The following is a 71854-nucleotide window of genomic DNA, read 5'->3' as shown; positions in this document are numbered from 1 at the left end:
CACTTTAGGTTCACGATATCCTTTATTGATGGCGTTTCACCTCTTTTTATCATTCTCAGGTCATTATATCTTCTGTATGTGAGTCAGTCCAGGTTCTTGTGACGTCACCATTCGTCTTCCATTAAGACCTTTTTGGTTTCTTCAGGGACTGTACTCAGACGATCTTCACTTCGTTTTATTTGTTGATATGGCCTTCTCAATGGATACCTTACTGTCCATGGTTTCCTTGGTATCGGTACTTCAATAGGTGCTGTTCTTCTGATAGGTACTGGGCAGAGCCCCGCTGCGGCTCTCTGCTGGTTTATTTGCTCATCATACGTCACATATTTTGGCATGAAAGTTCCTGGTACTTCAAAATGGACGGTTGGAGTGCGGGCTGTACTTGGCACCTCCTCTACACTCCCCCATCTGGGCGATTCATTGCCATTTTCACCTCTTTCTTCAGTTCTTCCAGTTTCTCTTTTGCTTCATTGTTTGAGTTCATTCTTTCTTCATCTTCTGGGTCTATACATGATGGTCTGAAGAAATGTCTCTTAGGGGTCCATATTTTTATTACTCCATTCAAGCTTCCTGCTGTTCTTACGTGTTCGTCTTTGTTCCACATCACTGTTTGTTCCTTCTGGTGCATGAATGCTGGCCTCTGCAAAGTCTCGTATTTCCTCGTCAGTCTGGTCTTTGGGCTTTCATCCTGGTTCGACATCAATCATGATCGTCATCCCTATGGCTTTTTTTGCAGTTTTCTGGCCCTGAGGGATTATTATCTTGATAACACAGAATCCTAGCAGTATCATCACTAACAGGGCTCCTAGAAATTTGAATGCATCTGCCATCCATTGCGGAACCCATGAGAATAGAGATCCAAATCAACTGTCGTCGTCAACTTCGTCAGTTTCATCAGTCATTTGATTCTGTAGTTTCGTCAGCATACCTATGGCTTCTGTTAGAGTTCCATTTTCCTCATCGTGAGAAGGTATAAATGTGCACCATGATTCTACGATTTTTTCACAAACACCTCCATCCATAGCTGTGATCATGTCAAGGACATATCTGTTCTGGAGAGTCATCAATAGAACTGCCCTTAACTCTTCCTTTATGGCGTTGAATCCTTTTATGGTTGTGTTGATGGTCTGCAGTAACTCCCATCTGGTTATCTGCAACCATTTAGTATTTGCTCCAACTTGAAATCTTGGCATGAAGATTGTCGTGTAACTGATGAGGTGAGGCTGAACAGCCTGTGTTCATATGGGATTGCATGAAAAGCTTCTTCTGATTTGGCAGAAAAGTAATTCTCTCTCTTCATTTGAGTCAGCAGTTCTACAGATCTCTTCTTTCTCAGGTGAGCATCTGCTTTCTGGAAAACTGTCAATATTCAGGTCACTCTTCGGGATCACCAAAGCAGGAACGTGGACATTCAATATTGTGCATATACCTCCCTAGTTTTTGGCAGTCTGATGTATGCCTTGGATCTGCAAGCCCAGTAATGGTCCATATTTACTGCAGTTCCATGCGTCATTCCTGGAGCATCAAAAATGTGTCCACAGTTCTGATTCTCTCCCATCTTTCTTGTGCCATTATTCCTGAAGCATAGTTTTGGGCTTTCCAGTGGCACTATCTGCAAGGGTCCTCCTCTGTCTTTGACACATGTCAATAGTTTTGCAAGGCTTGGCCATAATGGCTTGCATAACCTTTGTGAATTTTCAATTGGTTCTTTGCAGGCTCCAAGGACCATCCATACCCTGCAAATTACTCCTTTCTCCCATCCATCTGGTGAAAGAACTGTTCCCCATATTTGCATTTGGCCTCTATTTTTCTATACACAAATTTGTTCTGCAGACTTCCCTGGACTCTCCAGTCTCTTGTTCACTTCCCATCTGATTTCAGCTCCTTTTGCTCCAGGTTTCTCATACCTGATCACATGATTCTTAGAATGAGCCCTGTTGCTGGTCTTTGTTTCTTGAACATAGTCATCTTCATCTGGATCTGTTGCTTCAGTTGCCCATTTCAATGAGGCGTCATTACCCATGAACTGGCCTCTTCTCTTGCACATTGCTATGTGTGAAAGAAAGTGTGCTGTCTGGACGTCAATTTCTACAGCTAAGAAGATCTTGGACTTCCTCATGCTATATGGTAGGAGTGCACACACAAAGTTTTCCCCCTCTGAACTTAGTCTTCCAACTTCTTTCATGTGCTGGTACCAAATGTTGTTTCCCAAATGTGCTGTGCAGTCCAAGTAATCGTTTAGTTCACTGTCATCTCTGTGTATGCTTCTCTTGATTCTTAAGGTTTTCATGTAGTTTGCTATAACTACATCCCTGAATGCATCTGTATGGCTCTTTCCTGCTGGAGGATTCTCAGGTATCCTGGTCCATGATGCAGGTATCTTCATCTGTGCCATTTGAGTAGAAACAAGTCTGGCAATTCTTTCCATTTCTTCTTGCCTCTTACTGGCTCTGGCTAATGACGGCCATATTGATTCTTCTATCGGCTGTGCTTGTGAGATTTTCTTTGAGCTTGTCTTTGTCTCTATCAGTGTAGTATCAGGGGTGTTCATTAATGTCATATCTGTTGGTGTCTTCTCCAACTTATCTTGCATTCTTATTCTTCTGGTTAGAAATGCCCATATCATCCACTCTGACATTGGTCCGGTGTATGGCTATATTGTAAAACTTGCACTTGTCCCCTTCACTGGAACATATGTGTTTGTCGATATTGTCTCTGTCGGTTTATTCTCCAATTCCTCTTGTCTCTTTGGGAGTTCAGTTTTTCCCTCTTGTCTTTTTGCTTCACTTGTAGTGGAACTTCTCATAGTAGGTTGTCTCTTTTTCTCCCATGCTTCGGATTGTGGTTCTGCAGTTATTGACACTAGGCCTGGCGTGTGTGCATTCAATGTTTGCATGCGTGTGATTGTCAGTAACCAGTTTACATTTACACTCTGCCGGCCCTGTCTCCGGCTTTTCACTTTGCTTGTTATCATAAGTGTGTGTGTGTCATTGCTAATCATATCCATCTCAAGTTCACTCACTCCACCATCAGATTTCCTAGGGATTGGAAGGATTATGTAAGGTCTGGGTGCCTTTGTGGCCTTCATGTGTGCACCATTAGGGGGATTCGCTGGGATGGGAACACTTTGTACACCAATAAAAAATGCAGTTCTGATCGTCAGTGACAGCAAAATAATGATGAATATGATACATAAATACATTATACACCTGTAGGTCCATAGGCAGCATTTACTTCCAGGAAAGTACGGATGTCTCTCCACCCGGGGGAGGACGAGATTGCTGCTCGGGATCCCCATCTCGAACATCTGTTGAGAGATGCTAACTTTTAATATACTTTCTAACCACTATTATTTCTGGATTCTGCTGGTTCTGCTTGTGAGTTGCAGGTACGAAAACAATTCTCTCTTTGCCTGATCAATGGTTTGTCTCTTGTCTCTGGATACAGTTTCGTTTTTTTTGTTGTAAAATGTCAAAATTAGGTAATAATTCAGTAAGCTTCTAAACTGTGCATGTTCAAAATATATTAGTTCCCAATCTATGCCTCTGATCTGCTTCGTTCCCGAAGACATGCTGTGTCCTTGTCAGAAAAGTCAAAATGAACTCTCTGGTGTTACTCTCTCGATCTGTCCCTCGGCGGTAAGTTTAAAATCTTCTCAGTTCTGGTTAGAAAGTTCGATTTGCATTGCAATACCATGCAAGAGCATGCCCATCTGTGTGGAATTTTCTGGGTCTCTGATGAATGTGAGGATGTCAACATCGACAGGTCTCCACACAAGCTTTGGAAAGCCCTCTATCAGGTGAAATTATCACATTACTCGACAATCTGCTGTCTTCTGGTGACAGGGACATTTGTCCTGCCTTTGCATAAGTTTTGGGACTGTTGGTTCTTACTTACTGTGAACAGTTTCTGCAATGTTGATGTGCGTGAAGAGCTACTTGCATAACAGTTCCCTTTAGGATTATACTTAGACGTTTTGTATTTGCTGGATCTCAAAGAAATGTCAATACGTCTGTAGTTCTTCCGACAAGACCTGGACAGTCTTCAATTAGGCAAAAGAACAGTATATTAACAAGTCTATTCGCTTCTTCCTTCACTTGGGACATTGGGTTTCTCCTCGCTGTATTCCGGAAGTAGGTGGTACTGTATGGCAATTACAGTAAGCAGCCTCCTTATAGTCTTTTCGCTTTCATGATCTTGAAGAAAGTCATTGATACTGGTGAGCCTCCCCACCAGTGACGGGTATGATCTTAGTACTTGCTCTAAATATCTCAAAATGTCATTAGTGATGTCACTATTGTGGAACACCATGAGTGAGTCCGAACAAAGTCTCTGTGTGGAAGGAATCTGGATACTGTATTTTCTTCCAATTTATGTGTCCTCGATCAAAATTTGGCATACTTTTTCTAATCAAGGCTTCAGTGTGCCTCAGTCCAAAGTTCAATGTTAACAGACTATGTTGTGGCTTCCAGGGGCCCTTTTCTTCTTCACCCTGCAACTAGGATGCACAGAGTGTGCTTTTATTTAATGTCCTTATCCTCTTTTTCTGCTCAGAGGAATGTCCAAAATGAAGCCACAAATTTTGAACAAAAGTTCTTTGTCCTTGCTTTGATGCTGCTCATGCGTCCTTCTTCCTCGTTATGGATCTCGGCTGCACATGCTGTGGTTCTTCTCCGTTGTCTGTAGTCTCTTCTCGCTGGGGTGCAGGCAGGGGGCCTTATCTGACGTATGGCTTAATGTCACACAAAAGATCCAAGCTCTTCTTCCTTGTAACTTTAATGCAGAGGGAGTGCAGTCTTCGAGTGTAAAGGGACCGTTAAACCTTGGCTCGTACCACTTTTTCCTCGTGTGGTTCTTTACCAGGATGGTATCTCCAGGGAAGGAAGATGGTACACTTAATCCTTGAGCTGTGTCGGCAGTAGTATCTCCTTCTGCGTTCCGTGCTGCCCTGCACCCTTTTCGTCATCGCTGCAGCTCGCCTGAAATTACAGTAAGGCAAGATGTCATGCAATTCAAGTAATCTTGAATTTCAGACACTACGATTTCTCCTGTCAACTGGTCATCACATCTAGCTCTGTGTTGGGGTGTCAGGGGAGTGCGCTTTCTTCTTCCTGTGGCTATTTCGTGCGGCGTAAAATGGTGGTCCGAACCAGGCTGGTTTCTGAGTGCATACAGTGTCAAAGGAAGGCAGTGTAACCATCCCTTTCTTATAGTAAGCTTAAACTTGGCTATCCTCTCCTTTAATAAGCCGTTGAGCTTCTCACAAATCCGTTACCTTGCGGATGATACGCCGATGAGAACTTGTGCTTTATACCAAGCAACAAGCTGATCTGTTCGAAAACTTCATTTACAAAGTGAGTCCCATTATCTGATCTCATGACTTCGCATACCCCCCACCTGGTAAATACCTCTCTCAATAGAAATGTGGCCGTACAGGTAGAGTCTGGGTGTGCACATGGACCTGGTTCTATCCATCTAAAGAATGGAACACCACAACAATTAGATACCTGTACCCATTACATACTTCAATCATATCAACGTCATCAACATGCAAGTGCTGAAAAAGTCAATTGGGCCGTTAGTGTGTGCCCAGCTGTGAACTGTTGGCAAATAATACAGTTCAGCAGAAAAAATGCAACGTGCTCTGCTAAATTCAGTATGAACCAGTCTTCAGCGAGTGTTGCAGCTAGATTCTCCTTTGTCATGTGTGCTGGATAGCGTAACTGCTCCAGTGCTATTTTTAACAGGGCTATAGGCATTACTGGTTTACCAGTGCTGTCTTGTCACCACAAGCTTTCGGAGGGGTTTAAAGAACACCCTATCGGCTTCCATAAGTTCTTCTCCTCCTGTGGTGCCTCCCTTTGGATTCCATTAACTGTGTTTGTCCCACATTATTGTAGCTTTCAGGTTCACTCTGTGCGACAATCATTTTCTCATTTACGTTAGCGACTTCCACATCCATGATCGTTTCGCTCTTGGATACCATACGCTTAGCTTCTGTGTCTGCTGCTTGATTTCCATGTGAGATAAAATCTGTCCCCTTCGTGTGGACAGCACATTTCACGACCGGTATGCCCAAAGGAAGCTATAGTGCCTTAATCAGCCTATCCAATAGGCTGCGTCCTGTACTGGCGTGCCATCTGCTCAGAGGTAGCCCCTCCTTTTCCAGCACGCTAAGCCTGCATGCACTGTAGACGTTGCATAGGCGGAGTCACTGTACACCGTCACTTCCTGGTTTGCGTGATTCTCAATCGCGAGTATCAACGCAAATAATTCTGCAGCCTGTGCTGAATAGTGAGATGGTATTCGTGCACTAAGAAGCACTCGAAATTCTCCATTTGCTGTGTGCTTCATCACAGCAACGCCTGTATATCTTTGCCCATCATTTTGATCAATTCTTGAAGAACCATCAATTAAGACAATTTCTCATTCTGCCAATGCATTTTCATTTACTCTGGGAATTTCATCATAGAATTCTTCGTAATTTGCACAGTCATGGATTGGCTCTCCTTCAGTGACTGGCTCTGCTATTAACTTAGCTAGGTTCACTATCTTGATTCGGGCTATCTTAATCGATGGGTTGATCACTTAATAAGCATAAGCTCTCTGAGATGTCAGTGTGCCTTTCGGTTTCTCTAGAATGACAAATAGCGAGTGCTCGACGTACAATGTGATTGAGCATCCCACTACAATGGTAGTAGCCTTTTTGATGGCGAACTCTGCGGCAGCTTAACTTTGTTCGCACGGGAAATGGCCCCTCATCACTGGGTCCAAATTTCCACTATAATATGCCAGGGGCTTGTACCCCAGTGTGGTTCTCTGTGTGCGTACTGCCGTCATGACGCTGCCATTCATGTGTGCGAACAGGTAGAATTCCTCTGTATAATTGGGAATCCCTAAAACGGGTGCGTAACAAATGGCTCTTTTGGATCAGCAAATCCTTCCTCCATGGTGTCAGACCATTCAATCTTTTCTTTCGTCACTTGTGCCTTCTTTAGGGCCTGAAGCAAAGGCTTGGTGTATGAGCTGTAGTCGAAGACCCACGCCCTGACATAATTGCAAAGGCCTAGGAAGCTTTGCATCTGCTTTACCGTGTGTGGCTTGGCTGTATTCAGTATGGCTTCAACTCTTTCTGGGGTTACTCTTTTCCCCTTATGTGAGATCAAGTGACCTATGTATAGCACTTCTTGTTGACAATATTGCAACTTCTCCTTATCCACCTTATATCCTTTCACAGCCAATATAGTCAATAGCTGAACAGAATCGTGTCTGCACTTCTCCTCTGTCGTGCTGCAAATTGAGATGTCATCCACATATTGTAAGACAACACTTTCTAATGCAATCTTGCTTAGGTACATCTGCAGGACTCTGGTAAAGATAGAAGGAGATTCTCAGTACACCTGGGGTAACCCCGTGCTTTTCAGACGCATTTGTCTGAATGTAAATGATGTCAGATCTTGTGAGTCTTTGTGCAATGGGATTGAGAAAAATGCATTTTTCAAGTCAATCACCATGAAATATTTCGCCTCAACAGGTATATTACTTAGGATTGTAGAGGTTAGGGACTAAAGGGAACTCGGCCTCCACATTATCATTTATCGGCCTCAAATCTTGTACTAGCCTCCAAGACCCCCCTTTACCTTTTTCATGGGGTACACTGACGTGTTACATGGTGACTCTGACATCACTAAGATGCCCTGATCCATCATGGCAGAAATTGTCTTAAAAATTCCTTCATCGGCCTCCCTGAACATGGGGTATTGCCGTGCTTTTGTTAGAATTGCTCCTGGCTTCAGTTTAATTTTCACCTCTCCGACTCCTTTCAATAATCCTACGTCATAGGGGCCTGTGGTCCACACTGAGACAGGCACCTGGGCCATGTCGTCCTCGAAATTTTCAGGACGGTTCTGTGCTAACATCATTCTCTGAGGCACTTTGCTTTTGATAATTTTCACCCAAAAGGTGAGGCTCACCTCAACTGCTGTTTCTCCCCCGTCTGCTTGCTCATCAAACAGATCGTCATCAGTGATGTCAGTAAATCTGTACCCTTCTTCAATGGCGATTACTGTGCACCATTGTCGGCTTTCATCATCACAACCATCGATCAGAGCCATTTTCCCTCGTATCGCGGCTGTGTGTATCATTAAGGGAAATACTTGTCCCTTTTCCTCGTGCATGGGTCTTCTTGGCCTGAACAGAAATTCATCTGGGGTTCTCATGGTTTTTCCGCAAGGCCTGGCAGCCCTGCCATTAACACAAGTATTCCATATGCAAATACTTCTGGCTCTAATGGAATAGCCCTCATAGCTGCATGCCCTGCATATGGTCTAATTATTTTGCATACGTTCAAATAGTGCATTCCTGGAGTTGAACATACTATGCCCTCCTCCGTGAACGAGATTGTCATGTTTAATTGCATCATTAAATCTCGACCCAAGATGTTTACCGGTGTTTGTCGCAAATATAACAGCGGTACATTCATATAACATTCTCCAATAGAGGCTGGAAGTGCGTTTGTAAAAGGAACACAAATTGTAGCTCCTGTGAAACTCTGAGTATTTATAGCATCGCCGGACAAAGAAAATTTGCCTTCACGTATACACAAACGTGTTGCACCCATGTCAACTAGGAAGGAATTTTCTTTATCCCCTGTAACGACATCCACCCTTGGTTCCTGGTGAGGGTCTGGGGTCACTGATAAGCTAGAACACATCAGAGTTCCCAGTGAGCTGTCCTAGTCCGTGGGCCTCATCATGAGTTTGGCGGTAACCCTTAAATCCGGCGGTAGCGCTGTTACCGCCGGATATAAGGGTCCGCCAAATCAGGGCTTTGGCGGATTTCTCCCAAGCTCTGAACTGGAGGAAAATCCGCTGAAAATTCACGGTCATACCGCCGCTGCCAGTATGAGCGCAAAATTTCCCCATTGAGCCCAATGGGGAATGGGCTCAATGGGGAATGGGGATTTCCAAATCCGCCAAACCCGTGTTCCGGCGCTAATAGCGCTGGTGGGTTTGGCAATAGGGCAGATAGCACCAGCGCTATTAGCGTCGGCATTACCGCTCAACTCGTGATGAGGCCCCATATATAATTTTGTCCCACCCTTTGTGAATGGACTTCCCCCATCACCAGTGTTATTCCTCATTCCAGGGTTCATGGCCTGTCCTGTACTTACTGTCTGTGACAGTTGCATCAGTGACTGTTGAGAACTGTCCCTGCGTAAAATTCACCGAATTCTGAGGTTGCAACCCTTGCTGTGCTCCTGGCATTTGTTGTTGTACTGTGTGATTCTGTGCAACTCCATTTCATCCATGCTATAAAAACACAGGTAGACTTACCATGCCTGCTCCTGTTCCTTGGCCGTTTTGCATCATGCCTTGATGTCTGCATGTGCGTGCTAAATGCCCTGTCATCCCACACAACCAACATACTGGCGGGGGTCTAATTATTTGCCCATTCTTAATTGCCATTTTGCATGTTTTGAAAGGCTCCTTGATTATTTGGGCAACCTCCCTGATTACTCTGCCATCCTCTTCCTCTAAATCCTCTTCCCCTGAGGAAAAACCCTGTATTGCCCTGATTATTCTGCTGTGGACTATTGACTTGTTGCGTGCATGATCCATCTGCGCTAGTTATCATTGCCCCTTCGAGGGCTTATTTTGATAATTTTTTCTGTACTTATTTTGCCTCTTCACCCTTCTGTGACGCTGCTTTTTTGTGATTCTTTTCTTGCAGTAGCCTGCAATAGTGCGCGATGGTCAACTGTATTTCAGACCACGGTTTGGCCTCGATTCCTACCAATTTCTTGAGCTGTTTCTGTATCGGATCTGGCAGCCCTTGGCATAATATATGGTAGAACACGGGTATAGATTTCCCCCAAGATCCACTAGTCTCGAGTACCCACGCGTCTTGGAAATTCTGGATGTAATGCAAAACGTCTTCCGACTCCTTCATTTTATTTGTCATTATAGCTCCCATGTCAGAATTATCTGGATATAGCACTCATAATGCTTTCCATACCGCGGCTCTGCAATTGTTAAATGGAACTCCGTCATGCGCGGTATTAACTGTGGTCACACAAGGGTAACCTGCCCGTATCCACACATCGTCTGCTCTATCACCAAGTATGGCAATTAAGAGACCTTTAATATTCCCTATAGCTAACGTGTTCCCTCCTGTCATTTTCTTTAGCTCGTGTATCCATTTTCAGGCTCCCGATGTCAACATTGGAAGCTTATTTTTCAGGCTTTCCCGATCCATGTGTGGCCATAGAATATACTGTGGTCTTGCTCCACCTTTCTCGAGCAACGGAAATTGGGACTCATAGCCCTCTCTGTCTTCTCTCATTGTTCTCCTGTCTACTGCAGGAGTAATATTCCTGCATTGCCGCCTACCAGGCAATGACCTTAGTCGGCTCATATAGGGTGGTGGAGACACCCCCTCTGACCGTGAGATACTTCTTTGTGTCGGTCTGACTGTGTGGCTGATTCTGATGCCCTCGGTGCAGACCCCCTAGAGTCTGACCATTTTATCCCTTTCCCTCCTGAGACTCGTTTTTCACGTCTTCTCTCTTTCTCCTTTTCTTCATGCTCCCCTCTTTCAGCATCAGACATTGTCTGCGCCCTACTCGTGCAACTTCTTGCATCATCTTTGTTCCTACTTATTTCCAATCGATCTAGGGACAGTTCTCTATTTCCACTACTTCGGGAGACCCCCTCAGTGTCATAAAGATGAGTGCTCTCCAGGTGCTCGTCTTCCCCCTCCCCTTGGGGTACTTGTTCTAGCCCCATTTCATCATATATTCTATTGATCATCTCTCTGATGCTTCTGGTGTCAGTCATCCTCGATATTCGCCCTAAACGTGCTTGGTACTGAATCGTACTCAGGAAAGAATTCTTCTATATCTTCCCAATCTACTACTGGCTCAGGTTTTTTAACCTCCCTCTCTAGATATTCAAGATCGCTTGTTCTCTGTCTTCACTTGCGTTATACATCGTTATCAAATTCTCTGCGCTTCCTCGCTTCTTCTATAACCCTGTCTTCTTCCTTTTTCTTTGCGTCTCTACGTTTGTTTGCCCTTCGGATTTCATCATCCCTTCATCTCTTTATTCTTTTCTCTCGTATCCTTTGTTCTTCTGTTAAACGGGAAATCATATTGTGCTTCCTTCAAATATATATTGGCCTAAGCCTAGTCGCTCTGCGAAGAAAACAGTGTTGCAAAGTTCGGATTTTAGATCGACTTTGCCGCCATTTTAGGATCATCCGCCATTTTGATTTCTGTTCATATGTGAGTCTGTGTTCTAAAATGGTGGACTGTGTTTCCAACTTGTAACCGAGCGTTCCCAACCTTTGTCCCTAGTTAATAGTTAGACTGTCCGAGGGCTGAATGGTTAGACTGGGTAATGAGACCTTGTCCCGTACATGACTTGTGGTCTTAGGATTGTCTGCACCAATTGTCTGCACCAACAAGCCTCATCCACAAATATACATCAAGGACAATGTAATGCAAATGTCGAGCGTGGTCACTGGCTGAACTGCATTGTGAAGGGATATGTGTTAAGGCTTACTTCTAATCCGGGAATACACTTTGCCATTCTAACTTGTTTGAAATGTAAACCGAAGTAATCCTTGTGCATATTGTTGTATGAGCTATAAGTGAACTCGGCACGAACTCTAGACCACAGATTATTAACCTGCAGAGGGGCAGGACATTATTACTAAATTGTATAAATATGCAAGTGTCCAGATGTCCAGAACCTCTCACTCCTCACACTTAAGGGCTGGTACTCACTGTGATGTACTGAGGGCAGATAAATATCTGAATTTCTGTTTCTTTGTAACTGTGCAGTAGAATAAAGATCTGTGAATCTTTATAGCCCGTGTTTGGTGTATTTCCTTTTGTGGTACTCAGCCTCGATATTTCCTTTTCCTTTTACACTTCCTCTATCCTTCGCTGTTCCTGTCTGCCTTGATCATTTGCTGCTCTCTGTTACGATCGTGTTGCCTTTTTTTCCTGATTTTTTCGTCTCTCAATCCTTTTTCCTTTTCCTTCTCCTGTCTCTGTACATCGTCTAACTTCTCCTTTTGTTTTGTGTCATCAATGCCTTTGACATCGAGTTTCAATAGGATCTGCCCTCCCATCCATTTGTTCTGTATGAATATTATCTCACCAGTTCTAACCTTGCTTCCTTTCCATCTTTTGCCTTCTCTCTCATTATCGAGAGATGTACTTGCTTGTGTCTGGTCTTTTCTCTCATTCTCGTGTCTCTCCTTGTCCCTCAGGACTTTGGAGGTGATATCTCTATCTCTATCTTTGTCTGGATTTTCGACACTACTTTGCGTAGGTGACTCATATGCTGGGTTGCTATACGCTGTGGCTGCTTTAAGTTCTCTTAACGGTTACAACCCTTCATCCTTACTGTTTTCAATTTTCTTTTCAGATGGGGTGGGTGGCGCTGAGGGCGTCTCACCCCCCCTCTGTGCATACGTTAAGTATCCAGTCTAATGGCGGCTCCTCTTTATCCTGTTGGTATATTTTCCACAACTCTAGACTAGCTAGGCATTTGTCTAACTTTTTGCCCGTGTATGTGGCGTGCAAGTATGTCATCATGTCTTGTAGAACTGCTTTAGATAATGATCCACCCTGGGGCCAAGGCATAAACATTTTGTTTGCGGTTCCTTTAGCCCATTCTGCACTGTACTTTTTCAGCTTAGGTGCATGTTTTGGCAACTGTTTGCACAGGGGTACTAATGGAGTCATGTCTTCCATGCTTAAACCTGTTCACCTTCTCTTTACGCAACACTTGTTATGTCTTTCGTTATTTAGACAATTCCAACAAAATCCACAAAATGTTATATCTTCTATTTTACTCAATAAACTTCAGGTTGCATTTTTCAACATTCCAATTATCCAATCGTGCAGTTTTTATGCTAGTTCCTCGAAGGAATATTTTCGTCGTATGACGTCACAACAAATAACACATAAGACAGACGTTAACAGACTAGACGAACTCCAGCTGGTTACATAGACCTCTGCCTCTAATATTTTACCCCAACATGGAGTTTGAACTCATCCCTTTCACGGCATCATTAACCGCCATAGTGACCTATTTGTTCCTCTTCATTCAGGACTCTGGATGCAAGTTTCTTCTAGCCGCTATATTAAGGCGTAGGAATAAGGTGAATCCTCTCCCTTCTCGGGTGTCCTCCCCGGTATCCTCCTTTACTACTTTAGTCACCCCCTGAGTCTCAATTTCCTTCCCCTCATATATATATACATCTTATTCCACTTCTGACTATATTTTGTTTTCCCGCCTCCCTCCGTTACCTTTTCCCTTACTTGTTCTAAGGTATGTACTTTTGCCAAAGCATTTAATCTTTTTCACTCACCGTTCGCATGTTTCTCCTCTGGATGCTCGGGATCACCGCCTTCGTCACTGCCTCTCCTGCCATTCACCCGCTTAGCTGCCCTAGGAGTGGGAAGGGGTTATGTGGGGAACACAGGTCCATTCAGACCTCTGTTTGCAGATTCTGTTTTTTACTCTACAGGGAGCTTCACGGTCTACTCAGCCGGATGGCAAATGACTCGTGATATTGCAGAGGACCTAGAGTTACTTTATGTCGATGGCCAATGGGTGTCTTATCTATTCGATAATCGATAACCATGTGATCTCTGCTACCAAGTGTGCTCTGAGACCCCCAACCGGCCCATAGAGTCAGGGTTTGCTCAGAAGCACTTTAACACAAGATAGCAGCACCCGTTAGATGAATGGGCTTGCAGATTAATACTCCAACACCAGTCTTATGAATATCAGCGGATGTGCGATCTTCCTTCTCTGTTCACAAATCCAATGAAATTCATAAAAAACACATCATTTATATCAAAAACACGTCATCACTGACGTTTAACGCTTGAAAGTTGGCATGCAATTCTATTGGTTTTGTAAAAGGTAACTTTACCATAGGTTCTATATCTGTATATGGTAATGGAGTAAGGGGATTGGGTAAACACTGTCAGGTGGGGCATCTAAGCCCTACCTTCAAACTGGCTACTGTGGACATCACTAAAAGTATGACGTCCCATTGGTTCTATTAACTATAGGAACCTAGATTACTTGGTCCATTGTGATTGGGTTGGCACCAACCCCACTCGTACTTTTTCACTTCGCTTAGCAGCACACAGAATGGTCGGCCAGCTGCAGTTTACCCCTTAGTTCCCCTGGCCTTCCTCCAATTATTGTTACAAACAATCATCACTTTAGTGGCCATGTGTCAATTATTTCACTGTGGTTGGCCTCGAGACTACATCTCCTGCCTGGAAAAGTTCTGATATATTCTCCTGGCCTGTTGCCATGCGAAGGTGTGGAGGTCTTACTTCTGCTCGCTTGGCTGGTCATGTGTTTCAGACACTGTGAATTTGCCTCCTCTTCAACAATTTGTGTATTTGATTTTCGTTTCACCCATTACCTGCCTTCGGCTTCTTATCTTGACCTTTCAGAGCAGTATATTCTGTTATTTACTTCAATTAATTGTAGCTACTGCTACCTTGGTTCTCCCGGCACGATTTGCCTCTGCTGAGTTTTGTTTCTGCCGCTCTGTTCTTGATTCCGCTAAATATGAAACTCTTCTTGTGTGGCCTTAAGTGAACTTGGTTAATTCTGCTTCTTGTGCAAAGTGGAAGTATACTTCTATAACATACTTCTTTGAGGTAGATATGTATAGGTGGCGCTTGCCGCACTATCTTTCTACTAAGAATGGCAAGACACACGATTTTCTTAGCTTTCTTGCGGTTCCAAGCATATGTACATGTGTAAACTGGTTGAATATCTTCACCATGCATGCTCATGGCTTAAGCTTCTTATCTTTGACATCGTCCTTTCACTTTAGGTTCACGATATCCTTTAATCATGGTGTTTCGTCTCTTTTTAGCATTCTCAGGTCATTATATCTTCTATATGTGAGTCAGTCCAGGTTCTTGTGACATCACCATTCGTCTTCCATTAAGACCTTTTTGGTTTCTTCAGGGACTGTACTCAGACGATCTTCATTTTGTTTTATTTGTTGATATGGCCTTCTCAATGGATACCTTACTGTCCATGGTTTTCTTGGTATCGGTACTTCAATTGGTGCTGTTATTCTGATAGGTACTGGGCAGAGCCCCATTGCGGCTCTCCGCTGGTTTATTTGCTCATCATACGTCACATATTTTGGTGTGAATGTTCCTGGTACTTAAAAATGGATGGATGGAGTGCAGGCTGTACTTGGGACCTGCTCTACAATTGCAAGGCCAGGTTCAAAGACAATCTGCATGGCAGAAGGCATGGGTGATGAGAGATGTTGAGCTATCTGGGTGGGGAGGTAGAGTCAAGTTTACCTCCTGGCACGAGCGTGCCAACCAAATGTAGAGAGCCATATAACGAAGGGCCTTATAGTTTGAGAGCCAATGAGGTACCGTGTTTCTAATAACTTTTGAAGATGACTTGAACTAGGGGTGGGCATGAGTTGTCCCAATCACAACCCGACCCCTTATAGAAAGTACATTTAGATGTTCGCCTTGAGCCAACCATAATCCCCCATAAATGTTTCATATTTGCCACGTAGTATGACATCATGCATGATGGGTTGTTACTATAAAAGTGTTATTTTTTATAAAATGCTTTGAGAGAACACTGTGCGACATCCATTGATCTCCATTGTAATTCCCTGTTTTAGATCATTGATAATAAAACAGTAAAATGACGTTCCCATCTTCCTGAGATGCTTTGATAATTTGGTGTACAGAGTTATTCTGTTTCCCATCCACCTGCATGGCACGCTACCTAACAAGCGCCCTAAGCTCAAAAGCAAGTGCGCACATCAGCCCTCGCCCCTCTCCTCGGATTTCAAAGAGCACATACGTTGAATATGTTGCCTCGCATCCATGGGGTTTAGGGGCTGTGTGCATTTGATTTTTGTTAGGCAAAGAGGCGAGGGAAGCCTTTCCTGAAACTAGCAGCTTTCAAGTTTTGCTGCGTGTGTGCAAATACATTTTTCTGCACAAACACAGCAAAACTTGAACACCTCCAGTTTCAGGAGAGACTTCCCTCCCCTCTCTGCTTAACAAAAAGCAAGTGTGCCCATCAGCAGCCCCCTCCCGATGGATGCAAGCTAACATATAACATCCGAGGGAGGGGGCTGAAGTGAGCACTTGCTGTTTGTTAAGCAGAGAGGTGAGGGAAGCATTGAAAGCCTAAAGTTTCTGGTAAGGCTCCCCTCCCCTCTTTGCATATCAAAAAGAAAGTGTGGAAGCCCCGTTGGGGAGCTGGGAGGGCAGGGGATTATTTCTTTCTTTATAGGTATTTATAATGCACCTATACAGCAAAAGGTGTTTCCTGGTGGGTCGGAGCCCGATTAGCTCAATGGCGTTGCACCACTGCTGCCAGCACTTGTGTTGCCTCTCTCTGGCAGGCAGAGGACTGATCCACTCTGTTCCAAATCTACAGGGCCTGATGGGGGAGGGGTGGTGGATGGGCAGGGGTGGGGTCTCCCGGGCCTAGAACCTTCCGTTCCCCTCCAGGAATGTCCATAGGAGCTCATGGCCCGGAATGGAGTCAAGGAGCCTGACTCTCAAAGGTTTATACTGGAGCACATTAGAGATTCTCGTAAGCATTTCTGATTTGCACCTTCCACACCTCATAATTGAGCCGCAAAGGCTAAAAGTGAGCAAATCTGGAGCTGCCCGCAGCATCTCTGAGATGATAACGTGCACATACGATTCTCATAGATTTGCCCAATAGGACCCCCAATAGGTGGCACAGGAGCTGTCAGATTTGCCCCAATTTAAGGATTTGAGAGTCAGATATAAGGCAGTAGCTGCAGCGCAGTGATGATTTGCTCCGGTGCAAATCTTAGAGAATTGGGCCACGCGTATCTTAAACCTTCTCGGTCCGCTTTCATTCCCATCAAGGAGGAAATAACACAGCAAGCACAGGATTGCCTGTGTTTCACTTAGGCAACATGTGTGTACGTTTCAAGTGTGTTTCACACTCCTGTGCACTGCCTGCCGGTGTCAAAACCCTGGGAGTGCCAAAGTGTGCAGCAGACAGAAAGACACTGGGCCAGATTCACAACGATTAAGGCAAATGAAAGGGGCGCCGATAATGCGCTCCTTTCATTTGCACTCATTTCTGAAAGGCCTAGGTTCCTTATTCTCAAAGGTGACCTGAGCATTTCAGGAGTGACAGGACAATAGCGCAGTCTTGCTGTCCAAACCCCTTGTATACATTATGTTTGTTTGTTTGTTTGTTTGTTTATTAATTTGTAATGCACACCGGACCCATAGGTAACTGGGCGCAACAAAGTTTGTAAGGATACTTCAAGCTTAGTTACAAAGGAATACATACGAGAATTACATTAAATATTGACATAGGGCCTCATTACGACCCAGGCGGTAAGTTACCGCCTGGGTCGTACCTTTACCACCATGGCGTAAACTACGTTTACGCCATGGTGGTTGGCGGACTTACCGCCCCATTCCGAGGTTGGCGGGGCGGTAAGTCCCCAATCCCCATTTAGCCTTCCCCATTCCCATTTTTGCCCCATAGGGCATAATGGGAGTGGGGAAGGCGTTAATTACGCCACCGTAAATTACGGTGGCGTAATTAACATCAAGGTCCCTTAGCGCCATGGATTTTAACACCTGGTGTTAAAACCTCCATGGCGCTAAGGGACCTCGGAATCAGGCGGTAAGGGTCGGCGCTGTTTACGCCGCCGTAAACCCCTTACCGCCTGAGTCGTAATGAGGCCCATAGACATTTGGCACATCTAGTAAAGGATCTATACATAAAATGCAAACAAGGGCTAGATGCAAGCACGTGGGAGGGTAACTGGTTGTTAGCCAGAATGGATTTGGCGGCTATCTGGTAAGGGGTGCCTCAGCTAGTCGTGGATGTTGTTAGGGTGTAGCCATTTGAGAATATTTCACTTAAAGCTATATTAGGATTGCTCTATCCTAAGGTCCAGTGGGATTGCGTTCCAGTACTGGGCTGCCTTGACCGGGAAGCTACATCCACCTGTTTTTTTTAGCCTAAATCTAGGTATCTGTAGGCAGTGGGAGTAGGAAGCTCTGGAGGGGCGAGTCGATGTTTTTTTGACTATTCTCTCTGCAAGGTAGGGGGGAGCTGCATTGTTAAGGCACTTAAAAGTCATTGAGGCTGTTTTAAGTGAAATCCTGTCTCTGAGTTTTTAACCAGTGGTGTTCTCTTCTCTTGTTAGAAACGTGTTCTCTAGTAGGTAAGTTTAGGGCTGTTCTAAGGGCGTTATTTTGCAGTATCTGAATTTTGTCAATAATGTATTTATTGGCTCCCAGGTACAAGGCGTTGCAGTAGTCTAATCTAGAGAGTATTAGGGCGTTGGCAAGGATCATACAGCTGGCTTGTGATAGGAAACCTCGGCATGCACTAATAAGTTTGCACGTATAACCAATAGAAGATCCTAGAGAGTTTGCCTGTTTCTTCAGGGTCAAGGTAGAGTGAAGGTAAAAGCCAAGCATTTTCACCTCTTTGGCTACTGTGATTGTGTTGCCATGAATGTTAAACGTCGAGTAGTTGGGGTGAGTTTGTTTAGGTTGGCCGCGGATCCGAGGAGCAGGATCTCTGTTTTGTCGTCATTTAGGCAGCGGCCGTGGGTTGCCATCCATGCCTGAATGAGGATGTATATTTCATTTACCAAGGCCGTATCTGAAACAAAGTTGCCCAAAAGGGGAATGAGGATCTGGGTGTCATCTGCATAATTAGTGTAGGTGACACCCGGTCTGTCCAATTTGTCGAATAGGGGCTTGGTAAAAATGTTATACATGGTTGGCGAGACGCAAGAACCTTGGGGAACACCGCATGTTGTTTTGATGGGGTCTGCTGAAGCCGATGTGGAAAGTAATGCACATTGTTCTATTGTCCAAGAATGACTGGACCCAAGCTATAGCTTCGCTTGAGAAGTGGGCAGACATTGCCAGGTGTTCGCACAGGACTGTGTGGTCCACCAAGTCAAAGGCCGCTATAGTGATGGGAGCATGCTTCCGGCACTAATGTATGACAGGATCCCAGCAACCATGTGTTTGCTGCACGCGTTTTTCACATAGAGGCCATTAAACGACCCGTCTCAGTGAAAATAAAACATGTCTATCCCTGTTTGGGGGATAGGAACGCAAGATGTGCTCATTCAGATGACATTTCTGAACTGCTCAGCTTCTTTTTTTGGCACAAGTTGATACACTTGGGCCTCGGAGCAACACTGATAATGTATCAAAAAGCACAGATGTCATGCTGTGTGCCTCCATTATGGTGCACAAGGCAATTGCCTTTTTGGAGAGGTAAGTGGGCGATGCTCCTTGAGTGAGTTTGTGTGGGTGACTTGCAGCAGATACATATTGAGTTACCTGTGGAAAGGGGTGCAAAGGAAAGACCATGAAAGGGTGGATTGCAGATGATAATGGGAAATAAAGCAGAATATTCACTAAAACTCTAGACAACAAACGTGTACAGTGTAACAAATCTACTTCCGGGCACCAGTGATCCAGGGATGAATACAGGTTCTAAACCATCAATCAGCCCCACACCTGTAGTACACCAGAAGGGATCCAAACAGATTGGAAACACAAGCAAATTATAAACCTCTTTGTCCAATTTTGGTAACGTGGACGGAACGTCAGGCTTATCTCTGAAAGGTTGTGTATAGTTGGTTATTTGCAACACAGTAAAAATACAATTATTACCAAATGATAAAAGGGATTGTCCAGTCAAGGTTGTATCAAAAATATCTCTGTTATTTGTATCGCAACAGACAGTACTAGCACACTACAAAATATAACCCACCCGATAAAGTAATGCAGAGGACAGACAGTTTCAAACAAGGAAAAGGGATGCTCCCTGGATACTGACAGGAGGGTAGTCGGTATGGTTAATAACCACAACAGTTTAATGTTTCTTGGCTTCAGCACAAAGAGAGAAATGGATCTTAAAATGTCTCTAGGGACCTTACTGAACAGAACCACAATATACCTTGTGCCATAGGTGTACCTCATGCTTTGCAGGTTCCAGTCGGCTTCAGGGCGCTTTACAGGGTTCTGTGCCAGAGTTCAAAAGAGGAGTCATCTGTAGGTATCAGGCGGCAAGATGGTTCGGCGAGCGTAGATAGATGAACGGCTACAGGCTGGCCTACACAGAGGCTCGGAGTCAGGAATTGTCTCAGTGCTGGTCGGCAGTGCTCAAGAACTGATCGAGATGTCTCGGATGTCTTTAATCGACTGCGGCTGGACAATGGGCAGCGTTACAATCGGTTGCAGCTCGAGGAACTCGACTTGCTCAAAAACTTTCTTTAAGGCGGATGCATGTATATGCTCGTTAAGGCACTTCTTCCGGCTTCTTCAATGGACTTGTGCCGTCCTTTAAGGCGACAGCCCAAAGCTGAGGAGTGTGTTGCAGGCAGCTGCCTTGTCCTTGGTTGTAGGTTCAGAGACCTTCTGGCGCTTCCTAACTGGCCAGGTGTCAGTTCTGGAGCGACCAGAGGGTCCTCTGGATTCAGTATCTCCCTTTGTTCCCTGGGAGATGTTTAGGGGAGGTATTTTGCTTCTCTTTTGGAGGTCCTGGCCTTCCTTCACTGGCGGAAGATGTAAGGCAGACTGCACCTTCAGCCACGGTCCAAATGAGTTCTTCTTGTTACTCCTTGCAAAGACTTTAGGTATCTGACAAAAGAGGGACTCAGTGATTGGTGTAGGCTAAGCCTACCTTAGTGAACCAATCCTGTTGTCCCTACCAACAATCTCCTGCATGCATGAGGTCATAACTAGAGTGATTTGCAACAGGAAAGGTAAAGGGGTGAAAATGTGTGATAATAAGTCACACCCATCACCCTGTCTGTTGTGGATCAAAGGGTCTCTCTGGTTAATGAATCTCTCTGTGACTCCTGATTAAAGTGGCAGGTCTCCCTTGAAGCTGCGGCAAGACCAGACTCTCTGGCTCCTGCAAACCACATTCTTGTACCTTATGAATGGGGTCCCACTACCGGATTGGCCCACGGTAAACAGGCAGCACCAGACATGACAGCCCACTCTCTGTGATACTGTGGGTGGGAGCTGCATCAGGTTGACACAGTTGCATATGAAAGGTTGTTGAGGTTTCCTGTCTCCTTTGTAAACCTCTGCAACCATGCCCCATGTGGGCCTGTATGAAGTACAATCTGTTAATATGTTCATCGCTGCCACCAGCTGCAGGGCCGAACAAAAGAGCATGGCATGTCGATGGAGCCTGTGTTAGTTAATCAGGCTGGCCATGGTAGGGGGAAGGTTGGGGTCTTCCTCCTATCTGGATATGCCATAGTGTATTCCTGGCTGTCATATCCCAACTAAATATGACAGGGTGGACTGTGCCTGTAGGCTGTGTTCACGCAGACTGCACAGGTCTATGCGTGTATCGTAGTGTGAGCATAGAAAGATTTGTGCAGATTACCTCCACATATTTTCCTGAGGTTGTTCCACCATCATTCAATTTAATACAAAATGTCAAAAAAGCCCAGGCGAGTGCAAACCCACCTTTGCGGATGGTTGAATTCCTCACACACAGCGAAGAGGAGGGGTAGGGGGCAAACAGAAAAGAGGGAGAGGTGGGGCTAAACAGAGAAGAGGGAGCGCTCGGGGCAAAGAGACAAGAGGGAGTGTTGGGGTGCAGACCTAGATGAGGTGGTAGTGGGTGCATAAGAGAGTGGGGTGGAGACAAAGAAGAGGAAGTGGTGGGGGGCAAATAGAGAGGAGGGAGAGGTGGGGTGCAAACCGGGAAGAGGGAGTATTGGGGTGCAAACCGAGAAGAGGCAGTGGTGGGGTGCAAACCGGGAAGAGGAAGTGGTGGGGTGCAAACCGAGAAGAGGCAGTGGTGGGGTGCAAACCGGGAAGAGGAAGTGGTGCAGTGAAAACTGGAAAGAGGCAGTGGTGGGGTGAAAACCGGGAAGAGGCAGTGGTGGGGTGCAAACTGGGAAGAGGGAGTGGTGTGGTGCAAACCGGGAAGAGGCAGTGGTGGGGTTCAAACCGGGAAGAGGGAGTGGTGGGGTGCAAACCGGGAAGAGGCAGTGATGGGGTTCAAACTGGGAAGAGGGAGTGGTGGGGTGCAAACCAGGTAGAGGGAGTGGTGGTCTGCAAACCGGGAAGATGGAGCGGTGGGGTGCAAACCAAGAACAGGCAGTGGTGGGGTGCAAACCGGGAAGAGGGAGTGGTGGGGTGCAAACCGGGTAGACGGAGCGGTGGGATGCAAACCAAGAACAGGCAGTGGTGGGGTGCAAACCGGGTAGAGGGAGTGGTGTGCTGCAAACCGGGAAGATGGAGCAGTGGGGTGCAAACCAAGAACAGGCAGTGGTGAGGTGCAAACCGGGAAGAGGGAGTGGTGGGGTGTAAACCGAGAACAGGCAGTGGTGGGGTGGAAACCGGGAAGAGGGAGTGGTAGGGTGCAAACCAGGAACAGGCAGTGGTGGGGTGCAAACCGGGAAGAGGGAGTGGTGGGGTGCAAACCGGGTAGAGGGAGCGGTGGGGTGCAAACCAAGAACAGGCAGTGGTGGGGTGCAAACCGGGTAGAGGGAGTGATGGGCTGCAAACCGGGAAGATGGAGCAGTGGGGTGCCTACCAAGAACAGGCAGTGGTGGGGTGCAAACCGGGAAGAGGGAGTGGCGGGATGGAGACAAAGAAGAGAGAGTAGTTGGCTAAAAACCGAAAAGGGGCAGTGGTCGGGTGTAACCTGAGAAGATGGAGCGGTGGGGTGCAAACTGAGTTGATGCATTGGTGAGGTGCAAACCGAGAAGCAGGAGTGGTGGGGTGCAAACTGAGAAGTGGGGGTGGTGGGGTGGAGACATAGATGAGGTGGTAGCTGGTGAAGATGGAAAGGAGATGGTGGGGGAGCACAGAGAACAGAAACAGCGTTTGATGTGATGCGCCCCAAGTGGAAAGGTAGGTGTGAACTCAGGAGACCCATGGGTGAGCAGGATGGAGATGCAGAAGGGGCTAAGAGAGAATAGAACAGCGTGAGGACACCATCTGGAATGCAGGGGGCTCGTGTAGGGAGCCCTTCCCATGTCAAAGGATGAAAGAACAGCCAGGAAAAGCAGAGAGGAGGCATGTTACAGGGTGAACTTGCGCCTGAGAATTAGTCGGTGCTCTATGGTGGGGGAAGGGCTGGGACTTGCACTTGAGAGTGAGTGGGTGTGCTACGGTGGGGGAAGGGCTGGGACCTGGGTCTGAGAGTGAGTGGAAGCTCTAGGGTGTGGGAATGGCTGGGACTTGCACCTGAGTGTGAGTTGGTGTTCTACAGTGGGGAAAGGGCTGGGACTTGCACCTGAGAGTGAGTTGGTGTTCTACAGTGGGGGAAGGGTGGGACTTGCACCTGAGAGTGAGTTGGTGTTCTACAGTGGGGGAAGGGCTGGGACTTGCACCTGAGAGTGAGTTGGTGTTCTACAGTGGGGGAAGGGCTGGGACTTGTACCTGAGAGTGAGTGGATGTTCTACTTTGGGGGATGGGCTGGGACTTGCACCTGAGAGTGAGTGGGTGTTCTACATTGGGGAAAGGGCTGGTACTTTCGCCGGAGAGTGAGTGGATGTTCTACGGTGCGGGGAAAGGCTGGGACTTGCACCTGAGAGTGAGTGGATGTTATACGGTGGGGAAGGGATGGGACATGTGCCTGAGAGTGAGAGGATGAGCTAGGGTGGGAAACGGGCTGGAACTGCACCTGAGAGTGAGTGGTTCCTCTACGATGGGGGAAGGGCTGGGACTTGCGCTTGAGAGTGAGTGGGTGTGCTACGATGGGGGAAGGGCTGGGACTTGGGTCTGAGAGTGAGTGGAAGCTCTATGGTGTGGGAATGGCTGGGACTTGCTCCTGAGTGTGAGTTGGTGTTCTACAGTGGGGAAAGGGGAAGGGCTGGGACTTGCACCTGAGAGTGAGTTGGTGTTCTACAGTGGGGGAAGGGCTGGGACTTGCACCTGAGAGTGAGTTGGTGTTCTACAGTGGGGGAAGGGCTGGGACTTGCACCCGAGAGTGAGTTGGTGTTCTACAGTGGGGGAAGGGCTGGGACTTGCACCTGAGAATGAGTGGGTGTTCTACAGTGGGGGAAGGGTGGGACTTGCACCTGAGAGTGAGTTGGTGTTCTACAGTGGGGGAAGGGCTGGGACTTGCACCTGAGAGTGAGTTGGTGTTCTACAGTGGGGGAATGGCTGGGACTTGCACCTGAGAGTGAGTGGATGTTCTACTTTGGGGAAAGGACTGGCACTTGCGCCTGAAAGTGAGTGGATGTTCTACGGTGAGGGGAAAGGCTGGGACTTGCACCTGAGAGTGAGTGGATGTTATACGGTGGGGAAGGGATGGGACATGTGCCTGAGAGTGAGAGGATGAGCTAGGGTGGGAAACGGGCTGGAACTGCACCCGAGAGTGAGTGGTTCCTCTACGATGGGGGAAGGGCTGGGACTTGCGCTTGAGAGTGAGTGGGTGTGCTACGGTGGGGGAAGGGCTGGGACTTGGGTCTGAGAGTGAGTGGAAGCCCTATGGTGTGGGAATGGCTGGGACTTGCTCCTGAGTGTGAGTTGGTGTTCTACAGTGGGGAAAGGGCTGGGACTTGCACCTGAGAGTGAGTTGGTGTTCTACAGTGGGGGAAGGGCTGGGACTTGCACCTGAGAGTGAGTTGGTGTTCTACAGTGGGGGAAGGGCTGGGACTTGCACCTGAGAGTGAGTTGGTGTTCTACAGTGGGGGAAGGGCTGGGACTTGCACCTGAGAGTGAGTTGGTGTTCTACAGTGGGGGAAGGGCTGGGACTTGCACCCGAGAGTGAGTTGGTGTTCTACAGTGGGGGAAGGGCTGGGAATTGCACCTGAGAGTGAGTGGGTGTTCTACGATGGGGAAGGGATGGGACATGTGCCTGAGAGTGAGAGGATGAGCTAGGGTGGGAAACGGGCTGGAACTGCACCTGAGAGTGAGTGGTTCCTCTACGATGGGGGAAGGGCTGGGACTTGCGCTTGAGAGTGAGTGGGTGTGCTACGGTGGGGAAAGGGCTGGGACTTGGGTCTGAGAGTGAGTGGAAGCTCTAGGGTGTGGGAATGGCTGGGACTTGCACCTGAGAGTGAGTTGGTGTTCTACAGTGGGGGAAGGGCTGGGACTTGCACCTGAGAGTGAGTTGGTGTTCTAGAGTGGGGGAAGGGCTGGGACTTGCACCTGAGAGTGAGTGGGTGTTCTACATTGGGGAAAGGGCTGGTACTTTCGCCGGAGAGTGAGTGGATGCTCTAAAGTGGGGGGAGGTCTGGGGGGGCACTGCTCGAGGGACAGGGCGTCCCAGATAAGAGATGTACAGAGGGCAGGTAAGGTTGCAAGGAAGTCACACAGGTTGGGAGAGTGCTGTCAGAAATGTACCTGTCTCTCCTCTCCGTCCTCCCCCCTATCACGTTCCCTCTTATCTCACCACTCGCTCATCAGTTTCTCTCTCTCTCTCACTCACTCGCCTCTTCTCTCACGTTCACTGTCACCCCGCCCAGGACACCCTCTGCCTGTTTCTCCTTTCCCCTTCTCTCTCTCACACCGTTATCTACTGTCCCTACCCCTGTGCTTGTTCTTCCCATCTCTCTCACTCCCCTTACGCCTTCTCTCTCTCCGCCAGCTCTCTGCGTGTCCCGCCCTCTCTTGTCTCCCTCCCTCGCTGCCGCCACTCTCTCTCTCTCCTCTGTCTTCTCACTCCCTCTTCCTCTCTGACCCCTCTCTCTCCGCCTCCACACGCCGCCCCCCTCTTCTCCTCTCGCTCGCAGTGTCTTCTTTGCTGTCGGTCCCACCACCCCTCTGTCCCCCAATGCCCGCAGCCTGTCCCCTCACTGCATCTCCATTTTGCCGCGCGATGCTTTGTGCCCAGGGCCCCGAGGTCTCCCAGGCCCGGCTCCTTGGCTGGTCGGTCTGGATGAATAAAGACGCTCCCCTGCTGCTGTCCTTGTAGCTGGGAACTGACAGCTCCGTTCTTGCGCTTTTCATAATTCATTTCAGTTCAATTATAACTAAATTGGCCTCTTGGAAAGTGACGAATAGTGGCAGCGAGTTATGTTTCCGTTCTTGCAGAATGGCTGGACCAGGCCCCCCTGCCAGCCATGCTGAGCCCCCCCCCCACACCCAGCTCAGCAACAAATCACGAGTCTCACCACACACTGGGCCGGCCTAGATTACCACGCTTGCGCAATACGAACACACGTGGTGTGGGGGGCGGCCCTCAGCATGTTTACACTGCACACGGTACTCGGAGAAGTATATGTATAAATGTGTTTTAATGCATTATGCAGCCCACTTTCATAGAAAAATTGGCTAAAAAGCCAGAGCGTTTGCAATTGGTTTGTAGGTTAACACCAATCCAAAAATCCAATACATGCAAAAATCACAATCAGTGTACAGGAACATTAATGCTTGAATTAATGTAATGCTTTGCTATTAAACATGCCATGCCACAGTGAAAACATTTCCAACTGGCTGCACAATGTAGGCCAGTCTAGACACCTAATAACATATTACAGTAAAGCATGCCAGGCCACATTTAGACATACCTAGACTGGTTGCACCAAAATGCCAGTCGAAGCAATAACACTTATCATGGTTATTTTATCACAGATGCCCAGAAAAATATACGATGCCACAGTAAGAAATGGCTATACTGGCAGCCCCCAAATGCCAGTCTAGCCGGGAAATTACTCTTATGAGAGATACCCAGTTAAAAAATGAAGCCAAACTAAGAAAGTACTAGACTGGCTGCACCAAAAATCCTCTCTAGCCACTAATACCACATATCATCCGTGCTTAGCATGGAGATGGATTGCCATTATGATGTATCACACAATCCCTGTTCCACCCACACCTAGAAATCCCCTCTCCCTCCCACCTCCTGTCACAACCCCCAAAATCAGCTCCTCGGCCCAGAATTACCTCCACGTCCCTCTTGCTTGTCCCAGTGCTGGCGTATGAGGCTCCTTGCCTCACTGGTAAGTACTGGGACAGGGAAGAGTGAGGCTAGAAGTAATGAAGATTACAGGTAACTAAGCCAGGCATTACCCCATGTCCTGTTACCTCATCCCAGCATTTTTGTCTAGGGCAAAGTGCCTCATACTGGGACGAGGAAAAATGGGGATAGGAGTAATAAAGATTACCAATAAGTAATCATGGCATTAAACACAGGCTGCGGAACAACACCATTGATCTGACTGGGCTTCAGCCCTCTCCCCCACCCTCTGAAATTGTGGGCTATGTTGACTCGATCTGGCTGACCTACAAAGTCGTTGCCGGACATAGGTGTTAAATTGTCCCTGTGTTTCGTCGTTAACAAAGGCCCGGCAATTACTAACATAAAGCATTTCACCGTTAGTTGTTAGGCAGTTGAAATTGTGATGTGAGTTTAGTCCTTGCATGCCAGGGGAGTGATCGGAAGCATAGAGAAGGGACAGAAGACTGCTTATTCTCACACCCGTCCATAAGTGAGTGCTTTCACACTTAAAGGAGAGAGTTAACTGCTTGTAACATTGAATATGCACGTGAATAGTCTCATTAGAATGCATAAAGAAGTTAGATGCCCCCACACAAAGGTTTCCCCTCCCTCACCACACGTGAAGTTAGCACCTATCCCAACATTTGAAGGGTTAGGCCCCCTCCCGAAATGTAGGTTTTGATGATCCCCGAAGACAAGCATACACACTATTCACCATACACACACACGCACACCCAGCCACCCATGCATACGAGTGTGCACCCTTTAACCATACAGGCACACCCAGGCAGCCACCCATACATTTAAGTGTGCACCTTTTCGCCATACACTCACACACGCACGCCCAGCCACCCATTTATTTTTAATTTATTTTAACATTTATAGAGTGCATCTAACCTAGAGGCAACTGGCCGCTTGCTTACAAAGAATTGGGGGTTACATTGTTTACAAACATAAAAAGTTTACAAAGAGAAGAGAATACAGTTGGTTACAGTCATCATTGCTGCTAAAGTACAAGTATACATGAGTATAATGATTACAATTGGCTTCCAACATAGGTAGAAATTTGCGAGGTACATAGTTGAGACAGTTGCTAGGTGCACAGATAATTGTGCGATTTCAATTCCTCTAGATTTCTTGGGAAGAGAGCCAGGTTTTGATGCTTTTGCAGAAGCACCAGAAGGATGGATCTGAACTGAGCGCTAGGGGCCGGCATTCCATTGTTTGGCTGCAATCACAGGGAAGCAGCTGCCTCCGGCTTTCTGCTACCTGTATCTGGGGATGGCGAGAAGGTGCGAGTGGCGGACTGCATAGGTCTTTTCGATTGGGCCTTGGCAATTTGTCTGCATAGGTTGGTCGGGAACTGTTCAATAAGCATTTGTGGTCAGGGATAGTGTTTTGAACATGATACGTTCTCAGACCGGGAGCCAATGGATATTTCGTCTAGCTGAGGAAATGTGGTCTTTTTTAGGTATTTTGAGTGCGGCTCTTAAGGCCTTGTTCTGGATGATTTCTAGTTTGTTTATATTACGGGAATTGAGACCTGCAAAAAGGGAGTTACAATAGTCGATCCTGGATAGTGTGAGGGTTCTGGCAATTGTGATGCAGTTGTCAGGAAGGGCCTGCAGGTGTTTGTTTGTGTGTTTATTAATTTGTAATGTGCACCATACCGGAGGTATCAGGGTGCAGGATGCAAGATGATACAAGAATACTTTCAACTGAAAGTTACATAGGTTACATAAATAAATGTACAGTGAGATACAATTAGGGAACTGGAATCAAATATATACATACAAAAAAGGATCAGGACGTCTATGGTTACATAATTTAGAGTGTTAACATACAACATATTCAAACATTTGCAGAGGCTATATACAGTCAGAGCTATAGGGTAATACTATGGTATTTGCAGATGCGGGACAATCACTGGGATAGGTTATTGGTTGTTTCCTCTGACCCATTTGATGGTGTTAAATCGGAAGTTGAGAAAGGTTTGATCGGCCCTCAGGGAGGGGGTGGGGGAGTTCCATAGATGTGCTGCTTTGACCGGGAAGCTGATCCCCCCAGCTTTTGTCAATTTAAACCTAGGAACTACTAGGCAGTCTAAGTTAGCAATCCTGGTTGGTCGGCTGGTCATTTTTCTGTAAATTCTCTCCACAAGGCTAGCGAGGAACAGCATTGTTAAGGAATTTGTGAGTTAATGAGGCCGTTTTGAGCAGGAGTTTGTTGCTGATAGACCGCCATGGGTTCTGTCTTCTAGCCTCAGAGATGTGTTCTCTTCTGGCAATACTCTGTGCTGTTCTCAGGGCATTGTTCTGGAGAATTTGAATCCTATTCACAGTGTGCTTGTGCTAGCTAGCCCAGGTACAGTGAGTTGCAGTAGTCCAGCTTGGATAAGATTATGCCTCTGGCAAGTATGTTACAGCCATCCTTAGATAGAAAAGGTTTGCCGGCTCTGATCAGTTTACAGGTGTATGCAGAGGCTGAGGCCATGGCATTGACCTGTTTAACAAAAGTGAGGGTGGAGTCTAGGTAAAATTGAGAGTTTTTACATCTTTTGCAACTTTAATAAGGTTGCCATTGATGTTAAAGGAGGCATATTTGGGGCCATGTTTGTTGAGGTTAAATGTTGTCCCTAGAATGAGGTGCTCTTTTTTGCCATCATTCAAGCATAGACTGTGGGCGGCCATCCATGCTTGGATGATGAGATATATTTTATTTACTAAGACCACATCCTTGTCATAATCCCTGGTAAGCGGTATGAGGATCTGGGTTTCATCTGCATAATTAGTGTTGGTGACCCCCAGTTGGACTAGATCATCAAATAGGGTCTTAGTAAATATATTGTACATTGTGGGTGAAATGCAGGAACCCTGTGGCACCACATGTAATACCGATGGGATCAGCCCCCGCAGATGGCGAGAAGACTCTAATGGTCCTGTTGCTCAAAAATGATTGGATCCATACTATGGCATCCTGAGCAAAGTGAGCGGCTGAGTCAAGGTGATTGCATAGTATTTTGTGGTCCTCCAGATCGAAGGTGGCCGAAAGATCAAGGAGAAGTAGCAAGGCTGTGTTCCCCTTGTCCTTAAGTTTGTCGATCTGGGTTTTAAGATCAATCCGCGCCGTTTCAGCACCGAGTAGGGGGCCTGAAACCAGATTGGCGGATTCCCAGAAACTGATTGGACTCTAAATACTCCTGTATCTGAAGGTAGGCCACCCAGTCTAATATTTTAAGTAAGAATGGCACTGATGTGATAGGCCTGTAGTTGGTGGGTATGGCTGGGCCTAGTGATTGTTTTTTAAGGAGGGGAAGGACCCAGAACTCTTTTAAGCTGCTGGGGATGGTGCCAGATAAAGAGGAGGCATTCATTAGCTTGGTTATGAAAGGTGAGAGGTCTCTTGCAGCATCTTCTATCATTTGGGCTGCGCATTTGTCTCCCTGAATCTTTGAAGGTTTCACTGATAGGATGATTTTTTCAACCTCAAGGATTGAGACTCTTGAGAAACTAAAGCGTTGAGACGGTTTTGTGGAGTACGTGGGAGTATTGGCAGATGTGTTCTGAATTGGCAATATTTGCTTTTTTCTCAGCAATCGTATTCTGAAGAAGGGTAATTTTCTTAGTTAAGGCATTCTGTATGTTGGAACACCAGGGTTTGTCCTTCAGGCAGTTTTCTATGTGTGGAATAGGGGCTTCCAGCTCTTTTATGATTACAAAAAGTTCATTAGTACTTGAATTTGCTTGATGAATCCTGTTGTTATACGTTTCCTGTTTGGTGTGTGTTATTTCTTTCTTATATAAGGGTGAGATGTTGATAAGGTTAGTTTTATATTCATCGTTAGGTAGGTGTCTTCAGGTGACTTCGCATTTTCTTTTTTCAGCTCTCAAGGTTTTGAGGTGCAGAGTGAACCATGAGTTCAGGTGTGCTCTGGGTTTACTTTTCCTCATTTGTAATGGGGCAATCATGTCTAAAGCTTTGGTCATGGTATTGTTGCATTCGTCTTCTAAGGTAGCAAGGTCATTAGTGTCTGTCAATGAGTTGAGAATAGGATAGGTAGGATTTAATAATAATAGTCTTCATTCAATGCAAAACTTGTTACTGTGTCAGAGTCTTACTCTTGATCCCTCACATATGGTATCAGAAGTGGGATCCTGCTCATCTGACGCAAAATGGGGGACCCTCGAATTTGTAATGTTCTTTTTGTTCCTGGTAACCATGCTATTGCATTGACCTGTCTCATTAGGGAGAGCGTAGAGTCTCGATATACTCCTAGGGCTTTTACCTCTTTGGCCACAGTGCTGATGTTTACGTCAATAGCAAAGGATTTGTAGGAGTCAGAGAGATTGTTTAGCAGGGATTGTGCACCAATAAGAAGTAATTCCGTTTTTCATCATTTAGGCAAAGCTGGCCGTGTTGCGCCATCCAGTCCTGAATGGTTTGGTATATTTCACTCAGTACGTTTGAATCACTGTCATAGTTGCCGGTGATGGGCAGGAGGATTTGGGTGTCATCCGCATAGTTGGTCTAGCGGTCTAGTATGGTTTTATCCTATTAGTTAGCACACTGTATTAAGATGCATAAGTGATAGTTCTAATCCAGAAATCCTGGATGAGCCCCCAATCTGTAAGTGACTTCAATCCAGCAATCCAACTAAGTCAATGCTTAGGATGGGATGCCCAATGGAAGCCCGTATTTATATATATTTATGTCAAAGTTCTTAAACCTGGATGATGAACCCTTATAGTTGCCGGTGATGGGCAGGAGGATTTGGGTGTCATCCGCATAGTTGGTCTAGGTGACACCCAATCTGTCTAAGAGGTCAAAAAGTGGCTTGGTGAAGATATTGTAGAGTGTTGGTGAGATACATGAGCCTTGAGGGACACCAATGGTGACTGCAGCTGGAGTGGCTGCCGCTGTGATAACCGGGCGGAAGTCCGAATTGGCGTAGGCCGAGGAGGTTGTGAATTTCAAAGTATTTTTGTTTTTGCAGATAGCCCACTATGTGAAGTATTTTGAGGAGGAATGGTACGGTTGTGATAGGGCAGTAGTTGGTAGGAACGTTGGCAAGTAGTGTGGGTTTTTTAAGGAGTTGGAGTAGACAAGCTTCTTTAAGGTTCTCAGGTAACTTGCCAGTTGAGAAAGAGTTATTAATCAGTGGTGGTGCAAGCTCTCTGGTACAGTCTTTTCTGAAAGAGGCTGGCCATAAGTCTCCTTGGCATCTCAAGGGTTTCAGGCCATTGATGAGTCTGGTGGTTTCAATGGTCAGGACCGGAGTGAATTCAAACTAGGGAGTGGTGATAGGGGGTGCGGGTTGTTGGTGTATTGGCAGGTCGGCTGATGTAAGTTTAGTTTTCTTTGCTGTGATTTTCGTTTGGATTAGTGAGATTTTGCCGAGGAAGGCGTCTTGGATATTCCTGCACCAGGAGAGGTCTTTAATGCAGTTGTCTGGTGAGGGAGCTGGCATTTCGAGTTCGGGTAGTATGGCAGAGAGCTCTCTCGTGCCTGAGTTTGCTTTTTCGATCCTCTCATTTTATGTGTCGCCTGTGGATTTGAGGATGGCTTGTTTGTATTTTCTGGATAGGGCAATAAAGTGCAGTTTATTCTCATCTGAGGGTATTTTTTCCCTCCCAGGTATTCTCAGCAATCCCTTTTGAGGAGCGTGGGGCTTTGAGACTAAGATTGTACCAAGAGTTTAGGTGGGCTATTGGTTTGGGTTTACGGTTGCCTAGAGGTGTTACTTGATTGATGGCTTCTAGGAGAGTTCGATCATATAGCGTGACCATAGTTGCAGGATCAAAGTTTGTATGTCCGTAGGCCATTAGAGGTTATAGCAAGGGGAGTAGGTTGCTTGGGGTGATGTTGCATGAGTTTCTTGTGAGGGAGGCCGAGGCTGGTTGAGTAGGAATCTCTGATTGTGCTATATCATTAATGGTGAATGAGATGACATTATGGTCTGACCACAGACAAGGATTGTTAGCTAGTATATTCGTGTTGCAGTTGAGATCTGCTAGCCAATCTAGCGTGCAGCCTTTATCATGAGTGGGGCTTTAGATCCGGTGGGAGAAGCCTTGGCTTCAATGGTGTTAGCGAGGGCAAGTGCCTGGGAGCCAGAAGAGCCGTAAAGACCTAAGTTGATGTCTCCCAAAAGAATGATATTGGAAGAGGGCTTGGTGTTGGTTGGGCATGACGCTTTCAGTGCAGCACAGCAGGGGCCTCCTCCTAACCTACACATATGATGACTGGAAATTAAGCTTTCACTGAAGCAGAGCCGGGGTCTCCTCCTAACCTACAAATATGATTACTGGAAATGAAGCTTTCACTGAAGCAGAGCAGGGGCCTCCTCCTAACCTACACATATGATGACTGGACATGAAGCTTTCACTGAAGCAGAGCAAGGGCCTCCCCCTGACCTACACTTCTGATGCCTGAACATTAATCTTTCTGACCAGTAGAACAGGGGTCACCTCCTGTCCTACACATATGATGACTGGACATGAAGCTTTCAGTGCAACAGAGCATGGGTCTCCTCCTGACCTACACTTATGATGACTGGACATGAAGCTTTCAGTGCAGCAGAGCAAGGGCCTCCGCCTGACCTACACTTCTGATGCCTGAACATGAAGTTTTCAGTTCAGCAGAGCGGGGGCCTCCCCCTGACCTACACTTCTGATGCCTGAACCTGAAGCTTTCCTTGCAGCAGAGTAGGGGCCTCCCCTTGACCTACACTTCTGATGCCTGAACATGAAGCTTTCTGACCAGCAGAACAGGGGTCCCCTCCTGTTCTACGCTTATGACGACTGGACATGAAGCTTTCAGTGCAGCAGAGCAGGGGTCTCCTGCTGACCTGCACTTCTGATGCCTGGACATGAAGCTTTCAGTTCAGCAGAGCGGGGGCCTCCCCCTGACCTACACTTCTGATGCCTGAACCTGAAGCTTTCAGTGCAGCAGAATAGGGGCCTCCCCTTGACCTACACTTCTGATGCCTGAACATGAAGCTTTCTGACCAGCAGAACAGGGGTCCCCTCCTGTCCTACGCTTATGACGACTGGACATGAAGCTTTCAGTGCAGCAGAGCAGGGACCTCCGCCTGACCTACACTTCTGATGCCTGAACAGGCAGCCTTCAGTGCAGCAGAGCAGGGGCCTCCTTGTCACCTACACTTCTGATGCATGAACATGGTGCTTTCAGTCCAGCAGAGCAGGGGCCTCCTCCTGACCTACACTTATGATAACTGGATATGAAGCTTTTAGTGCAGCAGAGGAGGGGTCTCCTCCTGCCCTACACTTCTGATGCATGAACATGGTTCTTTCAGTCCAGCAGAGCAGGGGCCTCCTCATGACCTACACATCTGATGCCTGTACATGAAGCTTTCAGTGCAGCAGAGCAGGGGCATCCTCCTGACCTACACTTATGATGACTGGGCATGAAGCTTTCAGTGCGGCAGATCACGGGCCATCTCCTGACATACACTTCTGATGCATGAACAAGATACTTTCAGTGCAGCAGAACAGGGGGCTCCTCCTGACCTACACATCTGATGCCTGAGCATGAAGTCTCCATGGAGCAGAGCAAGGGCCTCCTCCTGACCTACACTTCTGATGCATGAACATGATACTTTCAGTGCAGCAGAGCAGGGGCCCCCTCCTGACCTACACACATGATGCTTGAGCATGAAATCTCCATGGAGCAGAACAAGGGCCTCCTCCTGACTGACACTTCTGATGCCTGATGTAAGGGAGGCATGGTATCACAAGTATGACACTGACACAAACGGTACAGTTTGTAAAACCTTTATTGAAGTTTCACTGGGATTGGACTCCCACTTTGCCCTATAACTAAGATGGGAGTAGTCTCGACCATCAAATAATAAATAAAATAGTCCCAGATGAATCAAAACGGTCTATACTAACAAAAACCTAATGCCTGTCCTGTGTCTTATGCAAAAGTATGAAAAAGGAGAAAATGTATGCAAAGGAAGCTCAGTGTTCATGTGGTGGCTGAGTCAGCTCTCCTCCTAAAGTTGGACAGCACGGAGTGAGGCAGTCCCTTTAGGCACGATGACACAATCTGGCTCAGATTCTTAACACAAAGGCAGTTCAAGGTGTGGATCCAAGCCCGCCTGGCCTTCCACTCCAAAGACTTACTTTCCATTTTCCAAAACACAGTTCACCAAAGGTTCACGTCGGTCCCCCTATGTTGGGTTAGAACATCTTTTCCAACAAAAGTTCACAGCTGTCTCCATCTTATGGGCTGAGACCTTTCTCAGCAAAACAAAACACTTGCAGTGGGTTATTTTTCCTAAGCTTATTACACCTTCAGTCCCCCTCATTTGGGCTCTGACCCTTTCCTAATGTCGAAGACTTTCGAATGTTTGTGGCCTTTTTCTATAGACCCACAGTAGGAGCACTTTGACTTTCCAACTTTCAACTCACTCTCCTATGTTATTTGCCCCAGTGATTCCTGGTCTGCGTAGTTCACTGTATTATGCACCATAGTTCAACATTCACCTTTTTTCCTTTCTTTTCTCTAGTCAGTTTCAATCAACTCACTTTTACAGTTCATCACTTTATCGCTATTAACCTTTCACCTTTCACTGAGAGGTTCAAGTGGGCGACTTCCTTTCGCCAGACCATTCCATCACTTAGTATTGCTGACTTTACAGCTATCGTTACTTCAAGGTTCATTCACAGGTCTGCCTTTTTTTGCGTCTCATCCACACGCGTGCAGTCTTCAATTGTGCGATATTATGTTGCCACTTCAATCTTTCACACACTGGTCTCTCACGTCATTTGCCAACTGTAAAGACTGGACGGGGTGTCTGTACTTCTGCTCTCTATATGGTAGAGGAGAGGCACAGAAGACCCCTGCCAAGATTCTCTATTATGGTAGCAATGGACGAGCAATCAAGGCCTAGCTTCTCAGGAGGTGATGCGAGCTGGTTCTTAAGTACAGTGTAGTCCCCAAGCCCCCACAAAGGAATGTCCACACACTGTATTACTGAAAACACAGTCTTTATATAATCAATATTCAAAGGTTATGTACACTATCACAATAATTCACTTTGTGTTCAGGAAAATCAACAAAGGTAAATATCTACAATTCTAAGGTGGTACCACCAATTTTAGATCTCATTAAAGTGCATCAACTATCATGTAAAAATGTCACACATATCAATAAAGAGGAAACCATCCAATAGAGAGAGGAGGGAAAGCTAGATGGTTGACACAATTGGCAGAATACTGGCCCCATTACCTAGACAAAATTCTGTGTGGAGATCCCCCCCACCTGGCGAACCTGTAAAATAAGATATATAGCACAAGCCCAGTACATATATTGTTCAATTGTCTTATTCCCTCCAATAATGTTTTTACCCCCCCAATGTACCTGGTGGAGTAAAGTTCTTCGAAGAGGCGTCGACAGGTCCTTCTTGAGTGACCCCCTTTAAAGCGGGAGTCACGGCTCGTCGAGAGGCGTCGACGAAGGTGAACTTGGCGTTCGGTGTCGGGGAATCGACGACCTTTCTTGAGTGCCCTCCCTTTAAAGCAGGAGTCACAGGTTGTCGAACGTCCGACGGTGAACAGGGTAGAACGGCGTCGATGAGGCGGCAGCTTCGATCCAAGCAGTGCTCGTCGATGACGGAGCGTTGGCATCCTGCAGGGCACCTCAGTGACGATAGTTCTGGACCGCAAAGAGTGTAAAGAACTGTGGCCCAGCAAGGGCATCGAGTCGTCGAAGTTTTTGTGGTCGTGAGGTGGTGGGAAACCCACCGGCGGATTCTCCTCTGCGCGTGGGTCGTCCTCGACTTTCTCCAGCGGGCCAAAGTGGTCAATGGTACGGACAAGGGAGTCCTTCTATTCAATGTTCTTAGGCAAAGGAGTGGGCGGCTCCAGTCGTCGGTGGCACGGCGTCAAGTGGTCCCCGCGTCTGGGCAACACAACTTCGACGGGCCTCCAGCGGTTACACAAACCTGCAAACCCTGGTCGACGGCAATGGACTTCGACGGTGGCGAAGTCCGGGTGCTTCACTTCGATCTCCTCAGTGGTCCCCGTCTCCGGTCGGCAGCCTTTCGAGGGTCTGACTTCCAGGGAGCTTCGGCGAAGGTTAGCAGTGCTCGATGGTCCCTCGGAGCACGGGAAGAGGGGGCCTTACCAGGTCCTCTCTCGGATCAGTCTTCGACAGATTCGGCAGCTTTCAGATCGGTCGAAGCCAATGCAACAGCAAGTCTTCTTCTTCCAGCTGGGCATTGAGGATCAGCAGTTCCAGTTACTCTTCAAGTGTAGACACTGCTTCCGGACGCTTCTGAACAATTTCCAGTGGTGAGAGGTCCCCAGATATACTATCCTGTCTCTCATCCACACTGCTGGGTCACTCTCAGCAGCCAATCATACAGAAGGGCATTCATGCAGTCAGTCAGCCAATCAGGCACACAGTGCATTCAGGCCATCCCCCTCCCTCTCAGACACTCACGACAAGGAATGTGGATTGGGACAAGTACCCAGCCGTTCAACACTACACACTGCATTCAATCCAGTTTTGGTCAGGGCTGTCTCAGTCTTTGTCTCTCATCCCAGAAACCAGACAGCCACAACAAGAAGTGCATATTGGTCACACACTCCATTCACCCGGGTCCCACCCACAGGGTGTACCCACAACATACAGTCACTGGGAAGGCTCCAGTCAGTCTGGACTGGACTTCACAACAACACCCTATATGGAACTTCAACCCAACAGCCAGTCAGGGGGAAGGGACAGAGTCAGGGCTTCCCAGGACTTTTGGAAAACAAGGTAATAAGTAATAGAAAGCAAGAGGCCACAGGGGCCATCTTGTTTTCCATCAGGAATCAACTGATTCCAATGGCAGGGCCTGGGTATCCCAAAATGGAGGATACTCAGCGCACCTGTCAAATTCAGAATGGAGCTGCCACCAGCCCATACCCTGCTCTGCGGGCCACCCACAGATGCCCAAAAACATACACTAGGGGCACAGGGTTGTACCCCCACCCATGGGTGCCATAAGGGTATCCCACGGGTCCGTTCACCAAACCAAAAGAGAGAGAGCTACACCGCCAGAAGTCCCACATGAACTCCTGCACGGAAAATACGACAGAACACACGATAAAATGGCAGTAAAGGACAAGGATACGGAGGCCCTGTCCCTCTGATGCATTTCCAGCATCACACCAACTCACCGGCTGTGTGCGTTTCTTTCTTGTCTTTACTGTCTTCCAGTTTACGAGTCAAGGTTAGTAGCACAGGTTTGGCCTCACCTCCCAAACTTTGCCGTTCACCCGGAGGTTCTCTGGCGTCCTTCAAACACAATGGAGCCAACTTGTTTGGGATTCGGCCTTCTCAGCATGTCATTTGCGGCCTTTTTGAGGAATCGACCTCCTGCAGGGAACTCCTGGGGTTCTCCAACCGTGGCTCTCGTCCCTCTGTCCGTTTCACCTTCATCCCGGAAGTTCTGCTGTTACTCGTGTTCCACCTTGTTCAGAGTGTGTCTCTGTGTTCTGCATTTTAACAATGTGAGGAGAGCTAATTGGAGTCAGATATATGCACTTAGATTCAAGTGCCTGACTTTGCCTGACCCAATTAGAAGGACATGTCCAATGCGATGTGTCGAGGTAGCATTATTACTCTTAGTCACCCTCTTCTTTGGCCCAGTGTTTGTGTGGAAGGGGAGGGGAGTTGGGACACCAGAGAATCCTATAAAACAGGAGGGATCATGGGTATGGGAAAGGGAGAAATACTGCGTCTTGCTACCAGCTGCCTCACCCCCACTCCCTGAAGACCCCTCACCCAGGTGATCCTCCCACACTGGTCCACCCCCAGGGTCTGGATCCAAAGGCGATGGCCGTGCCCTTGCCACCTGAGAGAGAGATCCCCGGGGACTAGAAGGTAAGATACACTTTGGTTTCTCACACTGACCATGAAGCTACCCACGGAGCAGGGCACCGGCCTCCTCCTGACCCACACTTCTGGTGCATGAACGTGAAGCTTTCATCCCTGCCTGACCTTCCTACCCATAGCTATACGCATAGACAGGCCACCTACATGGGTCCACCGCACCTGAATTTCTGTATGCTCATAGAGGCCAATCAGAAGACTTAGTAAACCTGCAGGCACACTCCAATGATGTAACTTATCCCACAGTAGTTGGCGATCCACTGTATCAAATGCTGCGTTTTGGTCATTGGAGGCAACACAGACTGTCCCATATTTTCCGTCCCAGGCTAGGTGTTGAATCATTTTAACGATTGTCCCATTCAGAGAAGTTCCCATATTGCGACCGAATCCTGCTTGCCATTTAGATAGCCTACCAACCGCCACTGCCCAGTCCTTTAGATGGGGCAGCAAGATAGATGAAAACGCCTTTCTGGCCGCATCCAGCAGGGCTACGGGTCGGTAGCTTAAGGGGCTTGTTTTCAAACCTCGCTTAAAAATCGCAACTATGAGGGCCCCGGACCAAGAAGCTGGAAACTGGTCCTGGGTCACCACATCCTTTAAGAGAACACTCAGCACGGCAGCCCAGTTCAGGGGATCATCCCTAAACAGTTGATTAGATAGTTAATTTGGGCCCGGGGCACTCGAGGAGCTAATCCTCTTTAGCACCTCCAAGATCCTGTCCTCCTGAAAGGCTGTCAGGTCCATTCTGTCACTTACGACAGGTTGAATACACCTGACAGACTCACTAGGCTGTGCATAGAGCTCAGATGAATGAAGAACCCAACCACTTTCTGAGACAGCGTTAACTTGCTCCTCAGCAGCCAAAGCTTCCGTTGAGTGCATCATTCGCCAGGAGGTATACACATTCTTATTCCTCAAAGTGAGGAACAGGGCTCCGGCTTCTGCTTGGCTTCTCGCAACCAGTTCCGACAAGTCTGATGTAAATGCTTTGCCAGGAGAAAGATCAGGTGTGTACCTCAGAAATCTCAATTCTTTCATCAGTAGTCTCTTCTTCTCGACCACCTCCTTGTTGTATGCATGAGTATGCTTCTTAGGGATATTCAACCCCCTCTGACCCCCCGCCCTGTGGTAGTTGTTCGAGAATTAGGTTTTTCATAGCGTCCTGGAAGTTAACAGCACTAAAGACCCATGATTTCCAGTCCATTGTCGTCTACACAAGGGCTTCAGCCATGGCCAGATTAACTCGCACAGCCAATCCCTGTTTCCAAGAAACCCTATTACCTGCGGGGTTAGTGACCATGTTGAGTGGACCTACTTCACTCAGTTGTGCATGCAAACAGTCCAGAGCAAACCTAGCAATCAGCTGAGCGTGGTCACTCAATGGTGTAGGGAGAATACTTACTGACCTACACAGGCATGTCATTTGCGGGTCACCAGGGGCCACAACTGTGACCCCTGAGATCTCCCTTGCTACCCCTGTGGTCTCCCTTGCAACTCCTAAAAAACAATTATGTGCCAGTGAGTGCCATTAGACACAAACTGGGCCTCAACTCCTTGAAAGCAAAAGGCCACTGGCGTCTTTTGTCATTGTATTCAAAATTCATCTGCCCCAATAATAACACACTGTATCAAACTCTTGCTGAGGTTATGACCTCTGGCCAAGTACCCACATTGATGCAATTTACTGGTCGCTCTGAAACCTTATTGCACAAACTGGACTTGGGGAAGGATGACTTGGTTAGCAATCCAGAACGGGTGAAGAAAAATCTTTTTGATCAATACTGGTGCGCAAATCTGGAAAGCCTGCATGGATACACCAGCTTATCTCACTTGCAAAATGAACATAGAAGTGGGGGGACTCCGGTTCCCTACTTGGTGAAATGCCCTGGTGTTAGGAGTCGGGATGACTATCTACTTCCTTCTAAGGAGCTTCTGCTTAAACAGAAGAGGTTGTTGGGGACAGAGGCTGAATGCAGATTTAGTAAAACTGAGTGTAAAATGGAAACTTTGAACCATTTACTAACAGAATGCTTTAAATTGAGAACGAGGATGTACTGTTATTTCCAAAAATATTTTGATTCGGTTGTTGTGCAGACCAAGAATCATTCTGGAGAAAAGGGCACACAAGTATCCATGGCGGTCTCAGTAGTGACATTCTTTAATAGTTTGAGACTGAGTAAAAGTGACTTGAACAATATGAATTGACAACACAAGCTGTCACACTAATCATGTCATGAGATGTATTTTTTCTCACAAATGTATTGACTTTTACGGATTGAGTATATTGAGTTTTCCTTTTTTTTGTGTGACACATTTGATTAAGAAATTACCATATTCTGAGATGTATTTCATGGAAATTGGTTCTTTCTTTTTTGGTTGTATTTTTTACTTTCTTGTATTTGAATTTTAAATGATTATATTTATCATTCTTTTTCAAACATTTTTTTAAGATTGAATTTTTTTAACCAATAAATAAAAAAATAAGAAAATAGTGAAGTAACTCATCAAACTGGCTGACATTGGCCAAAAAAGTGTATGTGTGAGGGGGAGCTCCTGCGCCTCCTCGCACATACAGACAGAGCAACATAGAGCAGGCTGTTTCAGCACCCACAGGCAGGCCCCTGCAGGCCCCTGCAGAAGGTATATATATATATATATATATATATATATATATATATATATATATATATATATATATATATATATATATATATATGTTCATTCATTTCTCATTTAGATATGTATATGGATGTGTGTATGCTTATGTTATGAGTGAGTGTATGGTGATGGGTGCTTGTGTGAATGATAGAGTGATTGCTGTGTGAATGTGTGTGTGTGTGTGTTTGTCAAGTAAAAAATACCATGCTTTCCTCCTATGCCCCCCAGCGCCAATTGCAAACAGTTTGTCTTTTTACCTATTTTTTTAAGTATGCTCTAAAATGCAACATTGTAGCCCATTATTTAAAAAAAACATCACAGGGGGAAATCCCCCTGAACCCTTTTTGATTGCTTCGGGATCCCTCCCAGGGACTGTGGTGGGAACAGGATGGGTGGGATCACTGGGATAGTGGTGGAAGCAGGGTGGGGAGAGCCCAGGGTCTGTGATGGGATAGGTAGAGCCCAGGGACTGGGTAGGAGCTGGGTGAGAGAGCCCAGCAACTGTGATTGGAGCAGGTGGGGGAGCCCAGGAACTATACTGGGAGTAGGCTGCAGTTTGTACATGCTGTCCATTTGGCATTTTTGGGTGAGCCCGGCCTGCCCACATTTTGCTCAGGGGGGGCAGGTCAATAAAGTTTGAAGACCACTGCATTATGAGATGGGAACCCAAAACTGCCACCTGCCTTCTCGGACATCCGGCCCATGAAGCGTGTGTCAGTTGAGGCTTTTGCTGCCAGTTTCTCTCCCCCCCCTCCACCTCTGGCTGTCTCACACCCTGACACAGCCCTGTCTCTGCTCAACTCTTCAATTTCTGATACGCTTGATGCTCTTTCCCCTGTCATGAGATCCGTTTGAAGTTCAAAGCCAAGTGCAATTCCTGGTATGATTCTGACCTAGCTACACTTAAACGTAAGTGTAGGGTGGCTGAAAGGAAATGGGTGGACTTCCTGTTCATCCTCTGACAAACTGGCCTGTCGCCTGCTACAAAGGCAATACCGACTCTCTGTCCTCACCAAGAAGAGAGTCCACATTCAAGCTTGTGTCTCTGCGGCATCTAATAACTCGGCTGAACTCTTTAAAATCTGCAAGGAGTTGGCCAACCCTGCTGCAGTCTCTAACCCTCCTGTTGCCTCCCAGGCTCTTTGCAATGCCCTTACCTCTCACTTCATTTAAAAAACCCAGGACATCCTGTCCACCCACACCCCTCCTCTCTCTCCGTTTGTGCTTGCTGATCCTCCTTTAGCCACCCCCCACCATCCTTCTCGTCCTTTCCTCTTTTCTCCCCTGACGAGGTCGCTAGAAAAGTCCGATCTATGAAAGCCTCGTCAAAACAGGTTCAGCCCTGTTCCTCTAAAACCATCAATGACCACGTTGCCACCCTCGCTCCGGCCCTTGCTGATTTTTGCAACCACTCCTTTGCCTCGGGATCCGTCCCCTCCCCTCTGAAGCACTCCTTTGTGCATCCTCTTCCCAAGAAACCCAGAGCTGATCCTTCTTGTCCAGCTAACTATCGCCCATTTTCCACTACTCCCTTTTTGGGCAAACTCCTGGAACAGTTGGCTATCTCTCAGCTTAACCTTCATTCCAATTCTGTTGGCTGTCTCCATGACCACCAGTCTGGCTTCAGAGCTGCCAGAAGCACGGAAACTGCTCTCCTGAACATTCGTGAAGATCTGCTCTCCAACGTTGACTCTAACATTCCCTCTGTCCTCATCCTCCTCGATCTCTCTTCTGCCTTCAACACGGTCAACCATACCATCCTGCTCAACCGTCTCCGTGAAAACCTGGGTATCACTGATCAGGCTCTGGCCTGGCTGACCTCTTTCCTCTCAGATCGACCCTCCCAGGTGCAACTTGGGTCCTTCCTTTCATCTATCTTCCTCTCTACCTGTGGTGTTCCCCAGGGGTCTAACCTCTTGCCCTAGCTTTTCAACCAATACCTGGCAACTCTCGCCCACTGCATTGCCACTTTCTGCTCAAATTTCCAGTGCTACGCTGATGACACTCAACTCATTTTCAGGCTGCCCTCTGCCACCTCATCTCCCTCTCCATCTCTGATTGCCTAACTGCCACTCAAGATTGGTGTGCCGCCAATGATCTTTGTCTGAATGCCAGCAAGACGGAGATCCTCCTCATCGGCACACCTTCACCATCCTTTCCCCTCACTCTCTGGCCGGCCTCCCTTGGCCCCCCTCCTGCCCCTACCTGCAAGGCTAAGAACCTCGGGGTCATATTTGACTCCACCATTTACTTCTCCGCCCACATCTCTGAGGTCTCTAAAAAGTCAAATTTCCTACTTCACCTCCTCAGAGGTACTTGGCCTTTCATCTCCTTTCTCCAGAAGCTCATGGTATCCCAAGCTCTGGTTCTCTCTAGGTTGGACTATTCTAAGAACCTCTTTCTAAATCTGCCTGCCTCTACTCTCCACCCTCTGCAACTAATCCAGAACAGGACTGCGAGACTTGTCCTTGGCCTCAAGCCCTGGGATCATATCTCTCCAGCCCTGAAATCCCTCCATTGGCTCCCAGTGGATGCAAGGATTAAATTTAAAACCCTCTGCATTGTCCACAAGGCTTTCTGGGGCCTGGGTCCAAAAGACCTTCAGCCATCCCTCTGCAAATACCTCCCCTCTCGAGCTCTTCGCTCCTCTACCTCCAACTTCCTCAGGGTCAGTCGTTTTTCAAAGCACGAGCAGGGGCTAGATCTCTGTCTTCGGCTGGGGCCTCCCTCTGGAACAGCCTCCCTGCCACTCTAAAACTTGAGGAGAACCATCTCCGAATCCGGAAGCACCTCAAGACCTTCCTCTTTTCTTCTGCCGTCACTCCCCCTCTCCCCTGCTGATCTGTTCTCTCTTGGCACCGTGCACCTGGCCACCCTCTGTCCTCCGGGCCCAGATACCTGCTCACCCTGCCACCCTTCCGCACTGCCTCCGGGCCACCCCTTGCACTGGGGTCTGTATCTGTACCCATACAGCTCCCCCTTTTTCTTCCTGCACTTATCAGACCTACCCTGTCTTCTGCCTTAAACCTAGCACTTGCAAATTGCTGGCTGCACTACCACTTGTTTCCTTTATTATTGATTTATTGTTATTTATCTGTTTCTCATCTGCTTCGCACTTTCCACTTCTCCCCCCTTCCATGCACTTTTCCCCTCCCCCTCTCCCATGCACTTGCGCGTTTCCAATGTCACTGGGCCTAGTAAGATCGCTGTTTTATTCTCCCTTGTTCCCCTCCCTTGCTTTGTCGCGCTCTGAAACACTTGTGTAAGAGCGCGATAGAAATACAATATCAATATCAATATCAATCCTCTCAGGTTCCTCAAACAGTGATGACCTCTATGTCTTTTTGACGATATACGGAAAGACACAGGAAACTGGGTGAGGAAGACCCATGAGCCTTGGGAGAGAAATACACAGGAAACTGGGGGAGGAAGACCCATGAGCCTGGGGAGAGAAGGATACAGGAAACTCTGGGATGAAGAATCATGAGCCTAGGGAGAAAAAGTCACAGGAAACTGAGGGAGGAAGACCCATGACCCTGGGAGAGAACGACACAGGAAACTGGGGATGGAAAACCCATGAGTCTGATAGAGAAAGATGCAGGGGGGCTGACGTGAAAAAGACCCAGGAGACTGGGAAATAGAGAACCAGGTAAGTGCAGACAGACAGAGAGAGGCCATGGAGACTGTGGAGAGCGAGAGAGAGAGGGTCCAAGACCCAGAATTTTGGGAAAGAGAGAATCAGGGAGCTGGAGAGAGAAACCCAAAAGGCTGGGGAGGGGTGGACCAAGGAGGCTCGGGGGAAGAAAGAGAGGGAGAGAGAGAGATAGAGAGAGAGACAGAGAGAGAGAGAGAGAGAGAGAGAGAGAGAGAGAGAGAGAGAGAGACCCTTAAAGCTGGGGGAGAGAGTGACACACACATGGGAGGTTGGGAAGAGAGAGATCAAGAGAGAGAGGAGGCTGGAGCGAGTGATCCCAGGATGATGGGGAGAACGAACCACAGAAAGGTGGGGAGGGGGAAACCCGGGAAGTTGGGGAGATATAAATTCAAAAGGTTGGGAGTAGAGAGAATCTGGTGGCTGGGTTGAGAAGGTTCCATAAAAGGTTGAACTGGTTGCTCTGGTTAAAAAGGTCACTAAGTGGGAGGTGGAGTGAGGTGCAAGAGAGGCAGGAGTGAAGAAGCCAGCCCTTAATATAGAGGTCCGTAGGAGAAGGTGCGTAAAGCGGGAGCAGGGGCCAGTACAACACAATGAAAGAGAAGGCTGGTCAGAGTGGAGACGTGAAGTGGAGACTCGCCAGGAAAATGAGGAAAGGGAATTATAGGGGGGGAGATTGAGATGACATGCCTGGGGACGGGCAGGAGGAGGAACGGCTCCCAGGTGAAGTATCGAGCAGGTGCAGGAAAGGGCGAGGATCAAGCCAGGGAGCGGGAAGAAACAAGAGAACACCGCCTCCTCACCACTGCATGAGACATGACATCAGAGAGATTTGTTTGGAAGTTGAACATTGCCAAGTAGGCTGTGGACACAGAACACGTCACTCACTCACGGAATGAGAGAGCCAGGTCCTGAAAGGCACGCTTTTCCTTGGAATACTGCATGGCTCATCTGGGGCGGGGAGGCATGTTTCGGGCAGGACTTTCATGACCACCCCTGAAAGACCTCCATGCAAACTCCGGGCCCTACGAGAACTGATTTAGTTTGTTCTATTAACCCTGATAAAGACCTCTTGATAAACATGCTCCCCGCCCAGCTCCTTGTGTGCTTCCTGACCATGGTTGCACTGAGATTGCAATGTCCCACTCGCCTGTGCGTGCGTTACTTGAGGACGTCTGTGCATAAGTGTTTCAGGATGTGCACAAGTAAATTGATCTACTTTTGAAAGATTGAACAACTGAAAAGCAAACAAAGACATGCGCAAGCGAAATGTATAAACGGGGTGTTATTACAATTACAGTGGGGCGCGTATGAATCCCAGTAGCAGAGCATTGCATAATAGAACAAAACATAGCAAAACAGAACAGAACAGAAAATACCATAACATAGCATAACAGAGCACAGCATAACATAACAAAACATAACACAACGGAACAGAACAGCAAATACAATAACATAGCATAACAGAGCACAGCATAACATAACAAAACATAACACAACGGAACAGAACAGAAAATAACAGAACAGAACAGAAAATAACATAACATAGCATAACAGAGCACAGCATAACATAACAAAACATAACACAACGGAACAGAACAGCAAATACAATAACATAGCATAACAGAGCACAGCATAACATAACAAAACATAACACAACGGAACAGAACAGAAAATAACAGAACAGAACAGAAAATAACATAACATAGCATAACAGAGCACAGCATAACATAACAAAACATAACACAACGGAACAGAACAGAAAATAACAGAACAGAACAGAAAATAACATAACAACGCATAGCATAATTTAACATAATAGAACAGAACAGAACCTAGAATAACATAACAAAGCATAACATAACGGAACAGAACAGAAAATAACATAACGCATAGCATAATTTAACATAACAGAACAGAACCTAGCATAATATAACAAAGCATAACATAACATAACATAACTTAATGGAACCGAAGAGAACATAACCTAGCATAACATAACATAACGAAACAGAAAATAACATAACACAGTATAATAAAACATAGCATAATATAATGTAACAAAGCATAGCATAGCATAACAGACCATAACATAACATAGCAACATCACATAACAGAACAGAAAATAACATAGCATAACGGAACAGAACAGAAAATAACATAACAGCATAACAGAACATAGCATAATATAACATAAAGCATTACATAACAGAATGGAACAGAACATAGCAGAACATAACAGAACAGACCATAACATAGCATAACAGAGCATGGCATAACATAACAAAACATATCATGACGGAACAGAACAGAAAATAACAGAACGGAACAGAATGAAACAGAACAGAAAATAACATAACAAAGCATAGCATAGCATAATTTAACAGAACAGAACCTAGCATAACATAATATAACGAAACAGAAAATAACATAACACAGCATAATAAAACATAGCTTAATATCATGTAACAAAGCATAGCATAGCATAACAGACCATAACATAACATAGCAACATCACATAACAGAACAGAAAATAACATAGCATAACGGAACAGAACAGAAAATAACGTAACAGCATAACAGAACATAGCATAATATAACATAAAGCATTACATAACAGAATGGAACAGAACATAGCAGAACATAACAGAACATAACATAACATAACATAACATAACATAACAGAGCATGGCATAACATAACAAAACATGTCATGACGGAACAGAACAGAAAATAACAGAACGGAACAGAATGAAACAGAACAGAAAATAACATAACAAAGCATAGCATAGCATAATTTAACAGAACAGAACAGAACCTAGCATAACATAACATGAGATAATATAACATAACATAACAAAGCATAGCATAATGGAAGAGAACAGAAAATAACATAACAGAACAGAACGGAACAGAACAGAAAATAACATAACAAAGCATAGCATAGCATTACTTAACATAACAGAACAGAAACTAGCATAACATAACATAATGAAACAGAAAATAACATAACACAGCATAATAGAACATAGCATAATATAACGTAACAAAGCATAGCATAGCATAACAGACCATAACATAACATAACAACATCACATAACAGAACAGACCAGAAAATAACATAGCATAACGGAACAGAACAGAAAATAACATAATAGCACAACAGAACATAGCATAATATAACATAACAAAGCATAACATAACAGAACAGAACAGAACAGAAAATAACATAACAGAACAGAACAGAAAATAACATAACAACGCATAGCATAATTTAACATAGCAGAACAGAACAGAACCTAGAATAACAGAACAAAGCATAACATAACGGAACAGAACAGAAAATAACATAACGCATAGCATAATTTAAAATAACAGAACAGAACCTAGCATAACATAACAAAGCATAACATAACATAACTTAACAGAACCGAACAGAACAGAACCTAGCATAACATAACGTAACGAAACAGAAAATAACATAACACAGCATAATAGAACATAGCATAATATAATGTAAAAAAGCATAGCATAGCATAACAGACCATAACATAACATAGCAATATCACATAACAGAACAGAACATAAAATAACATAGCATAACGGAGCAGAACAGAAAATAACGTAACAGCATAACAGAACATAGCACAATATAACATGACGCATTACATAACAGAATGGAACAGAACATAGCAGAACATAACAGAACAGAACAGAACATACCATAGCATAACAGAGCATAGCATAACATAACAAAACAAATCATGATGGAACAGAACAGAAAATAACAGAACGGAACAGAATGAAACAGAACAGAAAATAACATAACAAAGCATAGCATAGCATAATTTAACAGAACAGAACAGAACCTAGCATAACATAAGATAACAAAACAGAAAATAACGTAACACAGCATAACAGAACATAACATAATATAACATAACATAACAAAGCATAGCATAACGGAAGAGAACAGAAAATAACAGAACAGAACGGAACAGAACAGAAAATAACATAACAAAGCATAGCATAGCATTACTTAACATAACAGAACAGAAACTAGCATAACATAACATAATGAAACAGAAAATAACATAACAAAGCATAATAGAACATAGCATAATATAACGTAACAAAGCATATCATACCATAACAGACCATAACATAACAACATCACATAACAGAACAGAACAGCAAATAACAGCATGACGAAACAGAACAGAAAAGAACATAACAGCATAACAGAACATAGCATAATATAACATAACAAAGCATAACATAACGGAACAGAACAGAAAATAACAGAACGGAACAGAATCGAACAGAACAGAAAATAACAGAACAGAACAGAGGTGATAACAATAGTGCCCAGAGGGGTGAAGAAGGTGATAAGGTGAACGGTTTAGAGAGAGGTGATAAAATAGTGCCCTGAGGGGTGAAGAAGGTGATAAGGAGAAAGGTCCAGAGAGAGGTGATAAGAATAGTGCCCAGAGGGGTGAAGAAGGTGATAAGGAGAACGGTTCAGAGACAGGTGATAACAATAGTATCCAGAGGGGTGAAGAAGGTGATAAGGAGAAACGTCCGGAGAGAGGTGATAACAATAGTGCACAGAGGGGTGAAGAAGGTGATAAGGAGAAAGGTCTAGAGAGAGGAGATAACAATAGTGGCCAGAGGGGTGAAGAAGGTGATAAGGAGAACGGTCCAGAGAGAGGTGATAACAATAGTGCTCAGAGGGGTGAAGAAACTGATAAGGAGAAACATCTGGAGAGAGGTGATAACAATAGTGCCCAGAGGAGTGAAGAAGGTGATAAGGAGAAAGGTCTGGAGAGAGGCGATAACAATATTGGCCAGAGGGGTGAAGAAGTTGATAAGGAGAACTGTTCAGAGAGAGGTGATAACAATAGTGCACAGAGGGGTGAAGAAGGTGATACCGAGAAAGGTATAGAGAGAGGTGATACATGTTGTGCTCAAAGGAGTGAAGCAGGTGATAAGGAGAAAGGTCCAGAGAGAGGGTATAACAATAATGTCCAGAGGGGTGAAGAAGGTGATAAGGAGAAAGGTCCAGAGAGAGGTGATAACAATAGTGCTCAGAGGGGTGAAGAAACTGATAAGGAGAAACGTCCGGAGAGAGGTGATAAAAATAGTGCCCAGAGGGGTGAAGAAGGTGATAAGGAGAAAGGTCTGGAGAGAGGCGATAACAATAGTGGCCAGAGGGGTGAAGAAGGTGATAAGGAGAACGGTCCAGAGAGAGGTGATAACAATAGTGCTCAGAGGGGTGAAGAAACTGATAAGGAGAAACGCCCGGAGAGAGGTGATAACATTAGTGCCCAGAGGGGTGGAAAAGGTGATAAGGAGAAAGCTCCGGAGAGAGTTGATAACAATAGTGCCCAGAGGGGTGAAGAAGGTGATAAGGAGAAAGGCCGGAGAGGTGATTACAATAGTGCCCAGAGGGGTGAAGAAGGTGATAAGGAGTAAGCTCCGGAGAGAGTTGATAACAATAGTGCACGGAGGGGTGAAGAAGGTGATAAGGAGAAAGGTCCGGAGAGAGGTGATAACAATAGTGCCCAGAGGGGTGAAGAAGGTGATAAGGAGAAAGGTCCGGAGAGAGGTGATGTCAATAGTGCCCAGAGGGGTGAAGAAGGTAATAAGGAGAAAGGCCGGAGAGGTGATTACAATAGTGCCCAGAGGGGTGAAGAAGGTGATAAGGAGTAAGCTCCGGAGAGGGGCAATAACAATAGTGCCCAGAGGGGTGAAGGTGATAAGGAGAAAGGTCCGGAGAGAGGTGATAACAATAGTGCCCAGAGGGGTGAAGAAGGTGTTAAGGAGAAAGGTCCGGAGAGAGGTGATAACAATAGTGCCCAGAGGGGTGAAGAAACTGATAAGGAGAAACGTCCGGAGAGAGGTGATAACAATAGTGCCCAGAGGGGTGAAGAAGGTGATAAGGAGAAAGGTCCCGAGAGAGGTGATTACAATAATGCCCAGAGGGGTGAAGAAGGTGATAAGGAGAAAGGTTCGGAGAGAGGTGATACAATAGTGCCCAGAGGGGTGAAGAAACTGATAAGCAGAAACGTCCAGAGAGAGGTGATTACAATAGTGCCCAGAGGGGTGAAGAAACTGATCAGGAGAAACGTCCAGAGAGAGATGATAACAATAGTGCCCAGAGGGGTGAAGAAGGTGATAAGATGAACGGTTCAGAAAGGAGTGATAACAATAGTGCCCTGAGGGGTGAAGAAGGTGATAAGGAGAAAGGTCCAGAGGATGGTGATAACAATAGTGCCCAGAGGGGTGAAGAAGGTGATAAGGAGAACGGTTCAGTGACAGGTGATAACAATAGTGCCCTGAGGGATGAAGAAGGTGATAAGGAGAACGGTCCAGAGAGAGGTGATAACAATAGTGCCCAGAGGGGTGAAGAAGGTGATAAGGAGAAAGGTCCGGAGAGAGATAACAATAGTGCCCAGAGGGGTGAAGAAGGTGATAAGGTGAACGGTTCAGAGATAGGTGATAACAATAGTGCCCTGAGGGGTGAAGAAGGTGATAAGGAGAAAGGTCCAGAGAGAGGTGATAACAATAGTGCCCAGAGGGGTGAAGAAGGTGATAAGGAGAACGGTTCAGAGACAGGTGATAACAATAGTGCCCTCAGGGATGAAGAAGGTGATAAGGAGAACGGTCCAGAGAGAGGTGATAACAATAGTGCCCAGAGGGGTGAAGAAGGTGATAAGGAGAAAGGTCCGGAGAGAGATGATAACAATAGTGCCCAGAGGGTTGAAGAAGGTGATAAGGTGAACGGATCAGAGAGAGGTGATAACAAAAGTGCCCAGAGGGGTGAAGAAGGTGATAAGGAGAACGGTTCAGAGAGAGGTGATAACAATAGTGCCCTGAGGGGTGAAGAAGGTGATAAGGTGAACGTTTCAGAGAGAGGTGATAACAATAGTGCCCTGAGGGGTGAAGAAGGTGATAAGGAGAATGGTCCAGAGAGAGGTGATAACAATAGTGCCAAGAGGGGTGAAGAAGGTGATAAGGAGAACGGTCCAGAGAGAGGTGATAACAATAGTGCCCAGAGGGGTGAAGAAGGTGATAAGGAGAACGGTCCAGAGAGAGGTGATAACAATAGTGCCCTGAGGGGTGAAGAAACTGATAAGGCGAAACGTCCGGAGAGAGGTGATGACAATAGTACCCAGTGGGGTGAAGAAGGTGATAAGGAGAAAGCTCCGGAGAGAGGCAATAACAATAGTGCCCAGAGGGGTGAAGAAGGTGATAAGGTGAACGGTTCAGAGATAGGTGATAACAATAGTGCCCTGAGGGGTGAAGAAGGTGATAAGGAGAAAGGTCCAGAGAGAGGTGATAACAATAGTGCCCAGAGGGGTGAAGAAGGTGATAAGGAGAACGGTTCAGAGACAGGTGATAACAATAGTGCCCTCAGGGATGAAGAAGGTGATAAGGAGAACGGTCCAGAGAGAGGTGATAACAATAGTGCCCAGAGGGGTGAAGAAGGTGATAAGGAGAAAGGTCCGGAGAGAGATGATAACAATAGTGCCCAGAGGGTTGAAGAAGGTGATAAGGTGAACGGATCAGAGAGAGGTGATAACAAAAGTGCCCAGAGGGGTGAAGAAGGTGATAAGGAGAACGGTTCAGAGAGAGGTGATAACAATAGTGCCCTGAGGGGTGAAGAAGGTGATAAGGTGAACGTTTCAGAGAGAGGTGATAACAATAGTGCCCTGAGGGGTGAAGAAGGTGATAAGGAGAATGGTCCAGAGAGAGGTGATAACAATAGTGCCAAGAGGGGTGAAGAAGGTGATAAGGAGAACGGTCCAGAGAGAGGTGATAACAATAGTGCCCAGAGGGGTGAAGAAGGTGATAAGGAGAACGGTCCAGAGAGAGGTGATAACAATAGTGCCCTGAGGGGTGAAGAAACTGATAAGGCGAAACGTCCGGAGAGAGGTGATGACAATAGTACCCAGTGGGGTGAAGAAGGTGATAAGGAGAAAGCTCCGGAGAGAGGCAATAACAATAGTGTCCAGAGGGGGGAAGAAGGTGATGAGGAGAAAGGTCCAGAGAGAGGTGATAACAATAGTGCCCTTAGGGGTGAAGAAGGTGATAAGGAGAACGGTCCAGAGAGAGGTGATAACAATAGTGCCCAGAAGGGTGAAGAAGGTGATAAGGAGAACGGTCCAGAGAGAGGTGATAACAATAGTGCCCTGAGGGGTGAAGAAACTGATAAGGAGAAACGTCCGGAGAGAGGTGATAACAATAGTGCCCAGAGGGGTGAAGAAGGTGATAAGGAGAAAGCTCCGGAGAGAGGCAATAACAATAGTGTCCAGAGGGGGGAAGAAGGTGATGAGGAGAAAGGTCCAGAGAGAGGTGATAACAATAGTGCCCTTAGGGGTGAAGAAGGTGATAAGGAGAACGGTCCAGAGAGAGGTGATAACAATAGTGCCCTGAGGGGTGAAGAAGGTGATAAGGAGAACGGTCCAGAGAGAGGTGAAAACAATAGTGCCCAGAGGGGTGAAGAAGGTGATAAGGAGAATGGTTCAGAGACAGGTGATAACAATAGTGCCCAGAGGGTTGAAGAAGGTGTTAAGGGGAATGGTCCAGAGAGAGGTGATAACAATAGTGCTCAGAGGGGTGAAGAAACTGATAAGGAGAAACGTCCGGAGAGAGGTGAGAATAATAGTGCCCAGAGGGGTGAAGAAGGTGATAAGGAGAAAGGTCTGGAGAAGGCGATAACAATAGTGGCCAGAGGGGTGAAGAAGGTGATAAGGAGAATTGATCAGAGAGAGGTGATAACAATAGTGCACAGAGGGGTGAAGAAGGTGATAACGAGAAAAGTATAGAGAGAGGTGATACATGTTGTGCTCAAAGGGGTGAAGAAGGTGATAAGGAGAAAGGTCCAGAGAGAGGGTATAACAATAATGTCCAGAGGGGTGAAGAAGGTGATAAGGAGAAAGGTCCAGAGAGAGGTGATAACAATAGTGCTCAGAGGGGTGAAGGAGGTGACAAAGAGAACTGTCCAGAGAGAGGTGATAACAATAGTGCCCAGAGGGGTGAAGAAACTGATAAGGAGAAAGAACCAGAGAGAGGTGATAACAATAGTGCCCAGAGGGGTGAAGAAGGTGATAAGGAGAATGGTTCAAAGACAGGTGATAACAATAGTGCCCTGAGGGGTGAAGAAGGTGATAAGGAGAATGGTCCAGAGAGAGGTGATAACAATAGTGCTCAGAGGGGTGAAGAAACTGATAAGGAGAAACGTCCGGAGAGAGGTGATAACTATAGTGCCCAGAGGGGTGAAGAAGGTGATAAGGAGAAAGGTCTGGAGAGAGGCGATAACAATAGTGGCCAGAGGGGTGAAGAAGGTGATAAGGAGAACGGTCCAGAGAGAGGTGATAACAATAGTGCTCAGAAGGGTGAAGAAACTGATAAGGAGAAACGTCCAGAGAGAGGTGATAACAATAGTGCCCAGAGGAGTGAAGAAGGTGATAAGGAGAAAGGTCTGGAGAGAGGCGATAACAATAGTGGCCAGAGGGGTGAAGAAGGTGATAAGGAGAACGGTTCAGAGAGAGGTGATAACAATAGTGCACAGAGGGGTGAAGAAGGTGATAACGAGAAAGGTATAGAGAGAGGTGATACATGTTGTGCTCAAAGAGGTGAAGAAGGTGATAAGGAGAAAGGTCCAGAGAGAGGGTATAACAATAATGTCCAGAGGGGTGAAGAAGGTGATAAGGAGAAAGGTCCAGAGAGAGGTGATAACAATAGTGCTCAGAGGGGTGAAGAAACTGATAAGGAGAAACGTCTGGAGAGAGGTGATAACAATAGTGCCCAGAGGGGTGAAGAAGGTGATAAGGAGAAAGGTCTGGGGAGAGGCGACAACAATAGTGGCCAGAGGGGTGAAGAAGGTGATAAGGAGAACAGTCCAGAGAGAGGTGATAACAATAGTGCTCAGAGGGTGAAGAAACTAATAAGAAGAAACGCCCGGAGAGGTGATAACAATAGTGCCCAGGGGGGTGAAGAAGGTGATAAGGAGAAAGCTCCAGAGAGAGGCAATAACAATAGTGTCCAGAGGGGGGAAGAAGGTGATGAGGAGAAAGGTCCAGCGAGAGGTGATAACATTATTGCCCTGAGGGGTGATAACAATAGTGCCCAGAGGGGTGAAGAAACTGATAAGGAGAAAGGTCCAGAGAGAGGTGATAACAATAGTGCCCAGAGGGGTGAAGAAGCTGATAAGGAGAACGGTTCAGAGACAGGTGATAACAATAGTGCCCTGAGGGGTGAAGAAGGTGATAAGGAGAACGGTCCAGAGAGAAGTGATACCAATAGTGCCCAGAGGGGTGAAGAAGGTGATAAGGAGAAAGAACCAGAGGGAGGTGATAACAATAGTGCCCAGAGGGGTGAAGAAGGTGATAAGGAGAACGGTCCAGAGAGAGGTGATAACAATAGTGCTCAGAGGAGTGAAGAAACTGATAAGGAGAAACGTCCGGAGAGAGGTGAGAACAATAGTGCCCAGACGGGTGAAGAAGGTGATAAGGAGAAAGGTCCCGAGAGAGGTGATTACAATAATGCCCAGAGGGGTGAAGAAGGTGATAAGGAGAAAGGTTCGGAGAGAGGTGATACAATAGTGCCCAGAGGGGTGAAGAAACTGATAAGCAGAAACGTCCAGAGAGAGGTGATTACAATAGTGCCCAGAGGGGTGAAGAAACTGATCGGGAGAAACGTCCAGAGAGAGATGATAACAATAGTGCCCAGAGGGGTGAAGAAGGTGATAAGATGAACGGTTCAGAAAGGAGTGATAACAATAGTGCCCTGAGGGGTGAAGAAGGTGATAAGGAGAACGGTCCAGAGAGAGGTGATAACAATAGTGCTCAGAGGGGTGAAGAAACTGATAAGGAGAAACATCTGGAGAGAGGTGATAACAATAGTGCCCAGAGGAGTGAAGAAGGTGATAAGGAGAATGGTCTGGAGAGAGGCGATAACAATAGTGGCCAGAGGGGTGAAGAAGGTTATAAGGAGAACGGTTCAGAGAGAGGTGATAACAATAGTGCACAGAGGGGTGAAGAAGGTGATAACGAGAAAGGTATAGAGAGAGGTGATACATGTTGTGCTCAAAGGGGTGAAGAAGGTGATAAGGAGAAAGGTCCAGAGAGAGTGTATAACAATAATGTCCAGATGGGTGAAGAAGGTGATAAGGAGAAAGGTCCAGGGAGAGGTGAATACAATAGTGCTCAGAGGGGTGAAGGAGGTGACAAGGAGAACGGTTCAGAGAGAGGTGATAACAATAGTGTCCAGAGGGGTGAAGAAACTGATAAGGAGAAACGCCCGGAGAGAGGCAATAACAATAGTGTCCAGAGGGGGGAAGAAGGTGATGAGGAGAAAGGTCCAGAGAGAGGTGATAACAATAGTGCCCAAAGGAGTGAAGAAGCTGATAAGGAGAAAGGTCCAGAGAGATGCAATAACAATAGTGTCCAGAGGGGTGAAGAAGGTGATAAGGAGAAAGGTCTGGAGAGATGCGATAACAATAGTGGCCAGAGGGGTGAAGAAGGTGATAAGGAGAAAGGTATAGAGAGAGGTGATACATGTTGTTCTCAAAGGGGTGAAGAAGGTGATAAGGAGAAAGGTCCAGAGAGAGGTGAGGTGATAACAATAGTGCCCAGATGGGTGAAGAAGGTGATAAGGAGAAAGGTATAGGGAGAGGTGATACATGTTGTGCTCAAAGGGGTGAAGAAGGTGATAAGGTGAAAGGTCCAGAGAGAGGTGGAGAAGTGATAATAATAGTGCCTAGAAGGGCAAAGAAAGTGATAAGGAGAAAGGCTGAAGAGGGGGGATGACAAAAGTGTCCAGAGGGGTGAAGAAAGTGATACAGAGCAGGGTCCGCAGAGGGGGATAACAGTTGTTCCCAAAAGGGTGAAGAAGCTGATAAGGAGAAAGGTCTGGAGAGGTGTGATAACAGTTGTGCCTAGAAGGCTTGAATTGGAAAGTAATTTAGAGGCGCTTGAATAGATGCTAAAAGACAAGTGTGACTTTGAAGAGTGGGGATAGGAAAAGCAAGACCAAGAGCTGATAGAGAGATCGATTGGAGAGATCAACAGTTTGAATCAAGGGAAGAGTGAGGGCAGGTGAGGCCAAGTTGATAGTGGACCTCAAAGGGGGGATAAGGAAACAGGAAGCGGAAGAGGAAGGGGGCAGAAGGTTCAAAATATTGAGCTGAGGGGCTCAGATCTAAAGGAGGGATCCACTGAGAAGGCCTGGCGTGTGTCCCCAGGAGCTTTGTAGAGCTTGGTCGAGTGAATGGGCACGCAACAAATTTACTCAGCTCCTGGGACCACACCCTGGACTCTGGGACAAGCCAGGTCTGATGCCCGGGCAGTTTATTCTTTGGATAGCAGAGGTCGTGCCACAAGGGATAGACTGGAGCAATTCATCCCAGATGAAAGTGTTGCAAAACCAACCTGCAAAAGCAAGGAGAGGAGGACACGCCCCCAGAGAACATAAACCAGCAAGGAACTCCTCAAAGTCAAGTCCCAGAAGCAGCAAGGAACTCCTCAAAGCCAAGTCCCAGAAGGAGCAAGAAACTCCTCAAGCCAAGTCCCAGAACCAGCAAGGAACTCCTCAAAGCCAAGTCCCAGAACCAGTAAGGCACTCTTCAAAGCCAAGTCCCAGAACCAGCTAGGAACTCCTCAAAGCCAAGTCCCAGAACCAGCAAGGAACTCCTCAAGCCAAGTCCCAGAACCAGCAAAGAACTCCTCAAAGCCAAGTCCCAGAACCAGCAAGGAACTCCTCAAAGCCAAGTCCCTGAAGCAGCAAGGAACTCCTCGAAGCCAAGTCCCAGAACCAGCAAGGAACTCCTGAAAGTCAAGTCCTAGAACCAGCAAGTAACTCCTCAAGCCAAGTCCCAGAAGCAGCAAGGAACTCCTCAAAGCCAAGTCCCAGAAGCAGCAAGGAACTCCTCAAAGCCAAGTCCCAGAACCAGCAAGGAACTCCTCAAAGCCAAGTCCCAGAACCAGCAAGGAACTCCTCAAAGCCAAGTCCCTGAAGCAGCAAGGATCTCCTCAAAGCCAAGTGCCAGAACCAGCAAGGAATCCTCAAAGCCAAGTCCCAGAACAAGTAAGGCACTCTTCAAAGCCAAGTCCCAGAACCAGCTAGGAACTCCTCAAAGCCAAGTCCCAGAACCAGCAAGGAACTCCTCAAGCCAAGTCCCAGAACCAGCAAAGAACTCCTCAAAGCCAAGTCCCAGAAGCAGCAAGGATCTCCTCAAAGCCAAGTGCCAGAACCAGCAAGGAATCCTCAAAGCCAAGTCCCAGAACAAGTAAGGCACTCTTCAAAGCCAAGTCCCAGAACCAGCTAGGAACTCCTCAAAGCCAAGTCCCAGAACCAGCAAGGAACTCCTCAAGCCAAGTCCCAGAACCAGCAAAGAACTCCTCAAAGCCAAGTCCCAGAAGCAGCAAGGATCTCCTCAAAGCCAAGTGCCAGAACCAGCAAGGAATCCTCAAAGCCAAGTCCCAGAACAAGTAAGGCACTCTTCAAAGCCAAGTCCCAGAACCAGCTAGGAACTCCTCAAAGCCAAGTCCCAGAACTAGCAAGGAACTCCTCAAGCCAAGTCCCAGAACCAGCAAAGAACTCCTCAAAGCCAAGTCCCAGAACCAGCAAAGAACTCCTCAAAGCCAAGTCCCAGAACCAGCAAGGAACTCCTCAAAGCCAAGTCCCAGACACTGCAAAACACCAGACTTTGCTTTTTGTGCTGGGAATCTCTCTTTGTACGTCATATTCATTCGTCCACTTGTGATTGAAGAGGCAATTCTGAAGTTTAATCGCAGTTGTAGTTTATGTCGCACCTCTTTAGTATTATGGGACACCACTTTAACAGCTCCCAAAAAACCCACTAATTAAAATAATGTCTTGAGCTTGGCCTGGTGATTGGATACCACATGGAAGTCCACGACGCCTTGTTTTAAGAGGTGCACTTTTATGAAGGGCGATGACCAGCTTAATGTACAATTAGTTAAGAGCTGTCTACCGGTTCCGAGTGGATAAGAAAACTGTATTTAAGTCAGTGTATTAGCCAGTAGAGATGGGCTTAACAAGAGGAATCACACCGAGTGTGTTACGTTCTGCTATGGTAGCTCTGCTTGATAAGAAGAAAATATAAGAGAAATATTAATGGTCAGACCAGCTCGTAGGAATAGGATGGAGAGTGACGATGTAGAGAAAATACCACCCAGCGTGCAGCCGGCTACATGCGTGCGGAAGCGCGTCCCCAGAGATAACCCTTGATCTGTGCGATTAGTCAACAATTAATTCATGTGAAAGTCCCCCTGTTCATCCTACAAGAAATTTAAATCTGTACAACCTTTAATTCTGGACAACGAGGAATAATTAGAGGTGCAGTGCCAGCTAAGCACTAAACTGACGACGAACTAAACTTAGGAGCACGATAACGAAGGATAAATCGCATGAAATTGCATCTCTAAATTGACATTTACAATGAAAGCCTTCATAATGTGGCGGGTTAATCATGTTAATTACATGCAAAGTGATAGTCGCTTTGCAGATCCCTGCAAACGCCTCCACCGATCTAATTCTTTCGATCTTCCGTGAAAATGCGATAATCTTCCGCAAGAAGTTCATTAATGACTGATTTACTTGGCTCAGAAAAAGAAGATTCATTTATTTAAAAAAAAAAACAGGCGAATATGATTAGCAGAAAGAATGTCCTTAATCAAAAGGCAGTGTGTTAATAGTGAGCAGGTGTTCAGCGATGTATCAGCACTCCGATCACAATGTATCCGCAGGATCAGGAAAAGCTATATCTGCATGGAGGGCGTCAATTTCCAGGTGGAGGGACAACAAACAGATTTACCAATTGTTGAATATTTATAGTTCGCTGTCGAACAACATTTATTTTTGTTTTTAATTTCTATTGGAAGAGGAGATCTCTGGAGCAGGTAGAAGAGGATGAGCTCAACGGGCTGTCTCCAAGCCAACCGCAATGCAAAATGAAAACCAGGGCTGGACTAGTGTCTCCCGAATGGAATGGATAATGTTGGCATGTATGGGTCACTGACCTCTCCCTTACTGCTGGCAGGAAGCGCAGGCCGGAAACACACAGGCCGGTCACACACTGGCAGAAACTGGCTTAACTCTGACACGACTCGGGCACTCAATGGGTGCGCTCCCTAAACTGACAACAAAGCGCTCTGCACGGAGAGCTAGGGACAATCAGGAGGCCAGACCAGGTGACTGAGCAGCCCAATCGACAGGACCCTCAGCAGTACACTAAAATGGTAGCCATGTTCTAATGTCTAAAACAGTATCATAAAACCTTTATCCAGGGGTGTTGCTAGGTCTGGAAAAGATCTGGGGCTACATTAATGTCGGGATTGTCGGGACTCGGGGCTAGCTAGCCTTTTGGTTGTAGAACCTGAGATTCTATGCAGGGCTACAACCAAAAGACCAGGGGCTATAGCCCCCCACCCCACCCTCCTCCTAGCAACGCCTCTGCCTTTATCTAGGAGCTAGACAGGCATTACTTTGAATAGATAAAATCATTTATTTTGGAGTCTTTGCACTGTCGATGTTTGGCGTGCTACTGTAATCACTTCACACCCCTCTTGAGAGTATAGCTTTCCCATGACTCGAGGCGTATCCAGTGGTTGAAGTGGGAGGGAGCGGTTAGGAGCTGTGCTCCTCTACTTCTTTTAATTAGGTTTTACCGTTCTCTGTGGGGAGAGGTGCAGGCCAGTAGGGAACATCGTTCCACTACTTCTTTTCGTACACTTCGGTCACTGGGCATATCCCGTGACTGTGCCTGTTTCACCCTTGTGATTGGGTCACTGCTGGTGTAGAGCAAGCATTGTGAGGGCCGAGTAGGTGGTTTGGCCGCTCCTCATCCCTACACTCCTGCAGAGCAGTCGGCATTTCCTTGCACTTAGCTGCCAAAGTAGGAATGCCAGAGAAGCATGTCGAACAGTCCTGCTGTGCAATTTAACGTATTTCAAACTAAATCAGATCATGTGACTGCACTGTGGCGTTGCCCCGTAAGGGCTGCGCACGCGGCGGCGTGACGTTGCACGTCGCCGCATGCAGCGTTAATAAACGGGGCGTTCCCGGAAGCCGCAGAGCGACCTGGGAGCCCGAAGCCGACAGACGTGTGTGTGTGAGCTCTGTCGGGTTGGGGGCTCACGGGCATGCATGGGGGGGCCAAGGACAAACCCCCAACAGTGGCGACGAGTGGTGACGGATGCCCGGGCCCGGCGGTGAAAGGCTTCCGGAATTTTCCTTATAATCGGAACGTTCACGGACGTTTCGTTTCATGCCGTGGCTGCGGACCGCACACGCGGCTGGCAGACATTTTGAACACGAGGCCACGGAACTTCTCGGAGCTCCGGTTCGGGACGAGAAGGTGATCCGGGTCTAATTTTTGGATTTCATGGTTGCTGAGTGCATGACCTGCACGCCCATACCTGATTTGTCATCATATTTTGGGACTGTTACGTCGAGTGAAAGCCAGGATAAGGACTACTATGGCAGGGCCTGCTTAGTCCAGTCCACCCACATGGCTTAATTTTTGGGACTCTACATTGCGGTGCATTGCTGCAAGGTGGCAGCAAGGCACTTCCTCGCCCCCTTCATCATCAGGACACTTTTATTGATCCTCTTCATCATCACGAGGTGGTGGTGGTTGGTGCTCCATCTTCTATTGGTCCTCTTCATCATCACAAGGTGGTGGCCAGTGTTTTTTTTTTTTTTTTTTTGTGTGTATGACTCTTGGCTGGTGCTCAAGGAAGGGGACACACGTCACCGTCTTCTCCGCTCTACAATTCAAGACCCGTGCTGTGCTTGGCATGGGGGTGCATCCATCTGCATGGTGATGGTGGGAATCTGAGTTGCGGCCCCAGGACTTGTGGTGGGGGTGCCTGTGCGCTCAGTCCCATGTCCGACAGCGACTAGGACGGTGACACCGCGGATCCTGTGGAAGACTCTCAGGATGAAGATCAGGCGGCCCAGCCTGCAGCACCGCAACCGCTGCCACCGGGGAATCAGGCGCCTGCACCACAGGCACCACTAGGGGCGCAGCCTGCCGCTCCACAAGGGGCTCCCATCATGGCTCAAGCGAGAGCCCAGGCCGCCCTACAACCGATACCAGAATTTGATCCCACGGGCCCCCCGTCTAGCCTGGGGCCCCGATGGAAGAGGTGGGTGGCCCGCCTGGACATGTACTTCAGGGCTGCTCGGGTGGACGATGATGACAGCATGGTGGCCACCATGCTGTACTCGGTGGGAGCCGCGGTTCAGGAGATCTTCGAGTCGCTGACTCCGGCTGACCAGACCTATGGTGAGGCCAAAGCGGCTCTCCTTGCACACTTCCTTCCACTCGCCAACGTGGACTTCGAGAGATTTGTAATGCTGTCGGCCAAACAAAAGGATGATGAGACCCTGGACACTTTTTACGGCCGCCTGCGCCGCCTTTCCCAAGGGTGTGCGTGGGGGGACGCGGATGATATGATAAGAACAATGCTGATCCAAGCATGCTCCTCTGGCAAACTGAGGAGACAGGTCCTCAGAGAGCCGGGAATCACTCTGCCCCGCATACTGGAACTGGGTCGATGTCACGAAGTGGCCGAGGCACGGGCAAACAAAATGGAGGCGGGATCATGCTCTATCAAGGCCGAAGAGGTGTGCGCTGTGTGGCGGGGCGGCAGAGGAACAAGAAGGACTGGTGGAGCCCCCCGTGACAGAGCAGGAAGATCGGGGGAGTCATGTCAGAAGTGTGGCTATGACCTCCCCCACCCAACAGAGTGCCCAGCCGCAGGAAGAACATGTGGCCGATGTGGACTGCCGGATCACTTCTCAAGAGTGTGTAAGTCGGCTCTACCTGTCATGGTACCGAGAGGTCCTGCCCGAATCTGGACTCCGCGCCAAACCCGGCCGTCCAACGTGGCCCAGGTAGATGAAGCGGAAGAGGAGACTCAGGCAGAGGAGGCTGAAGAAGAGGAGGAGGAGAACATTTTCTTCGTCTCAAGCATGGGGGTCCTGAAAGGCAAAAGCAGGAGGCAGCCAAGGTGCTTGGTGGAGGTGAACCGCTCACCTGTTCCCGTGTTGGTGGACACAGGGGCATCTGTCAACGTAATGGCGACGGGACATTATGACGCTCTGGACCCGCTACCAAACCTGGCTGTGCCAAGAGCTCGCATATTCGCCTTCGGTGGACTCGAGCCCATACCGCTGGACGGGGCGTTCGTAGCGAAGGTGGAACATGAAGGCTCGACGATCAGGGCTCGATTCTACGTGACCCCTATAAGCAACAACACCCTGCTGAGCTGTGCGGCTGCAGAGGCACTCTGGATAGTGAGTTTTGCATACTCAGTATACCTGGAAGATATCAATGATCTACTTGACAAGTACGCAGCCCTGTTCAACGGCATTGGGAGAATGACCGGTGATCCAGTCCGGCTCCACATTGATGACTCAGTACAACCCATTGCTTTGAAACACCGGAGAGTTCCTTTTCATCTGAGGGAGCAGGTCGACAAGGAGCTGGATAACCTGGTGGCCTTGGACATCATCGAGAAAGTGGAAGGCCCAACACCATGGGTGTCCCCCATCGTCGTGGCCAGAAAACCAAAGCAGCCGGACTCAGTTTGTATCTGTGTGGATATGAGGCTGCCCAACAAGGCCATCAAAAGGGAGCGACAGCTGACCCCGACCATTGACGACATAATCGCTGAGGTACAAGGGGCCAGATTCTTCTCCAAGCTCGACCTCAGAGCAGGGTATCATCAAGTTGTCCTCCATCCGGAGTCCCGGTATATTACAACATTCACCACTCACCGGGGACTCTACAGGTACAAGAGGTTAAGCTTTGGGGTGTCATCAGCTGCGGAAGTGTTTCAGAACATTATCCGAGGTGCCCTTGCTGATCTTGAAGGGGTACTCAACATCAGTGATGACATTTTGGTGTTTGCCACCACGGAGGTGATCCACCTGAAGCGCCTGGCCAAGACCTTCGAGAGACTGCAGTCACTGGGCCTCACCCTCCATAGGGAAAAGTGCGAATTCCTGCGCCCCTCCATAGAATTCTTTGGGTTCGTGTTTAAGGAGGGAGGAGTGTCACCCGACCCGCGGAAAGTTCAGGACATAAAGAGTGCACGGCCCCCGGAATCGGTGTCGGAGGTGAGAAGCTTTCTGGGCATGGTGACCTACTGTGGTCGGTTCATCCAAAACCTGGCCTCAAGGTCTGAGCCGCTCAGAGCTCTTACCAAGAAAGAGACTGCCTGGCACTGGGGTCCACTGGAGCAGTCGGCGTTCGAGGACATCAAGAGCGCCTTAACAACGGAGGATACCATGGCGTTCTTCGACCCAGCACTACCCTCGGAGATCGTGGTCGACGCCAGTCCGTTTGGCCTGGGGGCGGTCCTGACCCAAGTGGACCGGGATGGAAACCTCCGTCCCGTAGCATACGCCAGCAAGGCGCTCTCGGAAACGGAACAGCGGTACTCCCAGATCGAGCGGGAGGCCCTGACGGTCCTGTGGGGATGCAGACATTTTTGCCTCTATGTGACTGTGGTGACTGATCATAAACCCCTGCTCCCGATCCTGGCGGGCTCGTCATCAAAGCCCCCGGCCAGAATTGAGAGATGGATGCTCGCATTGCTTGAGTACGGGGTCACGCTGGTTTACCGGCCAGGCGCCAACAATGCGGCGGACTTCCTCTCCCTGCATCCCGGAGTGCGTGGGGGAGTGGTGGGAGACACCTGCGCAGAAGAGGCGGACGACCATGTCTGGATGGTAGTGGAAGGAGCAACACTAAATGCGCTGCCCCTGTCGGAGCTGGAGGCTGCAGCGGCTGAGGATGGGTGCTTCCAGATATGAAGCAGTCGATGCAAAGCAGATCCTGGAAGTTTGTCTTGGAGGCTCTCGCCGGACGGACCCATGAGGCGAAGACCGCCCTTGAACAGCTGTGGAAGGTGAAAGATGAGCTGTCTTTCTCGGCGTCAGGGCTCCTGCTCCGGGGGGATCGCATAGTGGTCCCCCACTCCAAAGTAGGTTATGTGATCGCCTTGGCCCATCATGGCCATCAGGGTGCTGCCAAGACGAAGGCGAGGCTGCGGATGAAGGTCTGGTTCCCGGAGCTGGAGAAAAGGGTCGATGACTTTGTGGCAGCCTGTGTATGGTGTCAGGCAGCCTCCCCGGTGCAGAGGGAACCGGCGATCGAAGCAATGCCTCGAGGGACCAGGCCCTGGGAGGTCGTGCATGCGGACTTTGGGTCCACGTCCATGGGCACCCACTTTCTGGCCATAGTCGATGAGTACTCCCGGTACCCCGAGGTGGAGTTCGTGGAATCGGCGGCATTCAAGCATGTGGTAGTCGGCGTGGAAAAGATCTTTGCAACCCACGGATTTCCCCTGACGCTATGCTCGGACAACGGGTCGCCATTCCAAAGCGAGCGGTTCTCAGAGTTTCTAGCCAGTTGTGGAGTTCAACATCGGAAGATATCCCCGCTGTGGCCTCGAGCCAACGGCGATGCAGAAAGGCTGATGCGAACGCTGAACAAGACATTTCGGATTGCGCAAGGACAAGGCCAGCTCCTCCAACGGGCATTGTATCAATTCCTGAGAGTGTATCGCACCACCCCACATGCATCCACTGGTGTCGCCCCGGCTGAAGTGTTATTCCGGCGATGCCCCCGGGGTCTACTGCCGGAGGTACAGGAGAGAGAACCCGGGGTGATCAACGACCAGCAGGTTGAGGTCGACCGACTGGCCAGGATCAGCCAAAAGAACTTGCGCCGGGGTCTTCGGCCCCAGCGGCTGGAACCTGGGGATGAGGTGCTTATCCGGAACCGACATCCTCACGGGAAGCTGTCCCTCCCTTACGAACCAGCGCCCCTGGATGTGGTCGCCGTGAAGGGGTCGATGGTGACGGCCTCCGATGGGCGAACGGCTGTCACCCGAAACGTCAGCTTCTTCAAGAAGCTGGGAGACTCGAGAACTGAACCCCCTCTGGACCCGGGTGTCGCTGAGATCCCTGATGATGATGGGCCCCCTCTCGGTGCCCCGGCCTCTCCGAGTCGGGAGGCTGTTGCTGATGGACTGCCGGTGCCGGAGGTGAGCGGGAGGTACCCCCAGAGGGCTGGGCGAGGGAAACCCGCTTACCTCAGTGAGTATGTGTTGGGACCGTTGGAGGTTCATCCGGAGGGAAGGGACCCGGGTGGCTGACATTAAAGGGGCCTGGGCTCAGGATGGGCAAGTTGTTTGCTGTGTGATATGGTGTGTTTAACTAATGTTGTAATTGTGTGTCCTCCTGAAAAAGGAGGAGTGTGGCGTTGCCCCGTAAGGGCTGCGCACGCGGCGGCGTGACGTTGCACGTCGCCGCGTGCAGCGTTAATAAACTGGGCGTTCCCGCAAGCCCCAGAGCAACCGGGGAGCCCAAAGCCGACAGACGTGTGTGTGTGAGCTCTGTCGGGATGGGGGCTCACGGGCACGCATGGGGGGGCCAAGGACAAACCCCCAACATGCACCAGGTGACCGGCCAGTCCAATCAGCAGAGCCCACGGCACTACACAACAACGTGGCCATGTTAGGAGAGTGAGTGCACGTGGCAGAGGCCAGAGAGCCCGGGTGCGCGTGCCGCACTCAGCACAGGTGTGGTCCTATAGTTTGCAATACCAGTCAGTGGTGGTGACCTTCTGTGTGGACGCTCTCATCCCTTCCTTTATGTTTGCAGAAAAAAACTCACTCTAGTATGTAGTGTCTCGGATTATGACGCCTTTCCCCTCAGTGCTTCCAGAGGGTAATAAATGAAGGGGGAGGGGCTTGACTAGTGGCAAAACAATGGGGGAGGGGGGGTGGACTAAGAAGTGTCAGATGCAGCCTAAACATCTAAGCAGCTAACACACGTCGAGTCCTGGTTGTAACTTTGCATGGGGATAACCAGGACTACACATCCCAGAATGCAAAGTCAAGTCTATTCAAGCATTCTAATGACATGACTTTAGTATAATGACATGTTGCCAAAATCAGACAAGGGCTTCCATATATTATACTTCCTCCTCTGAGTATTACAAAACAAATAACCCAACTCAAAATGTATGACACAAACGAGGTTACTCTTAACTTGATGTGATAGCGCCATCTACTGTACAAGTGCAAGATTGTCACTCATCGTTCCATTGACTTTAGGTGACCATGGAAATCAGGCCAGGGAGCCCAGCAGTACCGGATCCGAAGAGCAAGTGTTGGACCGTGCTAGGGTTGACCCCCAGAGAGCACTGGCCCACTTAAAGCCCTGCCTACTTTGGTTGCCCTTTTTCACACTAATCGAAAGACAAGCTCCAGAAACTGCACATATGTCAGTAGCCCCCAAAGCCACCCCCCTGGCTGGCAATCTGCATCATTCAAATGCTTTCACTGTTTGATTTAGGACTTGATGTCACGTGATTTAAGGGGCTGTTTCTTTGCAGAATTTGTGAACTGTTAAGATACCTCGTGGACTGGGCAGCGGCTGCAGAGTTATGATATGGGTAGCCAATTGGTGAAAGCCAATGGCGGCTGACCTAAATGTGCCTGACATGTTGGGGTTGAACGGGGTACCACTGGGCTGGGAGGAGCATCAGCAATTTGAAATGTTCTTAATGAGTGGATCCTGGCAACATGGGGTGTTGATATGTGAAAGCAACTCCCTGGAGGGTCTTGGCGGTGGGCAAGTGTGTGCATGACCCTGCAGTAGCAGCTGTACCTAGTCTTACAGTAAATCTTATAAGTGTCCCTTCCCTTTCAGTTTCCCTTCTGTCCAATATTTCTAATGATGGGGTGCCTTTGCAAGTTATGCAGCATCCACACAGGAAAATGGTGGCTGCCAGAGGCAGCCTGCTGTGCGCACCAGCCTACTGAGGTCACTGTAGAACATACAAAAGCCCTTGCAGGACAAGGCCGCTGTGTTGTGGGATGCAGGTGCGCAAGATACGCTGCCCATCGACACGTAATACGTTGAGCCTACATCCACGCATCCAAACCTTTAAGAACCAAGGATTGGACCCTCTGCGACAAAGCCCTCGCAGGACAGGGCCACAGTGTTGTGCGACCCAAATATGCAGGAGATTCTGCCCGTCGACACATAATATGTTGCGCCTACGTCCACACATCCAAACCTTTAAGAAGCGAGGGTCAGACTCTCTACAGCAAAGCCCTTGCTGGACAAGGCTGCAGTGTTGTGCATCGCAGGAGCACAAGAGACACTGCCGCTCGACATACGTTGCACCTAAGTCCACGCATTCAAAACTTTTACGAACCGAAGATCGGACCCTCCGTGGAAAAGCCCTCGAATGACAAGGCCACAGTGTTGTGCGATGCAGGTGCGCAGGAGACGCTGCCCTTTGACACATAATACATTGTGCCTACATCCACGCAGCTCACCTTTAAGAACCGAGGATCGAACCCTCTGCGGCAAAACCCGCGCAGGACAAGGAAGCAGTGTTGTGGGATGCAGGTGCACAGTAGACGCTGCCCGTCGACACTTAATACGTTGCACCTGCATCCACACATCCAAACCTTTAAGAAACGAGAATCGGAGCCTTTGCGGCAAAGCCCTCACAGCAGAAGACCAAGGTGTTGTGCAACACAGGTGTGCAGGAGATGCTGCCCGTTGACACATAATACGTTGCACCTACGTACACGCATCCAAACCTTTAAGAACCGAGGATTGGCCCCACTGCAGCAAAGCCCTTACAAGACAAGGCTGCGATGTTGTGCGACACAGATGTTTGGCGGCCTAGGGGTAGTGGTGCAGAGTGCGATTGCGCAACGTATCCTTCGAGCATCTGTGTCCAAAAGGTAAGAAAGGTGCATAGATGGATAGCAGCCACTACTGCTCTCTACTAAACTTCCCGGCCTTTCTGTGTACTTCCACCTACCGTCTGACTTAACGCAGGCTGTTCCCTGCACAATCTTAGGCTCTCCCCCGCTAGCGGATAGCTGTACTTTGTGTTTCCTGTCTTCCAGTCTTGTTTCCAGGTCCCTGCTTGTGGTTACTATTTACTGTAGGTTTGTGTCCTTTGCCCCTTCTTCTTCTTCTTTTAGGCCCTTCCCTGAACTGGGTAACTGTTTTGCTGTGACCGTGATCTTAGGGTCTCTCCCACTCCCTAGGTCCCACCTCAACTGTGTAACTGGGTAACTGTTTCTATGATCTGTGCTCTTAGGCAATCTCCCAATCTCAATTCAACCATTACTATTTAGTAACCTTTCTCCCCTCCTTGCTTGTTCCCTATTGTGTACCCCCCCATGCACTCCCGGTGCATTGGCACCTGTCCACTTGCGCCTCCTCCTCCTACTTTCCTCCTAACACCTTCTATGGTGCTCTCTGTCTCTCCTATCTTCTCTAACTGCTACTCTATCTCCTACCCTATACCTCGGACTAAGTCTGCAAAGAAGAAGTTCAAGAGGGACATCCTGGTCTCCAACCTAGGCCTCCTTATCGCTGATACCTACATCAGTGCAGTGCTTCCACCAGACAGACTCTTACCGACATCCTCTTTGTCGTTCCCCCGCCCGACCTATGAACCCTTCATATGGTCTCTGTTCTCTCCCCTTTTTCCTCCTCTCCCATTAACGGTGCACTAGGTGGAAGGTCCTCCTGACTTCTTTCCACTCCTCCAAGATCATCATTAATATCTATCTGAATGTCACTGTCTTGGTCCAGGGCCCTCAGCCCAAAATTGTCCTTTTTGATGGATGCATCCCAGGTCTTATCAACTTCCTCTCTTCCTCACCACCTCTCTGACACTCTCCTCTTCCTCTTCTGCCCACCTCTGCCCACCCTCGAGCCCTTCTACCAACTCCACAGGGCATATCACAAGCCTGTACCCCTCCACGGAAGACGTTCAAATGTGGCAACCTGCTCCACATCGCAACTCTCAACTCTCGCTCTGCTGTCAAACACTCCTCTGGCACCTGCCATCTCCTTGAAGAACCCAACCTGGATGCCCTTGCTCTCACCATGATAGGGTTCACCGCCAGTTCTGTCACAGGTTTTGATGCTCTCCTCCCCAGGGCTACAAGATCCTCTCTGAACCCAGAACCAAGCGTCCTGGAGGTGAAGTAGCCCTTATTTTTCTGGAGTGGGTCCCTGCTTCTGTCATTCCTACGCAGGCCTACTCCTCCTTTGAATTCCTGGTATGAAGGCTCTCTATCTCTCCTGGCCTCTTCCTAACTGGGAAAAGCAAAGAAGAAATCCAATGTGGATAGCCACGTCCCCTGCACACTTTCTAGACGGCCAAGATAAGCCTTTTGAACATTTTTTGTAAATTTTTTGAAATACAATATTGATAACTTTCAATCAATTCTGTAGAAAATGTCCATACATGATTCAGTTGAAACTTTCTGTTTTATAAAAAACAATTTTTGCTTTTTATTAGTCTTTTGGTGAGCCCAACGCTTTTCGAGTATAAAAAACTCTTCATCAGGGGCGGCATTTTTCAGCAAATTAAAGTCTACAAAAGAAAATACATATATACTCCAATTAGTTTGAACTTAAAGCAGTTTTACACAATTTTGAAAAACATCATATCAAACTTTTAGATCAATTTTAACAAATAAATTGTTTACAAGGCAGTCAGCCTAGTCTATAGGGCAACATCCCATTTTTCAGTCCTCATTTTAAATCCATCTCCCACAGGGCTACAAGCTATAGGATTTCGTCAAAAACCAACAATTAAGGTTGATATGCAAATGACCTAAGTCTAGTATGGGCGTATAGTTTCTTATTAAATTTCGAATGTGGGGTAATGTGCCTTATGTATCCATAGTTGTGGTACACAGAATTGGAGAACGTGGCATAATATTTTAAGCAACTGTGAGTATACGGAGGAAGTGATGAGAGAAACAGGCTAGGAGATGTGGGTCAAATAGTAGCATTCGGAATGTGAAAAAATGGGCAACCATCTTACCCAGGAACATATATGAGGCTCATGGAATGATCCAAGATTAGCAGAGCTGATCCAGGTGTCAAGCGGACACTATGTAGTGCATCTCATGGAAAGAAGACTTTGGTGAAGCCTTGATGGATATGGATATCTAAATGGGATAATGGTATAACCAAGCGGTTATTAAATTAGCTGAGCGGAATAATAAGTGCAAACGAGAGGGTCCAGCCTCTAACTCAAAAGGAACTTACAAGTTCAGTATCCATCTGCGTCCAGGAGTAGTCCGAGTACGATCGGGAACCGCACCAGAGTGATGTATTCACTCAGCGTCCCTGTTTATACACTGAAAAGAGGTTGTGAGGTCATCGCGCGCAAGTGCGTGCAACGTCACGAAAAGCGTGACATCACCCGCGCACGCGCGCCAAGACGTAAACAAACCAACTAAATACGTTTTAGGGGACCGGGTTGGATTTGAGCCATAAAAGAATTATGAGTGATAAGGATGGTCATGAAGTTGAACAGTATGTAAATCACGATCAGAAGGTATGTATAAAAGAAAGAGTTAGGCACATAACGAACAATTAAAAACAATGTTATTAGTCCCATAGATTATTGGGTGGGCTTTCTGGTGTTCGTCTAAATGGCAAAAAAATATTGTCTGGCAAGGGAATTATCAGAATGCAGACAGTTTAGATAAATCTAGAGAATGTCATTTACATTTCAATTTGAAAACAGAAT

The 71854-nt window shown here is 47.4% G+C and overlaps 2 protein-coding genes across 2 annotated transcripts; both read left to right on the top strand.

The window, feature by feature from the left end:
• Window positions 1-51395: 51395 nt before the first annotated feature.
• LOC138504901 (dentin sialophosphoprotein-like) lies at window positions 51396-55975 on the top strand. The gene is made up of 2 exons (XM_069625305.1): window positions 51396-54023; window positions 54131-55975. Exons 1-2 carry the CDS (start codon window positions 51396-51398, stop codon window positions 55973-55975), a joined length of 4473 nt encoding a protein of 1490 aa, XP_069481406.1.
• LOC138504900 (uncharacterized) lies at window positions 55972-58511 on the top strand. Its single transcript, XM_069625304.1, has 2 exons — window positions 55972-56758; window positions 58087-58511. Exons 1-2 carry the CDS (start codon window positions 55972-55974, stop codon window positions 58509-58511), a joined length of 1212 nt encoding a protein of 403 aa, XP_069481405.1.
• Window positions 58512-71854: the final 13343 nt, after the last annotated feature.

Source organism: Ambystoma mexicanum, chromosome 11, assembly GCF_040938575.1.
Source record: "Ambystoma mexicanum isolate Mex_15411 chromosome 11, UKY_AmexF1_1, whole genome shotgun sequence".
NCBI lineage: Eukaryota > Metazoa > Chordata > Amphibia > Caudata > Ambystomatidae > Ambystoma > Ambystoma mexicanum.
The sequence above is the reverse complement of the archived record's forward strand: the minus strand, read 5'-3'. Positions and strand labels throughout refer to the sequence as shown.

Excerpts from the sequence above, each read along its gene's own strand:
- LOC138504900 (XM_069625304.1), top strand. The coding sequence starts at position 55,972 with ATGAACGGTTCAGAAAGGAGTGATAACAATAGTGCCCTGAGGGGTGAA. Across the intron at positions 56,759-58,086 it reads AGAAGGTGATAAGGAGAAAG|CCAAGTCCCAGAAGCAGCAA; the intron begins GTATAGAGAGAG and ends TAACTCCTCAAG.
- LOC138504901 (XM_069625305.1), top strand. The coding sequence starts at position 51,396 with ATGAACGGTTCAGAAAGGAGTGATAACAATAGTGCCCTGAGGGGTGAA. Across the intron at positions 54,024-54,130 it reads TGCACAGAGGGGTGAAGAAG|AGGGGTGAAGAAGGTGATAA; the intron begins GTGATAACGAGA and ends AATAATGTCCAG.